General features: G+C 43.5%; 1 pseudogene; it reads right to left on the reverse strand.

Moving 5' to 3' along the window:
• Positions 1-10,560: 10,560 nt before the first annotated feature.
• Positions 10,561-47,386, reverse strand: LOC120019870 (annotated as a pseudogene).
• Between the last annotated feature and the right edge of the window lie 24,703 nt (positions 47,387-72,089).

The following is a 72,089-nucleotide window of genomic DNA, read 5'->3' on the forward strand; positions in this document are numbered from 1 at the left end:
ATGGGAGCTTGTGTATCCCATCAGTTAGATACGTTTTTATAGGCATTTATTTCTGTACGACTAACGGGAGCTTGTGTGCGCACTCAGCATGCCATTTGGTGTGTGGAGGGAGTGGTCGGAACGCAATTTGTCATACCCTGATCTGTTTCACCTGTCTTTGTGATTGTCTCCACCCACCTCCAGGTGTCTCCTGTTTTCCCCATTAGTCCTTGGTGTATTTATCTCTGTTTCCTGTCTCTCTGTGCCAGTTGGTCTTGTTTTGCCAAGTCAACCAGCGTTTCTCCTTGCTCCTATTTTTCCCAGTCTCAGTTTTTTCCTAGTCCTCCTGGTTTTGACCCTTGCCTGTCCCGACGCCATATCTGCCTGCCTGACCACTGCCTGTTCTGACCTCGAGTCTGCCTATCCCCATGTACTGTTTGGACTCGGACCTGTTCTCTGAACCCCTGCCTGTCCTGACCTCGAGCTTGCCTATCCCCTGGTACTGTTTGGACTCGGACCTGGTTTATGAACTCTCACCTGTCCCCGACCGGCCTTTTGCCTAACCCTTTTGGTGTAATAAATATCGGAGCTCAACCACCTGCCTCCTGTGTCTGCATTTGGGTCTCGCCTTGTGCCCTAAAGGGAATTTAGGCAGAAGAATGGTGTGATGCTTAGCTTGGTTTATTGTTTTGTACAAACGGAACACTAGAGTCAAAGCAAATTAATGTTGTCTTCAGGACAACATTTTACTTGCCCGGGCAGCAACAAAGCACATTCCACCAAATAGTTTTACAGTATAAAAAAACAAAAACATTTCTGGTTAAAGATCGAGTTTTGCACAACAAGCTACACCATATCTTATATTTTATGTAAGGTAAGACATGAAAGATGCAAGTGACTGACCAATTCCAATGAAGACAGCCTGGAATTCCTTGTCTTTCAGAGAGCTCAGGCTCATCCCGTTCATACCCAGTCCCTTCTCTCTGACAATCTGAAAGTGGGCAAGTTATGGATTTTTAGGGTTGAGTTAAATGTGTGTCTGATGTAAGTGAATAATCAGTGACATTCATCACATAAAATACACACAGTGAGGTTCAGAGACAGAGACAATAGGACCATGGTCGGGTAACATTCCTCTGGGGTTCGATAACTACATGGAACAGACAAATGACACAGCCATGACAGCGGCCTATTTGTTTGTGTTTGTCACTGGCGTAATAGAGTGAAGTTGGGACAACGTCTTCCTTCTCATTTCCCTCACACTCTTTCTCTTAATTAAATTAATTGAGAGGCCATCTTAATGGAATTCATTTCTGGAGATTAATAACGCCTTGAAGAAAAGGTCAGACGGCAAGAAGCAATAGCTACCTCCCCTCTCTTCATCCCCTCACTCCTGTCTAGCCAACCTCAAGGAATGTTGTCTCTCTCTTTTATCTCTTTCTTTTCCCCATGCTTCCCTTTCTTCTCTCTCCATCTTTCTTTCACACCCCTCTCCCTCTCCACCTCTTTCAATACCCCATCTATTTCTCTCTCTCTCTCTTCCATTACTTTTTCTCTCTCTTCCCTTCTTCGTTTCTCTCTCTCTCCATCAAATAAATAAATAATTAGGAATAAATCAAATTAATCACGGTTAGGTGAGCTGGATGAGTAGTATTGATTGGTCTTTTTCCTGGCTATGGCATTCAGACAATGACCAGATGGATAACCTACGCCGGAGGAAGTGTCTTTGTCACTTAGCTTTCCCCACTGTAGCTTCTAATTGTTTTCTCTGCCCTGTACCTGTTTGTTTAGGGCTTTAGGTTGCTGTTGTCGTTATTAATGCCACTGACATTTTCCTGGTGATGGGTGCATAGCTCTTGACAGTGAGAGTGTTGTGTGTGAGCATAGTGTGTCTATGGTTTGATGAGTGTGTGTGTGTATGTAAGTGGTGAATCTAAAGAGGACCAGGCTCTGAGGGGTGGCCAGTCCACTTCTGGCTGTGCCGGGTGGAGATTATAAGAGTACATGGCCATTAAGGCCAGATCGTTCTTCAAGATGTTCAAACATTGATAGATGATCAGCAGGGTCAAATAATAATACCTGTGGTTATAGAGGGTGCAACAGGTCAGCACCTCAGGAGTAAATGTCAGTTGGCTTTTCATAGCCAAGCATTCAGAGGTCGAGACAGCAGGTGTGGGAGAGAGGGAGCGAAAGAGCGGGTCGAGAACAACAGGTCTGGGACAAGGTAGCATGTCCAGTGAACAGGTCAGAGTTCCATAGCCACAGACAAAACAGCAGAAACTTGATCAGCAGCACGACTAGGTGGACTGGAGACGGGGGCAGCCAGGAGTCCTCAGGCCAGGTAGGTCTGAGGCATGGTCCTAGGGCTCAGGTCCTCTGGGAGTGGAGAGAGAGAGATATGGGAGAATTAGACAGAGCATACTTACATTCACACAGGACGCCAGATAAGACAGGAGAATTTTACATGATCCTAGCCCCCCGGCACATAGACTATTGCAGCATAGATACTGGAGGCTGAGTTGGGGGGGAACTATGGCCCTGTCCGACGATACCCCGAGACAGGGCCAACCAGGCAGTATATAACCTCACCCACTTTGCTGAAGCACACACCACTAGAGGGATATCAACAGACCACCAATTTACTACTCTGAGTCAAGGCTGAGTATAGCCCATGAAAGATCTTCTCCACCGCACGAGCGTGACAGGAAGATCACATCAGTGACTCAACCCACTCAAGTCGAGTATAGCAAAATAATCCTGGAACGAAGTGACGCACCCTTCCTAGCGACGGCATGGAAGAACACTACTAAGCCAGGCTCAGCCCCCGTAGTACGGTCAGAGGCACAGAATCCCAGTGGAGAGAGGGGAGCTGGCCAGGCAGAGACAACAAGGGCGGTTCACCACTACCTGGACCAGACTACACTCAATCATAGGACCTACTGAAGAGATTCATCTTCAGTAAAGATTTATAGATTGAGACCGAATCTGCGTCTCTTAAATGGATAGGCAGACCATTCCACAAAAATTTAGCTTTATAGGAGAAAGTCCTGCCTACAGCTGTTTGTATAAAAATTCTCAGGACAATAAGGAGGCCTGGGTCTTGTGACCGTAGTGTATGTGAAGGTATGTACGGCAGGACCAAATCGGAGAGATAGGTAGGAGCAAGTCCATGTAGTGCTTTGTAGGTTTGTAGTAAAACCATGAAATCAGACCGAGCATTAACAGGAAGCCAGTGTAGAGAGGCTAGCACTGGAGTAATATGATCACATTTTGGGATTCTAGTCAAGATTCTAGCAGCCGTATTTAGCACTAACTGAAGTTAATTTAATGCTTTATCTGGGTAGCCGGAGATTAGGGCATTGCAGTATTCTAATCTAGAAGTGACAAAAGCATGGATTAGTTTTTCTGCATTTGTGGACAAAAAGTTTCAGATTTTTGCAATGTTATGAAGATGGAACAAAGCTGCCCTTGAAATATTATTGATATGTTCGTTAAAAGAGTGATTTGGGTCCAGTGTAAAGCCGAAGTCTTTCACAGTTTTATTTGAGACGACTGTACAACCATCAAAATGAATTGTCAGCTCAAACAGCAGAGCTCTTTGATTTTTAGGACTTAGAACTTAGAGCATCTCTGTTTAAAACTAGTTAAAAGTAAAACGTTTGCCGCCATCCACTTCATTATGTCTGAAACACTAGCTTCCAGGGTAGGCAATTTTGGTGCTTCCCCATGTTTCATCAAAATGTACGGCTGTGTGTCGTCCGCAAGTGGAAGTTGACATTCTGTTTCCAAATGACATTATCAGAGGTAGAATATATAGTGAAAGTAATAGTGGTCCTAAAACAGAACCTTGAGGAACACCGAAACTTACGATTGTTTCAGTTGCTGAGTTGAAGTCAAGTAGGTCAAGTACGGACTGGAAGGTTTAGAGGCCATGACTATTTTTGTGAATGTGTCGAGAGATACAGGATTAAAAAACTTGATTGTCTCAATTGATCCTAGGTCCTGGCAGTTCTGGCCAGACTCAGGACAATTGAGTCTTGGAGAAATACGCAGATTCAAATAGGAGTCCGTAATTTGTATTCTAATGATCATGATGTTTTCTTCATATAAGTTAATTAATTAATCACTGCTGAAGTGAAGGCCATCCTCACTTGGGGAATGCTGCCTTTTAGTTAGCTTTGCGACAGTATCAAAAATATAGTTTTTATAGTTTTTATTCTCCTCAATTAGTTTGGAAAAGTAGGCTAATCAAGCAGCTGTGCGGGCTCTTTGATATTACACGGTACTGTCTTTCCAAGCTAGTCAGAAGACTTCCAGTTTGGTGTAGTGCCATTTCTGTTCTAATTTTCTGGAAGCTTGCTTCAGGGCTCAGGTACAGACTATTTGTTGTGATTGCAAATGTAACAAGATGGTGGTCCGATAGTCCAGGATTATGAGGAAAAACATTTAGATCCAGAATTATTTATTCCACGGGACAAAACTAGACCCAGGGTATGACTGTGGCAATGTGTAGGTCGGAAAACATGTTGGACAAACCCCACTGAGCCGATGATGGCTCCGAAAGCCTTTTGGAGTGGGTCTGTGGACTTTTCCGTGTGAATATTGAAGTCAACAAAAATGTGAATATTATCTGCCATGACTATGAGGTCCGATAGGAATTCAGGGAACTCAGTGAGGAACACTGTATACAGCCCAGGAGGCCTGAAACAGTATCTATAAAAAGTGATTTAGAAGGCTGCATAGATTTCATGACATGAAGCTCAAAAGACGAAAACACTGTATTTTTTGTGTGTAAATTGTAATTTGCTGTCATAAATGTTAGCAACACCTCCACCTTTGCGGGATGCACGGGGGATATGGTCACTAGTGTAACCAGGAGGAAAGGCCTCATTTAACACAGTAAATTCATCAGGCTTGAGCAATGTTTCAGTAAGGACAATTACATCAAGTTTATGATCAATGATTAGTTTATTGACTACTTGACTGCCTTGGAAGTGAGGGATCTAACATTAAGTAGTCCTATTTTGATATGTGAGATATTATCACAATCTCTTTCAATAGTAACAGGAATGGAGGAGGTCTTTGCTAAGGATTGCTAAGGCAAACACCACAAAGTTTAGTTTTGCCCGACCTAGATCGAGGCACAGACACGGTCTCAATGGGGAAAGCTGACTACACTGACTGTGTTAGTGGCGGACTCCACTAAACTGGCAGGCTGGCTATCTCATTGTGGAGCTGGAGGAGTTAGAGCCCTGTCTATGTTGATAGATGAGATGACAGCACCCCTCCAGCTTGGATGGGGTCCGTCACTCATCAGCAGGCCAGGCTTGATCCTGTTTGTAGGGGAGTCCCAGAAAGAGGGCCAGTTATACACACATTTTATCTTTTAGGAGGGGCAGAAAACTATTTTCAACCAGCGATTGAGATGTGCGAGTCTGCTGTAGAGCTCATCACTCAGAGATAATTACTCGATGCCAACACATCCTTCTAGCTAAGTTACACGCTGAAGTTATGTTGCTCTTGGTGACTTCTGACTGTTTCATCCTAACATTGTTGGTGCTGATGTGGATAATAATATCCCTGTATATCGTGACTTTACTTTCATTAATCTGATTACTGTTATTTATTTAAGCCATGAAGTGCTTCGAACGGCTGGTCATGGCTCACACCATTATCCCAGAAACCACTCACATTTGTATACCGCCCCAACAGATCCACAGATGATGCAATCTCTATTGCACTCCACACTGTCCTTTCCCACCTGGACAAAAGGAACACCTATGTGAGAATGCTATTCATTGACTACAGCTCAGCGTTCAACACCATAGTGCCCTCAAAGCTCATCAATAAGCTAAGGACCCTGGGAATAAACACCTCCCTCTGCAACTGGATCCTGGACTTCCTGACGGGCCGGCCCCAGGTGGTAAGGGAAGGTAACAACACATCTGCCATGCTGATCCTCAACACAGAGGCCCCTCCTGTACTCCCTGTTCACTCATGACTGCACGGCCAGGCACGACTCCAACACCAACATTACGTTTGTCGATGTCACAATAGTGGTAGGCCTGATCACCGACCACAACGAGACAGCCTATAGGGAGGAGGTCAGAGACCTGGCCGTGTGGTGCCAGGACAACAACCTCTCCCTCAACGTGAATAAGACAAAGGAGATGATTGTGGACTACAGGAAAAGGAGGACTGAGCACGCCCTCACTCTCATCGACGGGGCTGCAGTGGAGCAGGTTGGTGTCTGCATCACCAAGAAACTAACATGGTCCAAGCACACCAAGACAGTTGTGAAGAGGGCACGACAAAACCTATTCCCCCTCAGGAGACTGAAAAGATTTGGCATGGGTCTTCAGATCCTCAAAAGGTTCTACAGCTGCACCATCGAGAGCATCCTGACTGGTTGCATCACTGCCGAGTATGACAACTGCTCGGCCACCAACCGCAAGGCACTGCAGAGGGTAGTGCCAACGGCCCAGTACATCACTGGGGCCAAGTTTCCTGCCATCCAGGACCTCTATACCAGGCAGTGTCAGAGGAAGGCCCTAAAACTTGTCAAAGACTCCAGCCACCCTAGTCATAGACAAGACAAGCAGTAACAGAGCGCAAGTCTAGGTCCAAGAGGCTTCTAAACAACTTCTACCCCCAAGACTCCTGAACACCTAATCAAATGGCTACCCAGACTATTTGCATTGCCCCCTCCTCTTTTACACCACTGCTACTCAATGTTGTTATCATCTATGCATAGTCACTTTAATAACTCTACCTACATGTGTATATTACCTTAACTACCCGGTGCCCCCTGCACATCGACTCTTAACCCGTACCCCCTAGTATATAGTCTCGCTATTGTTATTTTACTGCTGCACTTTAATTACTTCTTACTTTTATTTCTTATTCTTATCTGTATTTTTTTTAAACTGCATTGTTGGTTAGGGGCTCATAAGTAAGCATTTCACTGTAAGATCTACACCTGCTGTATTCGGCGCATGTGACTAATACAATTTGATTCGATAACTATGTTTAATTGTTATCCGATTAAATTAATCATGTAACAACTCATTAGGATTTGGGGCACCACAGAAGAAGTTGTTTAGTGAGTTACCATCTCCCGAAATAAACTCCATAGGGTCTTTACCTATTTCATCAATAAACAGTCCTCTTTTTAATCATTACCTTTTATCAAAACTAATTTTGAACAATCGTAACCTTCTTTGATCTGCAAAAACACCAGCCTTGCGCATTATTCAGTACTACACACATTGGTTTAATAATTTATTTACTAGCTAACTAAATAATAACACAGAATACAGACACACACTTACATGAGACAAATTTCCCTAGTGGACTGACAAGATATGACGGCTTGTAACAACAGAGATGGAGAGGGAGGGAAAGAGAGAGATAATTATATAATTATTCGCCCATTAACCATATACTTTGCACACGAACCTCCGCCCATTTGGAATAATGAATCATGCATGTATTTACGTGTGAAATGCCTTCATTTGTCGTTTATGTCGGTCGGAACCGGAAAGTTGTTGGCCTTCCAGCTGTATAGCTCTGATTGTCCGAAAGGAGTCTACCCTTTCCCGTCTTTTACTGTTGTTCACTCTGGAAGATACCCAGCCATGTCGACGTTTCCCATTGGTGATGAGCGTAGTAGGATAGTCTCACTTAGATTCGCTTTTCTTGATTTCTGACATAAGACAGCTAATCAGCTGTACCAGAGATTGTCTAAAGTGAGCTTCTCGCCTTTTCCTTCTCGTGTTGGTATTCAGGTTTCGGATCACGACGGACATGAGCTGCAGCTCTTTGTCTGTGTGGTCTAAAGGAAGGTGAGTATATTTCTTCACCTCGCGTTGAGGTTCAACGTTTCAACCATTTCCAAAATGAAGCTACCCGCCTCACGTTTCCTGGTCTAAAGGTTGATTCCTCTTCCAAGCCTTTATGCACTCTTGGTAAAAAGGGGCGTTCCGTCAGGCTGACAAGCTCTCTGAACTCACTCGGGGCATGGCTAGTTAATGTGCAAAGGATATCAAAACTATTATCTCATTAGAAAAGATAGGAATGTGATTTTAGTTAACACAAATACCTTCATCATTCTTCATATTGTATTCACAATATATTGGATGAAAACTTGACAGATAAAGGGGGTATCATGTCCAAGTTACAGTATTTGGTCCATACAGTTTTTAATAACATCACAAAATGAAAAACAGTATGACAGTAGTTTTCTACATTTCCCCGCTGACCATTCCCCACATTCTTTATGTTAGAATTATTGTTCCATTATCCACGTTTGGACATTAGAGTTTTGGGTGGGCAAAAGTCGCTCTAGACAAAGGCATTCCTTTGATTGATACTAATGGGTAGAGAGGGAGTTCTCTCCTGCTTAAATTTACTTCTGGGTGTGGAGATGTTAAAACCACCACAGGTCCCTCCTCCCCCCTTTGCGGGTGGGAGAGGATCTGGTTATTGTCAGCCATTTCCAAGCTGATCTGACCAATTGTGATCCTCACAAGACAGTCATGACACCATCTACACCATCCCGTTTTAGCCTCAGCCAGCACCATCTTCAGATTAGACTTTATGTCGGTAGCCTTGCCCCCTGATAAACAGTGTATGATCGCTGAATGATTCTTTTCAAGTCTAATAAGTCTATTGCGGGTAATGGAGTCACGAATGACTAGGGTTTTCAATTTGTCAGAGCTAATGGTGGAAGGCTTTGGCAGCTCAGACCCCGTAACGGGTGGAGGAAAGACCTGAGAAGGCTCGGGCTCTAACTCCGACTCGTTGCTTAGTGGAGAAAACGGCTGAATGACAGACACCGGTTGAGCATGCAGAAAGCATTTCTTTCCAGAAGCCATGAGAAAATTGTCTGGCTGCGCGGACTGGGCAGGGGGATTAACACTACTACATGTATTTACTGGTGTCACAGACACTGTATCATCCTTTCCTGCACTTAAATTGCCCTTGCCTAACTGTTGCATCTGAAGCCGAGCTTGCAACTCGGCTATCCTCACCATAAGGCAATAGTTCTCCTGTATATTAAGAGTACAGCGACTGCAATGAGAAGGCATAATGTTACTTCACTTTTTTTTCGGACAGAGGAGGTCCTGCAGATTTATCTCCAGATAGATACGGGGTGAAAAGGTTGAATAAAAAAAGTTGTGTGAGGACAAAACTAAAAAAAAAACACGGGGACTTGCTTCCATTCAGCCACAAGAGCAAACTTGTTAAATACAGAGTTTGATTAAATAGTTATTAAGAGACAACACGGAAAAGTCGCTGCTGTGACATGTTGAGGAGGTAAAGTAAGGTGCGGTATCAGGGGCGACTATAATCAGTGTGGTGTTTGTAAGCAGTCAGGTGTGGTGAGGTGGTGTGTGTGCGCGTGTGCGTGTGCGCAATGCAAGTGGTTGTACGTACAGTATGTGTGTGTATGTGTGTGCGTGTGCGCACATGCATGTGTGTGTACTCAGTGTGGTGTGTGTTTATTACCGTCACCCCCAGGTCTTTCATCAGGTCAATCTCAAACTCCATCACCAAGTGGAAATGTCTTGGAGCAACAACGGCTCAGCCGTGAAGTGGTAGGCCACACAAGCTCACAGAACGGGACCGCTGAGTGCTGAAGCGCATAGCTCGTAAAAATCGCCTGTCCACGGTTGCAACACTCACTACCGAGTTCCAAACTGCCTCTGGAGGCAACGTCAGCACAATAGCTATTCGTCGGGAGCTTCATGAAATGGGTTTCCATGGCCGAGCAGCAGCACACAAGCCTAGGATCACCATGCACAATGCCAAGCGTCAGCTGGAGTGGTGTAAAGCTCATTGCCATTAGACTCTGGAAAGGCATCACCATGTGGCACTCCAACAGACGAATCTCGGTTTGGCAGATGCCAGGAGGACGCTACCTGCCCAAATGCACAGTGCCAACTGTAAAGCTTGGTGGAAGATGAATAATGGTCTGGGGCTGTTTTTATTGGTTCAGGCTCCTTAATTTCAGTGAAGGAAAATGTTAATGCTACAGCATACAATTACATTCTAGATGATTCTGTTCTTCCAACTTTGTGGCAATAGTTTGTGGAAGACCCTTTCTTGCTTCAGCATGAAAATGCCCTCGTGCACAAAGCGAGGTCCATACAGAAATGGTTTGTCAAGATCAGTGTGGAAGAACTTGACTTACCTGCACAGAACCCTGACCTCAACCCGATCGAACACCTTTGGGATGAATTGGAACGCTGACTGCGAGCCAGGCCTAATCCCCCAACGTCAGTGCCTGACCTCACTAATGCTTTTGTGGCTGAATGGAAGCATGTTCCTACATGTAGTGGAAAGCCTTCCCCAGAAGAGTGGAGGCTGTTATAGCAGCAAAGGGTGGACCAACTCCATATTAATGCCCATGATTTGGAATGAGATGTTCGACGAGCAGGTGTCCACATACTTTTAGTCATGTAATGTATCTACTTCAATTACGTCCTTCCCGCTGCACATCGACTCGGTACTGGTACCCTGTGTATATAGCTAAATTATCGTTACTCACTGGAAGTCAGTAATACTAATTGAGCCCATCTACCTCAATCCTCCAATATATGTCTGTTAATTGAACACATTGATGTCATACCCCAGTCTGGCCAGGTAGGAGGCACAGTTGACGGTCACCGGGCCACAGCCAATCATAGCGATCTTGACATGAAAGCTCTCCGACATCTGATCTGGAGGCAGCAGGTCAGGATTACGAACCTCAGGAATTACCATCTTGCTGAAAACCTGGAATGAAAAACAATAGAATGCCTAAATGTTAAAGCAAAAATGGTGAAGGAGAAAAAGAAAAAAAAATGTACAGTTTCCTTTTCAGGGCAGGGAGAAGTTAATATGGACTTGACATTTATGGTTGTCACATTGGACAAAGGTCAGAGCCCTGAGTGGGCTGGGGTTTTAATGTGAGGGGCATTCCAAAAGAGGAATAGCACATTAATATGTGACATTTGACAAGAGAGGAATTGACCAGCTGAAATTGAACAAAATTATTACAGACAATCTTTAAACCCACTGGTACTTATTGAGATGGAGGACTGATTCTTTTGGTGGTGGGTCTGTGTTGAGCCATGCTACCACACCTGCAGTTATTGCAGTTATGATAGTTGACAGTATCATAATTGTATTTACAAGGGAACCTCTGACACAATATGGTAATTGTTTTTATGTGGATGCTATGATAATGGAACATTAATTAATTATGCACAGCTACAGAATGTGAGCTGAATAGCCTGGATATCGGACAAGTAAGATCGGCTAAATGAAATACACTACATGACCAAAAGTATGTGGACACCTGCTCGTCAAACATCTAATTCCAAAATCATTGATATTAATATGGAGTTGGTCCGCCCTTTGCTGCTATAACAGCCTCCACTCTTCTGGGAAGGCTTTCCACTAGATGTTGCAACATTGCTGCTATAACAGCCTCCACTCTTCTGGGATGCTTTCCACTAGATGTTGCAACATTGCTGCGGGGACTTGCTTCCATTCAGCCACAAGAGCATTAGTGAGGTCGGGCACTGGTGTTGGCCGATTAGGCCTGGCTTGCAGTTGGCATTCTAATTCATCCCAAAAGGTGTTGGATGCGGTTGAGGTCATGGCTCTGTGCAGGCCAGTCAATTCTTCCACACTTCGCGGCTGAGCCGTTGTTGCTCCTAGACGTTTCCACTTCACAATAACAGCACTTACAATTGACCGGGGTAGCTCTAGCAGGTCAGACATTTGGCGAACTGACTTGTTGGAAGGTGGTATCCTATGACAGTTCTACGTTGAAAGTCACTGAGCTTTTCAGTAAGGCCATTCTACTGCCAATGTTTGTCTATGGAGATCGCATGGCTGTGTGCTTGATTTTATACACCTGTCAGCAACGGATGTGGCTGAAATGTCTGAATTCACTAATTTGAAGGGGTGTCCAAATACTTTTGTATATATAGTGTATTTTCAGAATGTTGGATATTAATTTTACTCTTTCTCCTGTACCTACTGTATAGGAATCCCTGTGTACTGTAGGCATCCCACTCTCTCACTCACTGTTTACTTGGGCAGGCTGGGATGTCCTGTGACAACTAATGGGATTTGGTGCTCACAGAAGCCCCTTGTTTCCAACTGACTTCAATCGAGGCAATGCCCTTTTCTCCTGTATTGGAGGACTTACCTGAGGAGCGAGTGTGTGTGTGTTTATGTGTGTGTGCGTGTATTATGTGTGTGTGTGTTAGAGAGAGAGAGAGGGAAAGAGAGGGAGGGAGAGAGAGAGAGAGTGAGAGTGTGTTTGTGTTTAGGTCTGTGTGTACGTGTGCGCACGCACGCGCGTGTGTGTGTGTGTTTATATGGGTGCATGTGCGTGCGTTTGTGGAGGCAGGATAGTGATGGCCCTCTCAGAAGGGGTTATCTAATCATCAGTTTGATAAACATCTGTGACCTTTAGCATTTAGGAAGAGAGGAGCTGTCACTCTGACGGAGACACGCGCTTTACAACCCCGAGAAGGAAGGAGCGGGACTGGGGAAAGGAGGAAGGGGGACAGGGAAGAGAGGGAGGAGGGAGGACAGGGAAGAGAGAAAGGAAGCAGATGGGGGAGAGATTGACTGAGTGCTTTTTTCCCGACTACAACAGTACAGGACAGGGAGCAGTGGTTGTTATATCAGGACCATCGGTACAATTTTACTTCATTTATTCCTATAGTTTACCAGGTGAGTTGACTGAGAATACATTGTCATTTACAGCAACAACCTGGCAATGCTTCACAGATTGTAGTGCAATTGTGTAGCTGAAAGTTCTTAGCCTGGGTACCAGTATGTTTGTGCCAACAGTCCACTCCTTTTCATGCTAAATAGCAAAGTTCTGGGCTAGAACAAAAATGTGCAAATGTGTTATCTTTCAATTTTTTTTGCAGTTCAATACTGAGGTCAAAAGTATGCATCTCTCTTGCCAAAATGCAGTACATCACCTCAACAGCAAACTGCTGCAGGCCCCCAAAGTTGATGGGTCCTTCCTCGGAGGTGAAGAGGTTGCAGCCCCCCACACAGAGCTCCTACGTGGGGACCACCATCCCACACCTCAGCCTCACGAAGTTGTCCGATAGGATGGCCTTGGACACTCCATAGTAGTTTGACGCATACAAACACAGACACATATTGATATTGAAGCAACATAATGAGCTGAAGAAAGGGTAACGGTTCAATTGTTCAACTTATATAGTATAATAAGTAGTTCAGAATGAATGTCCAAATCAACATTCATGCAATGTCTTTGAGTTTGACGGTATACAATGGCTGTATATATATTTGTAGGTGTTTTGACACAGACTGTAAATCAGAGACAGTCACTTGGGAGAGAAACAGTGGGAACGGTTGGGAGTCGCATATGTGACTATGCTGGGGAATGTTACCACTACACAACCTCTGCACGCAGGTATACAATGTCAATGTATACCTATTACTGTATGTACATTATCATCAAGACCCAGCGAGAAATAGGTTTCTTGCCTTGTTTGAGATGTTGGGGATGAAGGACTTGATGTCCAGTTTGGTGAGGCAGCTCTTCTAGCATGATGCTTCAGCACATTTCAGACACCTGTGGGGATGAATACATGATTACATTCACAATATACCAATCAACTGATTTTGATTAATTTCTCTGTTATGATATGCCACAATTATAAGGAACAGGCATCCATTTTTACATCAAAAGTTAACAAGGCACATATGATACCACCCACCTCCATGTATCACTATAATGTAAAGGCCTAACTACATTAAGGCTGTGAAGAGTCACCAATCCATCCGGCAGTCCTGATTGGACGAAAGAGGTATGGCGTGTCACTGTCTATGCTAACTTAATGATTTGTCCCTTTGTCTCCGTGGAGACAGCGGGTTCGGAAAACAAACGGCTGACTGATGATCGGTACATCCTCGCCACCACGTATCTCTGCACCAACCGAGAGAGAGGGAAGACTAATACTTGTTATAAATACTGATGACTCCGTAATGGCGGCGGAGACGCCATATTGGTAGACAACAACATGCCGCCACTAAATTATACATGGGCTAATTTGGCAGGGCCTGATTAAATATTCATGAAGTAACAAAATGGATGCAGTGCTGCAAGACCTGTCTACAAACGTCAAGACCTCAGAGAGATTGAAAGAGAGAGAAAGAAAGCAGGGGGTGGGACTGAGCAGCCTCTGTGAAGCTTGTTTTATGTTTTCCTTGTTGAACTAGTCAACGTAAACAGACTTAACAAATGGACAGATGTTGGTGAGGTAAATTAGGTGTTTTCTGTTGGTTTAATTAATTGACGTTTCTCTTTTCTTTTTCCTCATCAAATGAAGATGCATCACTTTCAAAGTTAACACGAGAAAACTGACAGATGAGAGATCCTCTCTATCCCTTTATTTCTCTTTACCTTTGCCTCTCTCTTTCACCCTCTCTCTCCCTCTCTCGTTCTATCACTTACGCTTTTCTGACCAGCAGCCTGTAAGCTCTCCAAGTGTCAAGTGAAAATAACGCACAGGCAATCCTATTTGATCAGGATTGGTAAATGTCCCGCGGCAGTGTGTGCCAGGATCTTGAGTACCACTAACAAAGGGTCTCTCTCTGAACAGCTCTGAGCTCACCTGTGTTTTTTCAGGCCTGGCGGCCATGATGAAAGGCACGGCACAGACTTCCAAATGCATCCTTAATCACATTAAAAAGGAGATTGAAAATGTGTACCCACAAAAGATGTAGTTTGATGTCTTGTCTAGAATCAGACTTTTGTTGTGAACCTGTTATGAGTGCTCAATTAGCATGTAGAAGTGGGACTGGAATTCACAATTATGACTTTGTGATCACAGCTTGGTTCAAAGTCTATACATTTACACAGACGTTTCAACTCCCTGAATGTAAACTCCTCATGCTGAACTTCAAATGAAATCATCCCAGCTCAGACAAACACCAAGTTGTTCCCTTTCTGAACTATAACTGGTTAGTCTCATTGGGATATGAACAACACACGACTATCACCAACACAAACAGCCCTGAGCAGAAACATAAACAAATGTTATCCCAAACTAGCCAGGGAGAAAACCAAGACGAAGACAGCGTCATAAAAATGACAGAGAAGTGTTCACCCTTAAGGCGGCAATAAATCTCAGCACACCACGGTAATATCACTCATCTCAGCACACCACGGTAATATCACTCATCTCAGCACACCACGGTAATATCACTCATCTCAGCACACCACGGTAATATCACTCATCTCAGCACACCACGGTAATATCACTCATCTCAGCACACCACGGTAATATCACTCATCTCAGCACACCATGGTAATATCACTCATCTCAGCACACCACGGTAATATCACTCATCTCAGCACACCACGGTAATATCACTCATCTCAGCACACCATGGTAATATCACTCATCTCAGCACACCACGGTAATATCACTCATCTCAGCACACCACGGTAATATCACTCATCTCAGCACACCACGGTAAAATCACTCATCTCAGCACACCATGGTAATATCACTCATCTCAGCACACCACGGTAATATCACTCATCTCAGCACACCACGGTAAAATCACTCATCTCAGCACACCACGGTAATATCACTCATCTCAGCACACCACGGTAATATCACTCATCTCAGCACACCACGGTAATATCACTCATCTCAGCACACCACGGTAAAATCACTCATCTCAGCACACCACGGTAATATCACTCATCTCAGCACACCACGGTAATATCACTCATCTCAGCACACCACGGTAATATCACTCATCTCAGCACACCACGGTAATATCACTCATCTCAGCACACCACGGTAATATCACTCATCTCAGCACACCACGGTAATATCACTCATCTCAGCACACCACGGTAATATCACTTGACTACAGCCTCCATCACAGAGTGGTAGCTATAGGTAAGCCCCCCGAGCTACACACACACACACACACACACACACACACACACACACACACACACACACTACAGGTAAACCCCCTAGCTTCTTGCTGTGTCTGTCTCAGGACGTCTGATTGATGTCTTCTAACCGTCGCCTCCAGTCTTCTGCATTATTAACCAAACAACCAGGGAATCTCCTCAAACATCACCACTCCAGGGTACCAGCCTTTATCTAACCAATCAGAGACACAACAGCCTCAGTCAGAGTCATAAGCGTTGTCCTGGATCTGGGTGACACAGCATATTCACCTGATATCCTACAGCATATTCACCTGATATTGATCTAATCTTCTAGAAGTTGTCAATAACTGAGGGACACTACCAGAGGACATTGGTCTATAATAATCCTATATTACACACTGAACAAAAACATAAACGCAACATGCAACAATTTCAAAGATTATGATGAGTTATAGTTCATATAAGGAATTCAGTCAATTGAAATAAATTCATTAGGCCCTAATCTATGGATTTCACATGACTGGGAATACAGATATGCATCTGTTGGTCACAGATACCTTAAAAAAGGTAGGGAAAAAATAAAAAAGGTAGATGCGTGGATTGGAAAATCAGTCAGTATCTCCTTCGCTTATGTCACGTTCCTGACCTGTTTTCTGTTATTTTTGTATGTGTTTAGTTGGTCAGGGCGTGAGTTGGGGTGGGCATTCTATGTTTTGTGTTTCTATGTTTAGGTCACTTGTAATTAGCCTTATATGGTTCTCAATCAGGGACAGGTGTTTGACGTTTCCTCTGATTGAGAACCATATAAAGGTTGGCTGTTCACAATGTTTGTTTGTGGGTGATTGTCTTCCGTGTCTGTGTCTGTGCACCACACGGGACTGTTTCGTTTGTTCGTTCGTTTGTGTCGTCTGTACCAGTTCATGCGTTCTTCGTGTTATGTAAGTTCGTTTGTTCGGGTCTGTTTGACTTCGTTTATTATTTTGTATATTCTCAAGTATGTTTAGTTTTCGTCTTGTTTAATAAATATTCATGTCGTATCACAACGCTGTGTTTTGGTCAAATCCCTACTCCTCCTCTTCGTCTGAAGAGGAGGAGGACACCCGTTACAGCTTACAGTTGATCAGGCTGTTGATTGTGGCCTGTGGAACGTTGTCCCTCTCCTCTTCAATGGCTGTGCGAAGTTGCTGGATATTGGCGGGAACTGGAACACGCTGTCGTACACCTCGATCCAGGGCATCCCAAATGTGCTCGATGGGTGACATGTCTGGTGACTATGCAGGCCATGGAAGAACTGGGACATTTTCAGCTTCCAGGAATTGTGTACAGATCCCTGCGACATGGGGCCGTGCATTATCATGCTGAAACATGAGGTGATGGCTGTGGATGAATGGCACGACAATGGGCCTCAGGATCTCATCACGGTATCTCTGTGCATTCAAATTGCCAATCGATAAAACGCAATTGTGTGCAATGTCCGTAGCTTATGACTGCCCATACCATAACCCCACCACCACTATGGGTCACTCTGTTCACAACGTTCACATAGACAAACCGCTCGCCCACACGACGCCATACACAGTGTCTGCGATCTGCCAGGTACAGTTGAAACCGGGATTCATCCTTGAAGAGCACACTTCTCCAGCGTGCCAGTGGCAATCGAAGTTGAGCACTTGTCCACTGAAGTCGGTTACGACGACGAACTGCAGTCAGGTAAAGACTCTGGTGAGGATGACTAGCATGCAGATGAGCTTACCAGAGGCGGTTTCTGACAGTTTCTGCAGAAATTATTTGGTTGTGCAAATCCACAGTTTCATCAGCTGTCCGGGTGGCTGGTCTCATACAATCCCGCAGGTGAAGAAGCCGGATGTAGAGGTCCTGGGCTGGCATAGTTACACATGGTCTACGGTTCTGAGGCCGGTTGGATGTACTGCTAAATTCTCTGAAACGACATTGGCTCATGGTAGAGAAATTAACATTAAATTCTCTGGCAACAGCTATGATGGACATTCCTGCAGTCAGCATGCCAATTGCATACTCCCTCAAAACTTGAGACATCTGTGGCATTGTGTTGGATGACAAAACTGCACATTTTAGAGTGGCCGTTTATTTCCCCCAGCACAAGGCGCACCTGCGTAATGATCATGCTGTTAAATCAGCTTCTTAATATGCCACACCTGTCACGTGGATGGATTATCTTGGCAAAGGAGAAATGCTCACTAACAGACACCTACTGTAACTTTACAACTTCCAGCGCTATCACCACATATTACCCTCTACCTACCCTATGCATCTAAAAAAAAAACGCTTCTCTTTCCGCTTTCCTGTGAACACAACAATCAAACAATTCTAGACGTGTCTTCTCCTTGTTCTCTTTAATTCTGCAACCTGTTCTATTATTTATGGTGACTTTGTTTTCAGGTCTTAAATGTGTGCTAAATGAGCCACAGAGGGAGGTCAACTGGCTCCTTGCCACACCATTACACCATTACACATTCATCTCAGGCTCCCACATTAGACTCAGACACCTTGTTAGCTTCCCATTGTGGCTCCATGTCCATCTGTCAGTTTAAGCTAGAGAGATCAGTTTTCTCAATCCACCGCATCCGGCTTCCGTATGTCGCTCTTCCGCACCTGCGTTGGAAAGTTGCAGAGCTACAGCGCTGTTTGTCAGACCAGGAGACATCCTGGAAATCGACGGTTTGGCCTAAAAACTAATATGACCGCTCTATAGAGAGGGGAGACTCTCACGAACACAACTTCTATTTGTGAGAGGTATTGACATGTTGAATGCACTGAGTCCAGAACAGACTATGGGAGGTGCACAGTACTACATAGAGCCATGACTACATGGAACTCTATTCCACATAAAGTAACTCATGCAAGCAGTAAAATTTGATTTAAAAAACAGATAAAAATACACATTATGGACCAGCGGGGACTGTGAAGCAACACAAACATAGGCACTGACACATGCATACAAACACACGATAACATACGCACTATATACAGACATACACATGGATTTTGTATAGTGGATATGTGTTAGTAGAGTAGGGGCCTGAGGGTACACACTTAATATGTTGTGAAATCTGTTGCTCTTCCTAGAGCTGGCCTCCTGGCCAAACTGCGCAGTCAGGGGAGAAGGGCCTTGGTCAGGGAGGTGACCAAAATATTGTAATATTTTTTTTTAAATGTAGTACTGCCTTAATTTTGCTGGACCCCAGGAAGAGTACCTGTTGCCTTGGAAGCAGCTAATGGGGATCCATAATAAATACAATACAAACACGATGGTGTTCTCCTTTTTGCTCTCATCTGGACTCATCTAAGGGTAACCTATACAAATGAATGGAAGTACGGAGGTAGTTTTGTGCCAACAAAAATAAGGGGTTAAATATGTGTAAAAATATATAATAAAATATATATACAGTACATTCAAGAAAGTATTCAGACCCCTTGACCTTTTCCAAATTGTATTATATTACAGCCCTATTCTAAAATGGATTAAATACAAATTGTACTTCATCTGTCAACACACAATAACCCACTATCACAAAGCGAAAACAGGTTTTTAAAAATTTGTGCAAAGTTATAAAAAAAACTACACAGAAATAGATTATTTACGTAAGTATTCAGACCTTTGTTATGAGACTCGAAATTGAGATCAGGTGCATCTTGTTTTCATTGATCATCCTTCAGATGTTTCTACAACTTGATTGGAGTCCACCTGTGGTAAATTCAATTGATTGGACATGATTTGGAAAGGCACACACCTGTCTATATAATGTCCCACAGTTGACAGTCATGTCAGAGCAAAAACTAAGCCATGAGGTCAAAGGAATTGTCTGTAGATCACCGAGACAGGAATGTGTGGAGGCACAGATCTGGAAAAGGATACCAACAAATTTCTGCAGCATTGAAGGTCACCAAGAACACAGTGGCCTCCATCCTTCTTAACTGGAAGAAGTTTGAAACCACCAAGACTCTTCCTAGTGCTGGCCTCCCGGCCAAACTGAGCAATCAGGGGAGAAGGGCCTTGGTCAGGGAGGTGACCAAGAACCCGATGGTCACCCTGATAGAGCTTCAGAGTTCCTTTGTGGAGATGGGAAAACCTTGCAGAAGGACAACCCTCTCTGCATCACTCCACCAATCAGGCCTTTATGGTAGAGTGGCCAGACGGAAGCCACTCCTCAGTAAAAGGCACATGACAGCCCGCTTGGAGTTTGCGAAAAGACACCTAAAGACTCTCAGACCATGAGAAACACGATTCTCTGGTTTGATGAAACCAAGATTGAACTCTGGCCTGAATATCAAGCATCACGTCTGGAGAAAACCTGGCACCATCCCTACGGTGAAGCATGGTGGTGGCAGCATCATGTTGTGGGGATGTTTTTCAGCAGCAGGGACTGGGAGACTAGTCAGGATCAAGGGAAAGATGAACGGAGCAAAGTACAGAGAGATCCTTGACAAAAACCTGCTCTAGAGCGCTCAGGACCACAGACTTGGGCGAAGGTTCACCTTCCAACAGGACAACGAACCTAAGCACACAGCCAAGACAACGCGGGAGTTGCTTTGGGACAAGTCTCAAAATGTCTTTCAGTGGCCCAGCCAGAGCCCGGACTTGAACCCGATCGAACATCTCTGGAGAGACCTGAAAATAGCTGTGCAGCGACACTACCCATCCAATTTGACAGAGCTCGAGAGGATCTGCAGAGATTAATGGGAGAAACTCCCCAAAAACAGGTGTGCCAAGCTTGTAGCATCATACCCAAGAAGACTCGAGGCTATAATCGCTGCTAAAGGTGCTTCAACAAAGTAATGAGTAAAGGGTTTGAATACTTATGTAAATGTATATTTCAACAATATTTCAACAACAACAAAAAATTATACATTATTGTTTTTGCTTTGTAATTATGGGGTATTGAGTGTAGATTGATGAGGGGGATTTAAAAAAATCAATTTTAGAAAAAGACTAACGTAACAAAATGTGGAAAAAGTGAAGGGGTCTGAGTACTTTCTGAATATACTGTCAGAAATTTGGACACACCTACTCATTCAAGGGTTTTTCTTTATTTTTACTATTTTCTACATTGTAGAATAATAGTGATGACATCAAACTATGAAATAACACATATGGAATCATGTAGTAAACAATAAAGTGTTAAAGAAATCTCCAACTGCTCTTAAACGCTGTAAAACTAAATGCATGCTCTTCAACCGATCGCTGCCCACACCTGCACGCCCGCCCAGCATCACTACTCTGGACGGTTCTGACTTAGAATATGTGGACAACTACAAATACCTAGGAGCCTGGTTAGACTGTTAACTCTCCTTCCAGACTCACATTAAGCATCTCCAATCCCAAATTAAATCTAGAATCAGCTTCCCATTTCACAACAAAGCATCCTTCACTCATGCTGCCAAACATACCCTCGTATAACTGACTATCCTACCGATCCTTGACTTCGGCGATGTCATTTACAAAATAGCCTCCAACACTGTACTCAGCAAATTGGATGCAGTCCATCACAATGCCATCCGTTTTGTCACCAAAGCCCCATATACTACCCACCATTGCGACCTGTATGCTCTTGTTGGCTGGCCCTCGCCTCATATTCATCGCCAAACCCACTGGCTCCAGGTCATCTATAAGTCTTTGCTAGGTAAAGCCCCGCCTTATCTCAGCTCACTGGTCACCATAGCAGCACCCACCCGTAGCACGCGCTCCAGCAGGTATATTTCACTGGTCACCCCCAAAGCCAATTCCTCCTTCGGCCGCCTTTCCTTCCAGTTCTCTGCTGCCAATGACTGGAACGAACTGCAAAAATCACTGAAGCTGGAGACCCATATCTCCCTCACTAGCTTTAAGCACCAGCTGTCAGAGCAGCTCATAGATCACTGCACCTGTACATAGCCCACCTGTAATTAGCCCATCCAACTACCTCATCCCCATACTGTTATCGATTTTATTTATTTTGCTCCTTTGCACTCCAGTAGATCAAATCAAATCAAATCAAATGTATTTATATAGCCCTTCTTACATCAGCTGATATCTCAAAGTGCTGTACAGAAACCCAGCCTAAAACCCCAAACAGCAAGCAATGCAGGTGTAGAAGCACGGTGGCTAGGAAAAACTCCCTAGAAAGGCCAAAACCTAGGAAGAAACCTAGAGAGAAACCAGGCTATGAGGGGTGGCCAGTCCTCTTCTGGCTGTGCCGGGTGGAGATTATAACAGAACATGGCCAAGATGTTCAAATGTTCATAAATGACCAGCATGGTCAGATAATAATAATTACAGTAGTTGTCGATGGTGCAACAAGTCAGCACCTCAGGAGTAAATGTCAGTTGGCTTTTCATAGCCGATCATTGAGAGTATCTCTACCGCTCCTGCTGTCTCTAGAGAGTTGAAAACAGCAGGTCTGGGACAGGTAGAACGTCCGGTGAACAGGTCAGGGTTCCATAGCCGCAGGCAGAACAGTTGAAACTGGAGCAGCAGCACGGCCAGGTGGACTGGGGACAGCAAGGAGTCATCATGCCGGGTAGTCCTGAGGCATGGTCCTAGGGCTCAGGTCCTCTGAGAGAGAGAAAGAGAGAAAGAGAGAATTAGAGAGAGCATACTTAAATTCACACAGGACACCGGATAAGACAGGAGAAGTACAGACTTAACAGACTTACCCTAGCCCCCCGATACATAAACTACTGCAGAATAAATACTGGAGGCTGAGACAGGAGGGGTCAGGAGACACGGTGGCCCCATCCGATGATACCTCCCGGACAGGGCCAAACAGGCAGGATATAACCCCACCCACTTTGCCAAAGCACAACCCCCACACCACTAGAGGGATATCTTCAACCACCAACGTACCAGCCACGGCACAACCCAAGGGGGGGGGGGGGCGCCAACACAGCCTTGGGTTGTGCCGTGGCGGATATCTCTATTTGAACACTCATCTTCTGCACATCTATCACTCCAGTGTTTAATTGCTTTATTGTAATTATTTCGCCACTATGGCCTATTTATTGCATTACCTCCGTTATCCTACTTCATTTGCACACACTGTATATAGACTTTTTCTATTGTATTATTGACTGTATGTTTGTTTATTCCATATGCAACTCTGAGTTGTTGTTTGTGTTGCACTGGTTTGCTTTATTTTGGCCAGGTCGCAGTTGTAAATGAGAACTTGTTCTCAACTAGCCTACCTGGTTAAATAAAGGTGAAATAAATAAATAAATAAAAATATATATTTTATATTTGGGATTCTTCAAAGTAGCCACCCTTTGCCTTGACAACAGCTTTGCACACTCTTGGCATTCTCTCAACCAGCTTCATGAGGTAATGCATTTCAATTAACAGGTGTGCTTTGTTAAGCTAATTTGTGGAATTTATTTCCTTCTTAATGCGTTTGAGCCAATCAGTTGTGTTGTGACAAGGTAGGATTGGCATACAGAGGTTAGCTAGCCCTATTTGGTAAAAGACCAATTCCATATTATGGCAAGAACAGCTCAAATAAGCAAAGAAAAATGACAGTCCATCATTACTTAGAGACATGAAGGTTAGTCAAGAACTTGTAAAGTTTCTTCAAGTGCTGATGCAAAAACCATCAACCTCTATGATGAAACTGGCTCTCAAGAGGACCGCCACAGGAAAGGAAGACCCAGAGTTACCTCTGCTGCCGAGGAGAAGTTCATTAGAGCTACTAACCTCAGAAATTGGCAGTTAACTGCACTTCAGATTGCAGACCAAATAAATGCTTCACAGAGTTCAAGTAACAGACACATCTCAACATCAACTGTTCAGAGGAGACTCCGTGAATCAGGCCTTCATGGTCGAATCCCTGCAACGAAACCACTACTAAAGGACACCAAAACTAAGAAGAAACTTGTTTGGGCCAAGAAACACGAGCAATGGATACTAGACCGGTGGAAATCTGTCCTTTGTTCTGATGAGTCAAAATGTGACATTTTTGGTTCCAACCGCTGTGTCTTTGTGAGACACAGTGTAGGAAAACAAATGATCTCTGCATGTGTGGTTCCCACTGTGAAGCATGGAGGAGGAGCTGAGATGGTGTTGGGGGTACTTTGCTGGTGACACTGTCAGTGATTTATTTAGAATTCACGCACACTTAACCAGCATGGCTACCATAGTATTCTGCAGCAATACGCCATCCCATCTGGTTTGAGCTTAGTGGGACTATCATTTGTTTTCAACAGGACAATGACCCAAAACACATCTCCAGGCTGTGTAAGGGCTATTTGACCAAGAAGGAGAGTGATGGAGTGCTGCGTCAGATGACCTGGCCTCCACAATCACCCGACCTCAACCCAATTGAGATGGTTTGGGATGAATCGGACTGCATAGTGAAGGAAGAGCAAACAACAAGTGCTCAGTATATAAGGGAACTCCTTTAAGACTGTTGGAAAAGCATTCCAGGTGACTACCTCATGAAGCTGGTTCAGAGAATACCAAGAGTGTGTAAAGTTGTCATCAAGGCAAAGGGTGGCTACTTTGAAGAATCTCAAATATAAAATGCTTTCATCAAAATTCCCACTCAAGACAAGACAAATCTTCAAACTGTCAGTCAGCCTACCAAGGTATTTACAAACAGCACAGAAATTAAATCATCCACATGTATTGATTACATCTTTACTAATGCTGCAGATATCTGCTCTAAAACAGTATCCAAATGCATTGGATGTAGTGATCCTAATATAATAGCCATATCTAGGAAAACAAAAGTTCCAAAGGCTGGGCCTAATATAGTGTATAAGACGTCATACATTAAGTTTCATAGTGATTCCTTTGTTTAAGGTGTAAATAATATGTTCTGGTCTGTGGTGTTTAATGTGGAGCAACCAGACACTGCAAGCCATAAGACAATGAATATAAAACTGTTAAATCCCCATGGATTGATGAGGAATTAAAAAATGTTATGGTTGAGAGGGATGAGGCAAATTGAATTGCAAATAAGTCTGGCTACTTGGCCGATTGGCAAACATACTGTAAATTGAGAAATCATGTAACTAAACTGAACAAAAAGAAGAAGAAACTGTACTAATATAAATGATATGAAGAATGATAGTTAAACGCTTTGGACCACCCTTTACTGATTCCAACAGCCGACCAATCAGCCTGTTACCAACCCTTAGTAAACCTTTGGGGAAAATTGTGTTGACTAAATATAATGCTATTTCACAGTAAACAAATGAACAGCAGATTTTAAGCATGCTTATAAGGAAGGGAATTCAACATATATGGCACTTACACAAATGACTAGCTAAGAAAAAATAATAAAATGTTTGTGGGAGCTGTTTTGTTAGGTTTCAGTGCAGCTTTTGACATTATCGTCATAATCTGCTGCTGGAAAAAAACGTATGTGTGATGGCTTTCATCCCCTGCTAACATTAATCATATGCATGTCAAGCTCTCTTGGCTTAAAGTAGAGTAGCGATTCACTTCATCACTACTTGTATTTGTGAGAAGTACTGACATGTTGAATGCACCTAGCTGTCTGTTTCAGCTATTAGCACACAGGTCAGACACAAGACCTCACAAGACATGCCATCAGAGGTCTCTTCACAGTCCCCAAGTCCAGAACACTATGGGACTATGGGAGGTGCACAGTACTACATAAAGCCATAACTGTATGGAACTCTATTCCACATGAAGTAACTCATGCAATTAATAAAATCAGATAAAAAAAAAACAGATAAAAATACATATTTGACTCTTGTTCATGTAGTGTATATATACTGAACAAAAATATAAACACAACATGAGATGGCAAAGGGGGTAATGTGGGCCTTGTTCAATAATTAGGTTGAGGTTCAGTTGTGTGAATCCTTTTGGCATAGCTTCAATGCCTCAGTAAGCCTTGACACAAATGTGCAGGTGTGTGTCTAAATGATATATATACTCCCACACACACAAACAGGTACACACACACAAACGTACCCCCCCCCCCCCCCCACACACACACACAGACGCACAAACACCCCATATTATCAAGGGATGGAGAGAGATTATGGCATGCTTAAGGGATGTCGTTGTAGCTGTCAGAGCTGTCAGTGCAGTAGACTGGAAGTCCTTAGAGGAACACTGGAGAATGTCTACCAGCTGCACACAATGCCCACTGAGTCTGGCCCTGTCATAGGAGACACACACACACCGTCTATTCTAATACTAGGACCAACCCCACACCTGCAACCCACAAGGGAGATCTGGGGTAGCAGGTGGGGGAATCTGGTGTGTGTGTGTGTATATGTGTGTGTGTGTGTGTATATGTGTGTGTGTGTGTTAGCCTACAGCTGTGCCTTAAGGCTGTTTTAAAGGCTGCTATCCTTTACTGTTCAGCTTTAGATATACTGTAGGTTGTATTAGCGACATCACAAACCATACTGCCAGTTTTTACGCCACATAATGAGACAATACAAGAATACTGATTGAAAAACAGATGTATATCACTACATTTATGTTCCTTGAAAGCCATTGACATTGACTTACAGCTCTCTCTCTCTGACAACAGTATTCTTGAGTAAGGCATACGATCTTTCCACAAAACTATCATTCGACAATAAACAAATAGCACACAACCTTACAGACTAGTACTTGGACATGAATGTCTTTAAAGTGCTTCAACAGACTAAAGCCTCTGGGGATCCGCTCACTCCTTCAAATGGGACAGGGGCCCTGGTATAAAAGCCATCGTCGGCCATCGTTGTAATGAGAGCTCTGGGGAGCGTGTCACAAATGTCTGGAGGGACGAGACGAGACCTTCGAGACCGTCCACTCCACAACCAGGCACTGTCATCTTAATTATACAAGCTGCCTTAGGACGTGACCAATTAAGATTGGCTTCAGTATTAAAGTACCCCTCCTCTCTCCTCTCTACGTCCTGCTGTCTCTAGCTACTTGTGCTGGTAAGTTATGCAGTGGAAAGGGACACTTTCTTATCTTCTTCTCATAATGAATCCATGTTTCTTTGTCCTGGTGTGATGCCAAAGAGAGGAAGGAGTGGAGGGGAGAGGAGGGAAGAAGAGAGGTACGGGACTTCAGTCGGTAGCCTAATGGAGTCTTTGAGGAAGACGATGTGTTGCTCTTCCTAATTAGCGACAACGTAATGTCTCGGGGACTAATGATCGCATTTTACTTCAATTGCCAGGGTTTCAGTGTCTCTGTGTTGAAAGCCTTTTTGTCTGGTCACAGGGTCCTGAGCGGCTTCAAATACTCAACGTTGATTTTTATAAAGGGGAAAAAAGAGATGACAGAAAAATGAGCCAAATGGCAAGGCCTCTACAGAAAGACACAGATGGTTGACAATACACTACACACCACATAACATTATCTTGTACTGTATATATACGATACATGTGAAGAGTTTCATTCCAAAACGCTATATATCAATTTTCAGATTTTATTTTTACAATTATTTTTTGAAATTATGAAAGAGATTGGTGTGTTTTCCCCCCATCTAATCGTGGCATAGGGTTGTTAAATGACAGACAGGTATTTGTTTGAAACCTATCACTAGATTGTTTGTCTCTCTGAAATTAAACCATAACATTTTGTTACAAAATAAGATAAATCTGCCTCACTCTCAGAGAAAAAAGTAGCTAGCACTGCAAGGATTTACACAGTCAAATGTGACGAAAAGAACTGTAGAAACTATACATTTGTGACATCAATATTTAAAAATATATATATATATAAAATGTATTGTCACGACTTCTTCCGAAGTCGATGCCTCTCCTTGTTCGGGCGGTGCTCGACGGTCGACGTCACCGGTCTTCTAGCCATCATTGATCCATTTTTCATTTTCCATTGGTTTTGTCTTGTCTTCCTACACACCTGGTTTCAATCCCATTCTTTACCTGTTGTGTATTTAACCCTCTGTTTCCCGTCATGTCTTTGTCAGAGATTATTTGTTGTTCAGTATTCGTGTTGTTTGTATTGGTGCGCGACGGGTCCTCGTACCCACTTTGTTTTATTGTATTCATGGTTTTGGAGTTATGCTTGTTTTCAAGTTATTAAACAACTCCATTCAACTAACTTTGATTCTCCTGCGCCTGACTTCCCTGCCACCTATACACGTGACTCTGACATGTATCAATACTGTAATATGAGATTTGGGCTCTAGTCAAAAGGTATAGGGAATAGGGCGCCATTTGGGACAAGACCTAACTCTAACCAAAACACTAGCATAAGGCTAGATTGATCTGTTAAATTTATATGTTAAATATACGGAATACGAACATTCCATTCCATCCAAACAATGGATTGATAGTAATACACATCTAACATCTATGAATAAAAAACCTGAGGACATAAAGGTAGCCATAAGCACTCATTTCTCATGAAAAACACAAATGTGAAAATTGGTGGATATACACTCTTATAAAAAAGTTTCCAGTTAAAAGAGAATAAAAGAGTGTACCGGGTAAAAGAGTGTACCGGGTAAAAGAGTGTACATGCAGAGTTTATTTCACCTTTTTTTCTAAGAGTGTAGCGTTTTGGAAATAAACTCTGCATGTACACTCTTTTATCCGGTTTCTAACAAGTTTCCATAGAGTTCTTCATTAAACAACCCATGCCCAATCCACCTCACCCTATGCCGTGTCTGTATGCTGTGTCGGTAATTGCACAAACCTGTTGCTGAGAACTAATGGTGCGTTTAAAACGTTTAACAGAAATACAAATTGCTAAATACGCTGGAAAAGTTAGATGTCACAACGACATAGCTTTACCTTACAACCCTACTGACCTTACCACTACTCTGGTTGTGTTGACTCAGCAAACAGAGAGAAGCATAGTCCAAAAGAATAAAGTTCCTTTTCTGTTTCAAAACAGTTCCGATAGGTATTGATTAAAAGCACTGTGTGAAAAGAATGGAAAGATGTTTGGGTCTTTATGTGTAAAAAAAAAAGATACACGTAAATATCACTATGTGATGCGTCGAATACGTTTTTAATATGACGCGTCAAAAAACAAAATGCTATTATAGAATGTTGTGTGTGCTGAATTTGCATGCACAAACCAAATGTCACCACTGCAGTCAATAAAAAAGTCTGCAAACGAGCACGCACAATGGCCGCAATGTGTTTACTATGTGTGTACGATACTGCAATGGTATGGTAATGGTAATATATATATTTTATTTATTTAACCTTTATTTAACTAGGCAAGTCAGTTAAGAACAAATTCTTATTTACAATTATGGCCTACCAAAAGGCCTCCTACAGGGGGATAAAAAATAAAAAATAAAATATTGGACAAAACAAACATCACTACAAAAAAGACACAATAACATTACAAAAAGAGAGACCTAAGACAACAACATAGTATGGCAGCAACACATGAAAACACAGCATGGTAGAAACACAACATAACAACATGGTAGCAACACAACATGGCAGCAGCACAACATGGTAGCAGCACAAAACATGTAACAAACATTATTGGGCACAGACAACAGCACAAAGGGCAAAAAGATAGAGACAATAATACATCACGTGAAGCAGCCACAACTGTCAGTAAGAGTGTACTTGATTGAGTCCTTGAATGAAGAGATGGAAATAAAACTGTCCAGTTTGAGTGTTTGTTGCAGCTCGTTCCAGTCGCTAGCTGCAGCGAACTGAAATAAGGAGCGACCCAGGGATGTGTGTGCTTTGGGGACTTTTAACAGAACGTGACTGGCAGAACGGGTGGTGTATGTGGAGGATGAGGGCTGCAGTAGGTATCTCAGATAGTGGGGAGTGAGACCTAAGAGAGTTTTATAAATAAGCATCAACCAGTGGATCTTGTGACATGTATACAGAGATGACCAGTTTACAGAGGAGTAAAGAGTACAGTGATGTGTCCTATAAGGAGCATTGATGGCAAATCTGATGGCCGAATGGTAAAGAACATCTAGCCGCTCGAGAGCAGCCTCACCTGCAGATCTATAAATTACGTCTCCGTAATCTAGCATGGGTAGGATGGTCATCAGAATCATGGTTAGTTTGGCAGCTGGGGTGAAAGAACAATTACGATAGATGAAACCAAGTCTAGATTTCACCTTAGCCTGCAGCTTTGATATGTGCAGAGAAAAGGACAGTGTATCGTCTACCAATACTCCCAAGTACTTGTATGAGGTGACTACCTCAAGCTCTAAACCCTCAGAGGTAGTAAGCACACTGGTGGGGAGAGGGGTATTCTTCTTCCCAAACCACATGACCTTTGTTTTGGAGGTGTTCAGAACACAGTTAAGGGCAGAGAAAGCCAAATTGGTGCACAAAATAAGCTAGTATTTGTTCGACCGAATAGGAAAACAACTGCGTGAGCATTTGACATGAGATCAGGATCAAACGAGCAGATTTTTTTTTAAATGCTCAGTTGTCCAACAGATAGATAACAAACTAAACAAGCTAGCCATCTACCTAGCCCTGTTAGCCCAAGCTAACGTTATGGCAACAGTGTTTTCCACAAGTAGATAGATTAGCCAGTCAAATACAAAAAGTAGCCAGCCAAGCATCCCAAAATAACTCTCTTGGTGGCCTCTAGTACATTCTAATGCATGGCACATCAACTACACCGAACAACAATATAAACACAACATGTAAAGAGTCGGTCCAATGTTTCATGAGCTGAAATAAAATATCCCAGAAATGGTCCTTATGCACAAAAAAAATATTTCTCTCAAATTTTGTGCACCAATTTCTTTACATCCTTGTGAATGACAATTTCTCCTTTGCCAAGATAATCCATCCACCTGACAGGTGTTGCATATCAAGAAGCTGACTAAACGGCATGATCATAGCACAGGTGCACCTTGTGCTGGGGACAATAAAAAGCCACTCTAAAATGTGCAGTTTTGCCCCACGCAACACAATGCCACAGCTGTCTCAAGTTTTGAGGGAGCGTGCAATTGGCAAGCTGACCTCAGGAATGTCCACCATAGCTTTTGCTAGATAATTGAATGTTCATTTCTCTACCATAAGTCACGTCCAATGTTGTTTTAGATAATTTGGCAGTGCGTCCAACCGGCCTTATAACCGCAGACCACATGTAACCACAAAAGCCCAGGATGACAGCGTGTTCCAGTTCCCGCCAATATCCAGCAACTTCGCACAGCCATTGAAGAGGAGTGGGACAACATTCCACAGGCCGCAATCAACAGCCTGATCAACTCTATTCGAAGGAGATGTGTCGTGCTGCATGAGGCAAATAGTGGTCACACCAGATACTGACTGGTTTTCTGATCCACGCCCCTACCTTTTTTTGTTGTTACAGTATCTGTGACCAACAGATGCATATCTGTATTCCCAGTCATGTGAAATCCATAGATTAGGTCCTAATTAATTCATTTCAATTGACTGATTTCCTTATATGTACTGTAACTCAGGGCTGTTTTTGTGCATGGTCGTGGGTCCGGAACATAATGACAAATAATTTGTAGACTGCAAATTGACACACTGCTCGCTTAACCCCGAAGCCAGCCACATCAATCTGGCGGAGAAAACATTGTCCATCTGGCTACCGAAGTCAGCTTGCAGGCACCCGGCTTGCCACAAGGATTCGCTTGAGTGCGATGGGACAATGAAATCCCGGCCGGCTCAACCCTCTCCTAACCCGGATGACCCTGGGCCAATTGTGCGCCGCCTCAGGCCGTAACACACCCTGGGATGCTTACATTTTTCTCTCTATTATGGTGGGAACACTTGGCAAAATATTTCCAAAATTAAAATCACTTCCTGGTGTTTTAATCACTTCCAGTGTTTTATGTCCAACAATGTTATTTTTTATAAAAACTTAATATGTGAAAAGTTTGGACACACTTACTCATTCAAGGATTTTTCTTTATTTTTTTTACTATTTTCTACATTGTAGAATAAAAGTGAAGACATCAAAACTGTGAAATAACACATGGAATCATGTAGTAACCAAAAATGTGTTCTTCAAAGTAGCCACCCTTTGCCTTGATGACAGCTTTGCACACTCTTGGCATTGGAGTGTGGAATTTTTTTGTGGTATTTTGTAGAAAGACATGACTTATAAATTACTGAAAATGTATGAATTAAGTGTATTGTCTAGGTCTAGGCCAATATGATCAGGACTATTTTCTAAATAAGGTGTCAAGTGTCAGTGTGCAGCGGGTAGGACGGAGTCAGGCGCAGGACACAGAACTGAGTAAAAACGTACTTTACTCGAAAATAAAACAACAATAATTTCCACCCTGGGAAGAAACACACCAGCTCACAGAAGTCTTGACCACTTAACAAAGAACAAACACGCACCAAACCATGTGGGAGCCAGAGGGTTAAATAGGGAATAAATTATTGTCACGAATCCCGCTTCCTGAGTCTGGGTTTGCCTGTGTGTCTGTCCTGGAGTGTGTTTCAGGTGTCCTGGAACGCACCCTGTCTGGTTGCCGGGCGAATTAGCTCATTGGGAGATTGATGTTCACCCGCACCTGTTTCCCATCAGTAATCTGCACACCTGTCCTGATCATCATCTCTACCCTTCAAAAGCTCTGTCCTGACTTCCATTCCCTGCCGGATCGTTAGCCATGAACAGTATGTTGTGCCTGAGTACCAGACTCCAGTTGGATAGTATTTGTTTTGTTGTTTTCATTTACGTATTGCTTGCCTTGAACTTACCTCCGTTTGTTTTGCCTTCAGTTACTCACCTGGATCATTCACTCCATTCCCGCCTGGTTGACAGAGGATTCTACTACTACATTGGACTCACCTATTTCTTCTCATCTATTCACCACCGCTGGCCGCTACGCCATCTGGATATATCTACCTTTTCACATTTTATTGTAAATAAATACTCACCTTCTTCCTACGCTCCTTGTCCTGGTCTGCTTCTGGGTTCGATCTTGAAAGATCGTGACAGAACGATCCGGCCAGTAATGAACCCAGCGGACCTGGACTCCGTTTGCCATGCCATTACCCAGCAGGGGAAGACATTGGGACAACACAATACGGCGCTACAGGAGATAGCGAGTTCGATCCAGAACTTATCTGCTAGCTTGACACAAATCCAGGATCAGCTCAGTTTGCCGGCGATTCATTCACCACCGGTGTCACCCATCTCACCTGCCGTGTCTGGAGCGGTGTCATTCCGTGAACCCAAGGTACCGACGCCTGATAAATATGAAGGGGATTTGGGAAAATGCCGTTCGTTTCTTATGCAGTGTGGGTTAGTGTTTGATCTACAGCCCCATTCTTACGCCACTGACAAGGCTAGGATAGCCTTTGTTATTGAACTGTTGCGTGGAAGAGCTCTGGAATGGGCTTCAGCCGTTTGGGAACGACAGGGAACCTGCACGGCTTCATATCAGGAGTTCACGGGAGAGATGAGAAAGCTTTTTGATCATCCAGTCCGAGGTAAGGACGCAGCTAAACGTTTGTTCTCTCTTCGCCAAGGAGATCGCAGTGTGGCAGATTTTATGATTGAGTTCAGGACATTGGCTGTGGAGAGTGGTTGGAATGAGGAGTCACTACAAGCGGTTTTTTACAAGGGGTTGTCAGAGGAACTTAAGGACGAGCTGATATCTTATCCAGAGCCCAGTGACCTGGACAGCTTGGTCGCTTTATCTATTCGGGTAGATAATAGAGTCCGAGAGAGAAGGAGGGAGAAGCAGTGGGGCCCATCCAATCAATCTGCAACTCGGTTACCATTCGGTTCAGGAGGTGAACCAGGACGTATTGAGCATTATTCTCCACACGGGATTAGTGGAGGGGTCTTGCCACCAGATTCTGAAGCAATGCAAGTGGGGCGACACGGGCTAACTAAGGAGGAGCGTCAACGTAGACGTGAGACCAATAGCGGTTTCTACTGTGGTAGATCGGGACATTACATCTCCGCTTGTCCACAGCGCCCGTTAAACTGCCCGGCTCGCTAGTTTTGGGAGGAATTTTAGCGAGCCAGTTTCAATCTCTCAAGGATCTTGTCAGACCCCGTTTTCCTGCGACCCTTATGAATAAGGATCAGAGTTTTGACATGAACGCTTTTATCGATTCAGGTGCCGATGGCAGCTTTATGGATGCCGACTTGGTGGAACAGCTGGGGCTTTCCAAGGAGCAATTGCCGGAAGCCATTGAAGCAACCACTCTGAACGGCAGTAGTCTGGCACGGATCACTATGAGGACTGAACCGGTTAAGATGTTGGTGTCGGGAAATCATTCAGAGTTTATCTCTTTCTTCATTTTGTCCTCGCCCCATGTTCCTCTGGTTCTTGGTTACCCCTGGCTGAAGGAACACAATCCCTCGTTTGATTGGGTGACAGGGAAGGTAACTAGTTGGAGCATTGAGTGTCATGCTAACTGCCTTAGGACTGCCTGTTCTCCTGCTGTTTCCAGTCAGGTCAGTGACTCTGCTCCTCCTGATTTGTCCCTGGTTCCAGAAACATATCACGAGTTGGGTGAGGTATTCAGTAAACAGAAGGCTCTGTCCCTTCCTCCCCACCGACCTTATGATTGTGCGATTAATCTGTTTCCTGGATCTGCCTTTCCCAAGGGACGGTTATACAGTATCTCTCGACCGGAACGTGAGGCCTTGGAGACCTACATCAAGGAGTCTCTAGCTACAGGTCTCATTCGGCCATCGTCATCACCTTTGGGAGCAGGATTTTTTTTTTGTGAGCAAGAAGGATGGCTCTCTTCGACCGTGTATTGATTATCGGGGTTTGAATGATATTACGGTTAAGAACAAGTATCCCCTGCCCTTGATGAGCTCGGCTTTCGATTCCTTACAGGGTGCTACGGTTTTTACGAAGCTTGATTTACGTAATGCTTATCATTTGGTTCGGATCAAGGAGGGGGACGAGTGGTTGACTGGGTTCAATACTCCGATGGGACATTTTGAGTACCAGGTGATGCCGTTTGGACTGACCAACGCTCCGGCTGTGTTCCAAAGTATGGTGAATGACGTTCTGAGAGATATGATTGGTATTTTTGTGTTCGTTTACCTGGATGATATCCTCATCTTCTCAAAGGAGCTTTCTAGCCACGTTCTGCATGTCAAGCAGGTCCTGCAGCGGTTATTGGAGAACCGGCTGTTCGTGAAGGCTGAGAAGTGTGATTTTCACGCCCACACAACGTCCTTCCTCGGGTACATCATATCCAGGGGAGAGATCAAGATGGACCAAGAGAAGGTTCGGGCGGTTCGGGATTGGGTCCAGCCCGGTACAAGATTGCAGCTCCAGAGATTCCTGGGGTTTGCGAATTTTTATCGGAGGTTTATCCGTGACTACAGCCGGGTGGCTGCACCTTTAACTGCCCTGACGTCTTGCACCAGAAAGTTCTGTTGGACTCCTGAGGCAGACCGAGCATTTCTGGACTTGAAGAGCCGATTCACCAACGCCCCGATTCTCTCTCAACCTGACACTTCCCGTCAGTTCGTTGTGGAGGTGGATGCTTCTGATGTGGGTGTGGGCGCCATCCTGTCCCAGCGTAACTCCACTGACGGTAAACTCCATCCCTGCGCTTTCTACTCTGGTCGTCTTTCTCCAGCTGAAAGAAACTACGATGTGGGTAACCGGGAGCTTCTCGCTGTGAAGCTTGCCTTGGAGGAGTGGCGTCACTGGTTGGAGGGAGCGGAGCAACCGTTTGTGGTTTGGACTGACCACAAGAATCTGGCTTACGTACAATCGGCTAAACGTCTCAACGCCCGTCAGGCCAGGTGGGCTTTGTTTTTTGGACGTTTCAATTTTTCCCTGACGTTCCGACCTGGGTCGAAGAACGGGAAGGCGGACGCCCTGTCCCGGATGTTCTCTAAGACGGAGGAGAGTGGGGTCAAGACTGAGATGATTCTTCCCCAGAATGTGGTCGTGGGAGCCGTTACATGGAGGATAGAGGAGGATGTGATGGCGGCCCTTCGGACGCAGCCCGGCCCCGGTAACGGTCCACCCGGTCGGTTGTTCGTACCCGAGTTGGTCCGTTCTGCTGTCCTTCAGTGGTCCCACGCCAGCAAGATAGCTTGTCACCCTGGCGTTGCTCGGACTATGGCACTACTGCGCAGACGTTTTTGGTGGCCTGCCATGGGAGAAGATACCCGGAGGTTTGTTGCCGCATGTCCTGTTTGTGCCCAGAACAAGAGTACCAGTATCTAGTGGATTGGGAAGGATATGGTCCAGAGGAGAGGAGTTGGATTCCTCGGCGTCAGATTCTGGATGACGACCTGCTTCGTGACTTCTACCGCCTCCATCCTGGCGCTCCAGGTAGTCCGCCCGGTGGCGTTCGTCGGAGGGGGGGTACTGTCACGAATCCCGCTTCCTGAGTCTGGGTTTGCCTGTGTGTCTGTCCTGGAGTGTGTTTCAGGTGTCCTGGAACGCACCCTGTCTGGTTGCCGGGCGAATTAGCTCATTGGGAGATTGATGTTCACCCGCACCTGTTTCCCATCAGTAATCTGCACACCTGTCCTGATCATCATCTCTACCCTTCAAAAGCTCTGTCCTGACTTCCATTCCCTGCCGGATCGTTAGCCATGAACAGTATGTTGTGCCTGAGTACCAGACTCCAGTTGGATAGTATTTGTTTTGTTGTTTTCATTTACGTATTGCTTGCCTTGAACTTACCTCCGTTTGTTTTGCCTTCAGTTACTCACCTGGATCATTCACTCCATTCCCGCCTGGTTGACAGAGGATTCTACTACTACATTGGACTCACCTATTTCTTCTCATCTATTCACCACCGCTGGCCGCTACGCCATCTGGATATATCTACCTTTTCACATTTTATTGTAAATAAATACTCACCTTCTTCCTACGCTCCTTGTCCTGGTCTGCTTCTGGGTTCGATCTTGAAAGATCGTGACAATTATAACGTAATGGAAACCAGGTGTGTACAATCAAGACAAAACAAATGGAAAAGGAAACGTAGTTCGGTGGAGGCTAGAAAGCCGGTGACTTCGACCGCCGAACGCCGCCCGAACAAGGAGAGGCACCAACTTCGGCAGAAGTCGTGACATAAGGGAACATTTAACCTTTTTAACATTTAACCTGTCTAATTAATCTTGAGATTAAAGAGATTAAAGTCTTATTTACAGTTTTACTGCAAGATATGAATTGCCCCATGATGTTTGTTCTTCATATAAAAAAAAAGTAAATAGCCCAAATTATCTTGAAAAATATCTAAAAGTTTTGTTTTTCCAGGTTTCCGCTTTTCCAGGCTACTTTGTAGTTAACATTTAACTGAAAAGGTTTTTGGGAAAGCCTTTCATCTACCAGAAAACTGTTTTCATTAGCAGCATCGCTAACGGATACGCAAAGTAGTAGATGTGCGCACTGCACACACACAGGGAGGTGCATTCCCATTGCCTCTTCAGAAAGTTGCAGGAAGTATGAATCACTGATGCATTATCTTAATGTCTTATGATAAACCTGGGCAAATTAATTAATTTTCTAAACATTTAGTTGATTCCCTACTAAGGTCAAAACATTTTTGAATACTGTTTTAATGCTTTTATTCCATGAGGAACCTATTTATCATATTTAAACCAGAATGAGGCTCTCCACTACCTATTGTTCCTGCAGTGATGATTCACCATCTTCTTTTGATGTTTTAATTCAATGTTTCCATTTATCTGCAGATAATCGCCAAAAAGCCTAGGCCTATCAGTAGCCAATGCAAATCACGGAGCGAAATGAATGGTTCTCTCACCTATGCGATTCGATTGGTTACACTCACTCACTGATGAAAGGAGAGTCACTCACTTTAGCATCACTGTCTGACAAGCTCCGACATCCTAGGAAAGGAAACCTAGGAAATGATTTGGTTTACTTGTAGCAATGCGATACAATGGACATACACTAAGTATACTAAACATTTGGAACACCTTCTCAATATTGAGATGCCCTCAATACGACCTCAATTTGTCTGGCATGGACTCTACAAGCGGTGGAAATGCGTTCGACAGGGATTCTGGCCGATGTAGACTCCAATGGTTCCCACAGGTGTGTGAAGTTGGCTGGATGTCCTTTAGTTGATGGACCATTCTTGATACACATGGGGAAATGTTGAGTGTGAAAAACCCAGAAGCGTTGCAGTTCTTGACACAAACCGGTGCACCTGGCACCTACTACCATTCTCCGTTCAAAGGCACTCACATATTTTGTCTTGCCCATTCACCCTCTGAATGACACACAAACACAATCCATGTCTCAGTTGTCTCAGGGCTTAAAGATCCTTCATTAACTTGTCTCCTCCCCTTCATCTACAACGATTGAAATGGATTTAACAAGTTACATCAATAAGGGATCATAGCTTTCAACTGGATTCACCTGGTCAGTCTGTCATGGAATGAGCAGGTGTTCTTAATGTTTCGTATACTCAGTGTATAACCCCGTTTCATGATTTATGAATGACAAAGGGATATAGGGATCGACTTTATTCAGTCAGTTCGACACCTTTTATAAACTAGTCAACACTTGCTGTTCAGTTGTCAATCAACGCACAGTAAATATCTTAGGCCTACTTGGCGCCACGACTCTGCGTAGCTGGCTATGTGATAAATGATTGGGTCAGAAAACAATAATTAGGCTATTGGATTTAGACTCATCGTTACTACTTATATTACATTTGACGTGCAAATTCACGAGCATCATGCTCTTTCTCCCTCTGCCGTGTAAAGAAATATAATGACAATATGTTTATGTCTCCGCCCAAACAATGGGAGTCGTTGTCCCAAAGGTGGGAAGGCAGTTTAGGTACAACATAAGCCCATACAAACGCATTAGGCTTATTTTGGACAGATTTTGGCGAGAGTGAAACCTCTCACTTTGCCTCTTCCTCTCTGCTGCGTTTCCCTGTCATCGCTCGCTTTGTAAAAGATCACTAGAAGATGCATATCGTTCAATCTAGCGGGAGAGGGCTCAACGAACTAGCGAATTGAAACTTTTAAATTAAAAGTAGCCTAGTTAATATGAAGTGGGAAATGTAGCTGCCTGAAAATGAGTGTGTAACCGGCTTATTAGCCAACAACTGGCGCTAATGGGAAACACTGTGAACAACTAGCTAGCTTCATCTGGCTAGTGTGGCTTGACTGGACCGGGTCCGACTATCATCAACCAAATACAAAAACAGTTTTATAAATTAGGGGTATTTTTGATGATGACACCTCGTTACATAATTAGCTAGCTAACTATAGCTACTGAAACAGATGATATCGTTTTGCCATATTTTGGGGGGAGAACATTGTTTGCATCCATCAGCTAGCTAGCTTTGTTTCTGACCAGCACTGTCCCAGAGTTTGGGGAAGTGCGTGTCTGACTAGCACTGTCCCAGAGCTTGCAGCGGCAGGTGCGCAAGACAAAACATTAACAGCATCATAGCATAGGTATCGATGAATCGTTGTGACATATGAAATAGGAGTGATAGTGTAATCAATGTGTAATGACTAGGTACAAAATTGTTGAACATGTTAAATTATTATGTGCAATTATATTCAGGTCCTGATTGGTCAACAAGCTTATTTGACGCGTCAAATAGTGTTATTTGACATGTATCTTTTTTTGACACACAAAGACCCAAATTATGTTCCATAGAAAAGTACTACTGCTATCTTGTTTCAAAACTATGAATCTTGGAAAATATTATTGGCTGCTCCAACTGTATTCACAAGTATAAAAACCTCACCATATGCAGTACTGTATGCTACTGAAAATGGCTTGTAATGAGTTGGTATGAACAGTCTATTTATATGTATTGGTAATGTAATTAAATGTACTTCTACTTACGACAGACTTTGATATGTGTTCATGTCATTTGTCCCCGTGGAATGAAATCAGTCCGCGATGTACCTAGCCATGTGTTAAAAAAGCAACCGTCTTCACACGAGAGAACAGATTGGCAATCTTGTCACAATGTCAAAGGTCTCCCTCCTGTGATTTCCAATGACTGCTAAATAAATCTCAAGCTCTAATTGCAAACACCCTTATAATTCAATGCTTAAAGTACTCCGATACTGCCTGGGGACTCCACATAAGCATTATTTTCAACAAATGAAACATTTCAATTTTTTCCAGCGTGTAGCCAATCTTGGCGTTCCCCTACAGACAAATGAATCCCTCCGAGAGGGAAAGGCTGAATGGTGACTATAAAACTCATTTGTTCCCCCAATAATTAGGAATGACTAAGAACACCTCCCCCCAAACCCCTCCATCACCACTCCTGTTATTGCGATGATGACGTTTCCATGGCGACCCATTCCCCTCTTCTCATTTCCACCTCCTTTCACCTGAACGCCTCACAGAGTGCCCCGTGTTCGCTTAGAGTCATGTGCTTGATATCGTCAAAGTTGTTCTCCAACTTCACACAGCTCTGGAGAAAGAGAGGGGTGAGTGCGAGGGAGAGAGGGAGAAAGAGAGAGAGAGGAAAAGAGAGAGAGATAGAGAGATATATTAGATACTGTAGATGACGAGTCCATCCCAAGAAACAGAGGCAGAAGAAATACTATAAAATCTGAACGCATTGCGTACTTATTCATTATAATGTACCATTTTATATATGACCTTTTAGGATGAGTACACCACTGAGTAATGCACTATAGCCAAAGATACAGGCCTCTTATAAATTCCTGTTTCAAATAAGGATGATTCATTTGAGCTATTTAACACAGTAACGCGACACGGTTTACATTATATGAAGGGAATCTATAGGGATCCGTTTTATAACGTCGACAAAGTTCACCATAAGCTGTTTCCTTTATTTAATAACCTAATACAGTTCAGGCCTATACACTGTTCACTGACTTAATCCTCTTAATGATGCACAATGGGAGAGTAAATACAGCCAGCACAGTAGGCCCATTTTAAATTAAAGAGAAGGGAGGTATTTGGGAAGGGAGTGGATAGTGGAGGGGAGTTGGATAGGGAGTGGGGTGGGAGACTCTATAAAGCTAATGCATATATAATTTTATTTCACCTGCCTCCACCATCAAACACACCTCGGGGCACTCTGATAATTGATATGTACTTTTAAATGCCGATATAAAAAAATCCCTACCTCACATTTGGTATGTAATACATTGAGCTTCAAATCTAAACCTGCCTCACCTAAAGCCCATTCTTGTGGGAAGCTGCTATAGACCACCAAGTACTAACAATCAGTATCTGGATAATGTGTGATATGCTTGATAATGTGCATTCGGAAAGTACTTTTTCCACATTTTGTTACGTTACAGTCTTGTTCTAAAATGTATTAAATCGTGTTTTCCCCTCATCAATCTACACACAATACCCCATAATGAGAAATGAAAAACAGGTTTGTAGACATTTTTGTATGTATTATGAATGTATTACAAAAAATACAAAAAAATATCACATTTACATAAGTATTCAGATCATTTCTTCTGAATACTTATGCTGCCAAAGGTGTTGAAGCACCTGAAGTCTTCTTGCATATGAGGCTACAAGTGAGGGCACACCTGTATTTGGGAAGTTTCTCCCATTCTTCTCTGTAGATCCTCTCAAGCTCTGTCAGGTTGGATGGGGAGCGTCGCTGCACAGCTATTTTCAGGTCTCTCCAGAAATGTTTGATCGGGAACAAGTCCCGGCTCTGGCTGGGCCACTGAAGGGCATTCAGAGACTTGTTCCGAAGCCACTCCTGTATTGTCTTGGCTGTGTGCTTGTCTTATTGGAAGGTGAACCTTCGCCCCAGTCTCAGGTCCTGAGCACTCTGGAGCAGGTTTTCATCAAAGATCTCTCTGTACTTTGCTCCGTTCATCTTTCCCTCGATCCTGATTAGTCTCCCAGTCCCTGCCGCTGAAAAACATCCCCACAGCATGATGCTTGAGCATGATGCCACCATGCTTCACCGTAGGGATGGTGCCAGGTTTCCTCCAGACAGGACACCTGGCATTCAGCTCAAAGAGTTCAATCTAGGTATCATCAGACCAGGGAATGGTGTTTCTCATGGTCCGAGAGTCCTTTAGATGCCTTTTGGCAAACTCCAAGCGGGCTATCATGTGCCTTCTACATAGGAGTTGCTTCCGTCTGGCCACTCTACCATAAAGGCCTGATTGGTGGATACTGCAGATATGGTTGTCCTTCTGGAAGAAGGAAGAAGAAGAACACTGGAGGTCTGTCAGAGTGACCATGGAAAAAGTACCCAATTGTCATACATGAGTAAAATATAGAAAATGACTTAAGTAAAAGTGAAAGTCACCCAACACACTTCAACACTCAGACATCATTTACAAACTAAACATTTGTGTTTAGTGAGTCTGCCAAATCGGAGGCATTAGGGATGACCAGGAATGTTCTCTTGATAAGTGTGTGAATTAGACAATTTTCCTGTCCTGCTAAGCATTCAAAATGTAACTAGTACTTTTGGGTGTCAAGGAAAATGTAAGGAGTAAAAGGTACATTATATTCATTAGGAATGTAGTGAAGTAAAAGTAAAAGTTGTCAACAATATAAGTAGTAAAGTAAAGCACAGATACTCCAAAAAACGACTTAAGTAGTACTTTAAAGTATTTTTAATTAAGTACTTTCCACCACTGCCATCGGGTTCTTGGTCACCTCCCTGACCAAGGCCCTTCTCCCTAATTGCTTAGTTTGGCCACCGGCCAAGTTAATACAAAATTAAAAATGAAAAGCTGAAATGTCTTGAGTCCATAAGTATTCAACCCCTTTGATATGGCAAGCCTAAATACATTCAGGAGTAAAAAGTATTTTAGGAAGTCTCATAATAAGTTGCATGTGCTCAATCTGTGTGCAATAATAGATTTGAACATGATTTTTGAATAACTACCTCATCTTTGCACTCCACACATACAATTATCTGTAAGGTCCCTCAGTCGATCAGTGAATTTCAAACACAGATTCAACCACAAAGACCTGGGAGGTTTTTCAATGCCTCGCAAAGAAGGGCACCTATTGGAAGATGGGTAAAAAAACAGACACTGAATATCCTTTTGAGCCTGGTGAAGTTATAAATTACAATTTGGATGGTGTATCAATACACCCAGTCACTACAAAGATACAGGTGTCCTTCCTAACTCAGTTGCCGGAGAGGAAGGAAACCGCTCAGGGATTGCACCATGAGGCCAATGGTGACTTAAAAACAGTTACAGCGTTTAATGGCTGTGATAGCAAAAAACTGAGGATGGATCAACAACATTGTAGTTAGTCCACAGTAGTAACCTAAATGACAGATTGACAAGAAGGAAGCCTGTACAGAATAAAAATCTATTAAAACATGCATCCTGTTTACAACAAGGCACAAAGTAATACTGCAAAATAAATTTGGCAAAGCAATTCACTTTTATGTTTGGGGCAAATCCAATACAACTCATTACTGAGTACCGCTCTCCATATGTTGAAGCATAGCGGTGGCTACATCATTGTCACGACTTCCGCCGAAGTCGGCTCCTCTCCTTGTTCGGGCGGCGATCGACGTCACCAGCTTTCTAGCCGTCGCCGCTCCATTTTTCATATATCCATTTGTCTTGTCTTGTTTTCATACACAACTGGTTTTCATTTCCCCAATCAATCGACTTGTATTTAACCCTCTGTTTCCCATCATGTTTTGTGTGTAATTGTCTTCATGTCAAGTGATGTTCGTTAAGCGCTTTTACTTTATTGTTCCGTTTTTTGAGCGCGTTTGTTTTGTTGTGCTCCCGGTTTGGAACTATAATAAAGTGCGCATTATTTAATATTACTCTGCTCTCCTGCACCTGACTTCGCCTTCATACACACATTGACAATCATGTTATGGCTATGCTTGTAATCGTTTAGGACTGGGGAGTTTTTCAGGATAAAAGGAACGGAATGGAGCTAAGCATAGGCAAAATCCTAGAGGAAAACTTTCAATCCTGCTTTCCATCAGACACTTGGAGATGAGTTCACCTTTCAGCAGGACAATAACCTAAAACACAGGGCCAAATGGTAAGCACCAAGCAGACCGTGAATGTTCCTGAGTGGCCGAGTTACAGTTTTGACTTAAATCTACTTGACAATCTATGGCAAGACCTGAAAAGGGTTGTCTAGCAATGACCAACAACCAATTTAACAGAGCTTGAACATTTTTGAAGAGAAAATTCGGCAAATGTTGCACAATCCAGGTGTGGAAAGCGCTTAGAGACTTACGCTGCCAAAGATGCTTCTACAAAGTATTGACTCAGGGGTGTGAATACTTATATAAATTAAATATTTCTGTATTTCATTTTCAATAGATTATAAAGTACATATAAAGTGGGTAAAACAGTATGCAAACATTATTAAAGTGATCAGTGTTCAATGACTCTATGTACATAGGGCAGCAGTCTCTAAGGTGTAGGGTAGAGTAGCCAGCTAGCGATAGTGTCTGAGGTTTAGGGAAGGGTACTGGGCGGAGGCCAGCTAGTGGTGACTGTTTAACAGTCTGATGGCCTGGAGATTGAAGCTGTTTATGAGTCTCTCGGCCCCTGGTTTGATGCACCTGTACTGTCCGTCTTCTGGATGATAAGGGGTGAACAGGTCGTGGCTTGGGTGGCTGGGGTCCTTGATGAACTTCTTGGCCTTCCTGTGACACCGGGTTCTGTAGATGTCCTGGAGGGCAGGCAGTGTGCACCCGCTTATGTGTTGGGCCGACCACAACACCCTCCGCAGAGCCCTGTAGTTGTGGATGGTGCATTTGCCGTACCAGACGGCGATACAGCCTGACAGGATGCTCGCAATGGTGCCTCTGTAGAAGTTTGTGAGGTTCCTGAGGTTGAAGAGGCGCTGTTGAGCCTTCTACACCACAGTCGGTGTGAATGGACCATTTCAGGTCATCAGTGATATGCACAGGGAGGAACTTTAAGCTTTTTACCTTCTCCACTGCTGCCCCGTCGATATGGGTGGGGGCGTGCTCTCACTGCTGTCTCCTGTAGTCCACGATCAGCTCCTTTGTTTTGTTGATGTTAAGGGAAAGGTTATTTTCCTGGCACCACTCCACCAAGGCACTCACCTCCTCGTTGTAGGCTCAGGCCTACCCCTGTTGTGTCGTCTGGAAGCTTGATGATTGAGTTGGAGACATGCGTGGCCACGCAGTCATCGGTGAACAGGGAGTACAAAAGGGGGCTGAGCATGCACCCCTGTGGGGCTCCCGTGTTTAGGATCAGCGTGGCGGAGATGTTGCTGCGTACCTTCACCACTTGGGTTCGGCCCGTTAGGAAGTCCAGGACCCAGCTGGACAGGGAGGGGTTCAGACCCAGGGCCCTGAGCTTAGTGATGAGCTTGGAGGGTACTATGGTGTTGAAGGCTGAGCTGTCGTCAATGAACAGCATTCTTACAGGTAGGTATTCCTCTTGTCCAGGTGGGATAGGGCAGTGTGCAGTGCAATGGCGATTCCATTGTCCGTGGATCTGTTGGGGCTGAATGCAACCTGTAGTGGGTCTAGGGTATCAGGTAAGATGGAGGTGATATGGTCCTTAACTCGCCTCTCAATGCACTTCATGATGACAGAAGTGAGTGCTATGGAGTGATAGTCATTTAGTTCAGTTTCCTTCGCTTTTTTGGGTACAAGAACGATGGTGGACATCTTGAAGCAAGTGGGGACAACAAACTGGGACACTGAGAGATTGAATCTGTCCGTAAACACTATAGCCAGCTGGTCTGCGCATGCTCTGGGTACTCAGCTTGGGATGCTGTCTGGGCCGGCAGCCTTGCGAGGGTTACCATTAAAGGCTCCATTAACAGTACTTAAATTGTGCTGATTATATTAAAAGCGGGCATGTTTGTGCTTTAGGATGAACTAATAATAACGTGTATGGAAAAATCAACACAAAAAACCTCCATGTGTTCCCGTTCTGGCAGATCCTTGCTCGCGCTCCCTCATTCCCTTCCCTCAGGGTACTCAGATTAGTCTACATATTGTAATCAGCTGTATTTGTCTCCTTCTAACATGAATTGTTGAGGGGATAGGATGTCTATCATCCAGCCTCCATCTCCCTAGGTACAATGAGGGGGGCAGGGGGGTGATAATACTTATCCTGGGGGGTCCTGCTATTGCTAAGCTATTTTACAGCAGGTGGAGATCTTTTTCTTCCTCTTCCCATGTGCATTACACTTCCTCCCCCCATCAACCTTTCCCTCTGACCTCTTAGACAGCACAATGAGTACACTGCGAGTCAGCCTTATTAGACGAAGCCCTTACAAAACCAACACCTCAGTGACATTTCAGCCGGGGTTACGAAGAGGCACAAGCTTTCATTAAGAAACATTGCCAATGCCAATTTAGGGTGTTGAGAGGGAATCACAGTGGACAGTTGAAAAGTCCTTTATGATTTAGGACCTGCATCTGGAAAGTCTTCCGACATGTTAGCCAAGCTCATTTGCGCTATACAACGCAACATAATTACAATTACAATTACAACCGCCCGCCACGGTCGCCACAGGGATAACCATTGACATTTTCACTCGAAATTACCAGTTGCATTTATATTCTGCAAAGGATTTGTCTAATCCAACATCTAGGGACTCTATTATTATTAATTAGACAAAATGCTTAGTGTTGGGAATTGCCGACATAATTTAAGCAGCTTATTAATATACAGTCTCTGGTAACAAGATTTTTTTGTATAGTAGAACACTCGCCACATGGTGCGGTGGGACGGGGGGGCATTAAAAATGTGCATTTGAATATGGTTAGAAGCCTCTGAAGCTGGATCTATGAGTCGATAACCAGAGGAAATGTGCAATATTAAACACATTTAGGGCAGCATCTGCTGGGCCTGGTCTTTCTGATTCATGTCCCATTGAAGCTGATACTGTTGATCGGCACTCCAAAAGGTTTCAATGAGGAACGGAAAGGGAATTGTGACATTTTGAATGATTGTGATATAAACGTAACTACAGCATCGGATCAGATTTTTTTTCTCACTAAGTGACCTCTCCAGGGAAAACTCAGGGCCCTAGTTATTTTGCCTGGGTCTAGAGTTTTCCTGGGGTTGTCATTGGGTCAGGAAAACATTCTGGCCATAGATGAACATAATGACGAGTATAATGAAAAATGGGAAAGAGGGTACACATGACGGACTTCCATCACAGCTCTTCTCTGGGTTTCTATTCCAGCGTTTCTTCTTGATCTTCTTCGCGGCCGTTGAGTGGATGGCAGCGTGGGTCTACCCCCTCGGGTTCAGGGACAGGATACTATATGGCACTGTCACGCCTGCTCCTGCTCTTCTGGCTCCAGGCTGCCCTGCATTACGGACTCCTGCCACCATCATTTACACATACCTGCCTTCCCTCGTCACGCGCTTCAACGATATTGGATTCACCTGGACTCACTCAATCACCTGTTTATTACCTCCCCTATATTTGTCAGTTCCCCAGCTCTGTTCCCCGCTGCTGCATTGTTTGTCATATGTGCGTGTTACCCGTGCGCTGACGCTGTTCTTGTCTTGTTCTATGTCTGTTCCCGAATAAATGTCTGACTACCCGTACCTGCTTCTCCTGTCCGGCGTCGGCTCTTACAGGCACATTGAACATAGCTCATCAACGCAGTGCAGCCTTATTGAACTAATACACTATCACAGCTTATTGTGAACTAGACAACGTCGTTGCAACACCACAGAGGTCTCAGTATTGAGTGGGTTTGAGAGTAGTACAGAGAAGCAAATAAGAGAGGGCATTGAGGCACATACAGTAGGAATTGTTTTATGAAGTATTATCAATGGTAGGACGGAATTTTTATGTGTTTTAATATAGCATATGTTTTTCTTTTGGCTACATGTTTTTGGAGAGAAAAATATATTTCTACACTCTGGAAATAATCATAAAGTCAATCATTTTATATATGTTCACAGTGAAATGAAATGTGTAACTCTAATGAGAGAAAATGTCTAATTGTGGCAAAACACCATCGGATTGTGACAACAACCTATGTTAATCATACAACACATTCATGTAATTCCTTTTTTATGACTAACGTCAAGAAAGAAAGTACCACCTAGGCCTAGTTTAGATAAGGAGGCAAATGCACTGTGAAAACAGAGACACATTGAGGCTGAATAGATTCTGATACTGCATTTCCTCCAGCTCTGACACACAGCGCCCATTGATTCAAGTTGCCAGTCAAATTATCATGGTACGTTCAAGTCTTTCAAGACTGGCACAAATGTAAAGTAGGGTCCTCTGTTCTGATGGCAAACACAATTAGCAACCAGTGCTAAATGAGGGAAAGGGGGGAAGGGGGGGTGGGCCTGAAGAAAAAAGGAAACAGCCATTACCGGCACACTAATACTAATTTAATGCTCTTCGCAGTGTAAAGGGAAACCATGTCTGTATTCATTTCAGTGCACACGGAGAGCACGATCAGACAAAGGGCAGAACAGAAGGACAAGCACAAATTGAAATGAGCCTCCCTTTGGTCCTGGTCCCAAACTGGGACTTGAAGGCAGCGTGTGAGGTTGGTGCCAGACAGATAATAGTAATTGAAACGCTTGATAACACACAAAGCAACCAGATCCAAGATGTGAGTGCAGGCTGCTGTCATTCAACTGGCAAAGTTGAGGTATTTATAATAAATAAATAAAAATTGTATTAGATAATGTATATAGTATTATTGAAGGCACTCGTTAAATCCACTTCAGTCAGTGACGTGTTAAAGACGGATTGTGACGATTGAGACATGGATCGTGTATTTGTGCCATTCAGAGGGTGAATGCGCAAGACAAAATATTTAAGTGCCTTTGATCGGATTATAGTAGTAGGTGCAAGGCACACACGTTTTTGTCAAGAACTGCAACGCTAGTGGGTTTTTCACGCTCAACAGTTTCCAGTGTGAATCAAGAATGGTCCACTACCCAAAGGACATCCAGCCAACTTGACACAACTGTGGGAAGCACCGGAGTCAACATGGGCCAACATCCCTGTGGAACGCTTTCGATACCTTGTAGAGTCCATGCCCCGATGAATTGAGGCTGTTCTAAGGGCAAAAGGGGATATGCAATGCAATATTAAGAAGGTGTTCCTAATGTTTTGGTACACTCAGTGTATGTTATATGTGACTCGTTTCAGGAAACTAGGCGTATGTCGCGCGTCACTACCTCCCAGAAGAGCCATTTGAACAGAAATGCCTTCTGGAACTAGTGAACTTTCATGTGCCTTAATTACAAACTTGTATGCCATCTGTAAATATAAATAAAAATTTTAAATTATGAGCCTAGTTGATTTAGCCACAGAAAAAGACAGCAACCGTCCCGCTAGCCATGATTGGCTGCGATAATGGATGGGCTGGATATGCCGAGATATGAGTTCGGATTGGTCTGCCATGTAGCACGCTTGTATCTATAACATGAGCATGTCAGTATGTGTAGGTAATACTTTCTAACGCAGCTTTTTTTGAAAGATATCACGTAGTAGAAGTGCATAAGTGTTGCTCTCCACTTTCTGAAGGACCAAGATTGGAGTATGGTAGCTAAAGTGATAAAGAAAATTCTGGCGTTTGATTGCAAATATGCAGACGGAGTCGAAAAGAGAACAAACAGTAAGCTGTTGTATAAAACACCTGTCTCCGGATTACATCTTCAAACTAAGGGCAACCATGGCATCCGTGACAGAGAGGGAGAAGCGTCCATCCATGTATATGACTTCCGGCGCAGACAGAGATGGCCGCCTCGCTTCGCGTTCCTAGGAAACTATGCAGTATTTAGTTTTTTTACGTGTTATTTCTTACATCGGTACCCCAGGTAATCTTAGGTTTCATTACATACAGTCGGGAGGAACTACTGAATATAAGAGCAACGTCAACTCACTATCATTACGACCAGGAATATGACTCTCCCGAAGCAGATCCTGTGTTTTGCCTTCCACCCAGTACAGTGGATCTGATCCCAGCCGCCGACCCTAAACAACTACGCCATAAAAGGGGCAAACAAAGCGGTCTTCTGGTCAGGCTTCGGAGACGGGCACATCGCGCTCCACTCCCTAGCATACTACTCGCCAATGTCCAGTCTCTTGACAACAAGGTTGATGAAATCCGAGCAAGGGTAGCATTCCAGAGAGACATCAGAGACTGTAACGTTCTTTGCTTCACGGAAACATGGCTCACTCGAGAGACGCTAACGGAGTCGGTGCAGCCAGCTGGTTTCTTCACGCATCGCGCCGACAGAAACAAACATCTTTCTGGTAAGATGAGGGGCGGGGGGGTATGCCTTATGATCAACAAGACGCGGTGTGATCATAACAACATACAGGAACTCAAGTCATTCTGTTCACCTGACTTAGAATTCCTCACAATCAAATGTCGACCGCATTATCTACCAAGGGAATTCTCTTCGATTATAATCACAGCCGTATATATTCCCCCCCCAAGCAGACACATCGATGGCCCTGAACGAACTTCATCTGACTCTATGTAAACTGGAAACCACACACCCTGAGGCTGCATTCATCGTAGCTGGGGATTTTAACAAGGCTAATCTGAAAACAAAACTCCCTAAATTCTATCAGCATATCGATTGTGCTACCAGGGATGGTAAAACCCTAGATCATTGTTATTCTAACTTCCGCGACTCATATAAGGCCCTCGCCCGCCCTCCTTTCGTAAAAGCTGACCACGACTCCATTTTGTTGCTTCCAGCCTACAAACAGAAACTAAAACAAGAAGCTCCAGCGCTCAGGTCTGTTCAACGCTGGTCCGACCAATCTGATTCCACGCTTCAAGACTGCTTAGATCACGTGGATTGGGATATGTTCCACATTGCGTCCAACAACAACATTGATGAATACGCTGATTCGGTGAGCGAGTTCATTAGAAAGTGCATCAGCGACGTAATACCCACAGCAACGATTAAAACATTCCCAAACCAGAAACCGTGGATTGATGGCAGCATTCGCGTGAAACTGAAAGCGCGAACCACTGCTTTTAACCAGGGCAAGGTGACCGGAAACATGACCGAATACAAACAGTGTAGCTATTCCCTCCGCAAGGCAATCAAACAAGCTAAGTGCCAGAATAGAGACAAAGTAGAGTCGCAATTCAACAGCTCAGACACAAGAGGTATGTGGCAGGGTCTACAGTCAATCACGGATTTCAAAAAGAAAACCAGCCCCGTCGCGGACCAGGATGTCTTTCTCCCAGACAGACAGACTAAATAACTTTTTTGCTTGCTTTGAGGACAATACAGTGCCACTGACACGGCCCGCTACCAAAACCTGCGGGCTCTCCTTCACTGCAGCCGAGGTGAGTAAAACATTTAAACGTGTTAACCCTCGCAAGGCTGCAGGCCCAGACGGCATTCCCAGCCGCGTCCTCAGAGCATGCGCAGACCAGCTGGCTGGTGTGTTTACGGACATATTCAATCAATCCTTATCCCAGTCTGCTGTTCCCACATGCTTCAAGAGGGCCACCATTGTTCCTGTTCCCAAGAAAGCTAAGGTAACTGAGCTAAACGACTACCACCCCGTAGCACTCACTTCCGTCATCATGAAGTGTTTTGAGAGACTAGTCAAGGACCATATCACCTCCACCCTACCTGACACCCTAGACCCACTCCAATTTGCTTACCGACCCAATAGGTCCACAGACGACGCAATCGCAACCACACTGCACACTGCCCTAACCCATCTGGACAAGAGGAATACCTATGTGAGAATGCTGTTCATCGACTACAGCTCAGCATTTAACACCATAGTACCATCCAAACTCGTCATCAAGCTCGAGACCCTGGGTCTCAACCCCGCCCTGTGCAACTGGGTACTGGACTTCCTGACGGGCCGCCCCCAGGTGGTGAGGGTAGGTAACAACATCTCCACCCCGCTGATCCTCAACACTGGGGCCCCACAAGGGTGCGTTCTGAGCCCTCTCCTGTACTCCCTGTTCACCCACGACTGCGTGGCCATGCACGCCTCCAACTCAATCATCAAGTTTGCGGACAACACTACAGTGGTAGGCTTGATTACCAACAACGACAAGACGGCCTACAGGGAGAAGGTGAGGGCCCTCGGAGTGTGGTGTCAGGAAAATAACCTCACACTCAACGTCAACAAAACAAAGGAGATGATTGTGGACTTCAGGAAACAGCAGACGGAGCACCCCCCTATCCACATCGACGGGACAGTAGTGGAGAGGGTAGTAAGTTTTAAGTTCCTCGGCGTACACATCACGGACAAACTGTATTGGTCCACCCACACAGACAGCGTTGTGAAGAAGGCGCAGCAGCGCCTCTTCAACCTCAGGAGGCTGAAGAAATTCGGCTTGTCACCAAACGCACTCACAAACTTCTACAGATGCACAATCGAGAGCATCCTGTCGGGCTATATCACCGCCTGGTACGGCAACTGCTCCGCCCACAACCGTAAGGCTCTCCAGAGGGTAGTGAGGTCTGCACAACGCATCACCGGGGGCAAACTACCTGCCCTCCAGGACACCTACACCACCCGATGTCACAGGAAGGCCATAAAGATCATCAAGGACAACAACCACCCGAGCCACTGCCTGTTCACCCCGCTATCATCCAGAAGGCGAGGTCAGTACAGGTGCATCAAAGCAGGGACCGAGAGACTGAAAAACAGCTTCTATCTCAAGGCCATCAGACTGTTAAACAGCCACCACTAACATTTAGTGGCCGCTGCCAACATACTGACTCAACTCCAGCCACTTTAATAATGGGAATTGATGGAAATTTATGTAAAAATGTATCACTAGCCACTTTAAACAATGCCACTTAATATAATGTTTACATACCCTACATTACTCATCTCATATGTATATGTATATACTGTACTCTATATCATCTACTGCATCTTGCCATCTTTATGTAATACATGTATCACTAGCCACTTTAAACTATGCCACTTTATGTTTATATACCCTACATTACTCATCTCATATGTATATACTGTACTCTATACCATCTACTGCATCTTGCCTATGCCGTTCTGTACCATCACTCATTCATATATCTTTATGTACATATTCTTTATCCCTTTACACTTGTGTGTATAAGGTAGTAGTTGTGGAATTGTTAGGTTAGATTACTTGTTGGTTATTACTGCATTGTCGGAACTAGAAGCACAAGCATTTCGCTACACTCGCATTAACATCTGCTAACCATGTGTATGTGACAAATAAAAATTTGATTTGATATATGGGTAAGATAGTCTAGCTAGCTACATTTTCAGATATTACGTTTCTAATTTTGTCAAAGTCGTTTTCATTTCAAGTTAAAGTGTACTGTTAGCTAGCTAACATTAGCTGGCTGGCTCGCTAGCTAACATTACGTGTATGATCTATGTAGTTATATTATTCGTATCTCAGAGCCATTTGCATTGCTAGTTATAGCCTAATGTTAGCTAGCTAACATTGAACCTGGTTGATTAGCTGCCTGCAGATTCATGCAGGCTAGTAGCATCATGAGTAGGGATTATGGTTCATTGTTTAACTAGCTATCTGCATATCTAAACAAAAGACTCCACTATGCAAGTAACCATTTCACTAGAATGTTCATGATGTCACTGCGACAACTGTCAATAGACGTAGCTGGTAAATTCGCTCTGGCTATCTACTCGGATTTCAGAGCACTCTCGTCTGAATTTGCCAGAGCGCAGAACAACTGATGAATTTACGAATGCACAACACCCTATGAATTTGGCCAGTGTCAGTAAACGTTGGCAAAAAAGCATAATACATTTTTTACCAGCAGCACAGTTACAGTCACCAACGCTATGGATAACATAAAAACAGATTAACCAGCTCTGAAAGGGCGAGTAAAAGGGTCAGAGTGAGCTGTGCTCTCATTTGTGTCTGGAAGTAGCTAGCAAGCTAGCCAACAGTAGTTAGCTTGGGTACTTGACTGCTAATGTTAGGTCAGAACGCTTGGATCAACCCTACACCTCGGCCAGAGCGTCTAGTGTGCGCTCTGAGTGCTCTGTGAGCAAAACGCTCTGAATTTACAAACGGACAATCTGACAACTCTCAGAGCGCACTCTGAGCCTACTCTGGCACTCCAGATGAAATTTACGAACACACCCGTAGTATAAACTAGGCTTTAGTCTTGAAATATTTGGCTGTTTAGTACATGGCCTCACATGTGAAGCCTTAAAGAGATGGGCGTGGCTAAAGCTTTAGAGGGTGTGAACGATTCTGAATGGGTGTAGACAAAGCTCTCCAGTAGGTACCAAAACATGTAAGGGCCATGTTACAAAAAAAAGTTACAAGTTTCTCATCTTTCAAAGCAAAATTACTTTCCCATTGTTCCTCAACTGTAGTGTATGATATACAATTTTCAACTGTAGTGTATGATATACAATTTTTTAGCTCTGAGTCTCTACTTTTATCCAATGTAAAATACACCATTTTAAATGTTGCTACATAAGACCGAATCGAGCCAGTCGGTCACATATTATATATAGAGAGACCTGCATTCCAATGAACATGGTTGAAAGCCCTATAGTTCTTAGCACGTTTTTAAGAGTATAAATTGTAGTATGCTAATTTCAAGTGAATTAGTAATAACTAATGGCACGAACAACAACAAAATGCTTTCTACAATTGTGTTCTTCTATTCAAGATTTCAGAGGGAGAACGAACAGGTCAGCCAAACCTGAAGCAACAATTTATACTTCAGTGAGAAACAGATTTTTCTATCATGCAAGGTCAATCTATTATTAAAACCACTATCAAGATACTGTATGTAAGGGAAGGGGAGAGAGTACGCTCTGTATTGAGCCTTGGGGACAGTGCTTGTTGTGTGGGAACAGTGGTATTATTTTGAGATGAGGAGGATATTTGTGCTATTCTTCATCAGACTTTGCCTAAGATTCAATTACTATTCACGTCTATACTTAGACCACAACCTAAAAACACCAGGGGCCTCATTTATCAATAATGCGTAGAAACTATTCTAAAATACCACTTTGAACAGAATTTAGAATGGTCGTACACATAGATAAACTGTGATTTATCAAACAATCCTACTAGCATCATATGCACACCGGTAGGCGATAACCATTGATAAATACCAATTGTTCTCAGCCTCAGTACTCCTGCTCGACTTTGGCTGTTTGCATTTCGATACACCCCTAGTTAACCATACATGGTCAAAATCACCCCTGTAAAGACTGTGGGGAATATACAACGTCATACGATGAAATACAATGGCCTTTTTCTGAGACTGAAATAGAGGTGCTGGTGTCAGAGATTGAGTACAAGCAAAACGTTTTATTTAGCTCGCTCAGTTGTGGCTGGACCAGTAAAATTAAAATCATAGCTACAAAAAATCAAATCAAATCAAATCAAATTGTATTTGTCACATACACATGGTTAGCAGATGTTAATGCGAGTGTAACGAAATGCTTGTGCTTCTAGTTCCGACCATGCAGTAATATCTAACAAGTAATCTAACAACTTCACAACAACTACCTTATACACACAAGTGGAAAGGAATGAATAAGAATATGTACATAAAAATATATATGGATGAGCGATGGCCGAACGGCATAGGCAAGATGCAGTAGATGGTATAGAGTACAGTATATACATATGAGATGAGTAGTGTAGGGTATGTAAACATTATATAAAGTGGCATTGTTTAAAGTGACTAGTGATACATTTATTACATCCAATTTTTAATTATTAAAGTGGCTAGAGATTGAGTCAGTATGTTGGCAGCAGCCACTCAATGTTAGTGATGGCTGTTTAACAGTCTGATGGCCTTTAGATAGAAGCTGTTTTTCAGTCTCTCGGTCCCAGCTTTGATGCACCTGTACTGACCTCGCCATCTGGAAGGTAGCGGGGTGAACAGGCAGTGGCTCGGGTGGTTGTTGTCCTTGATAATCTTTTTGGCCTAACTGTGACATCGGATAGTGTAGGTGTCCTGGAGAGCAGGTAGTTTGCCCCCGGTGATGCGTTGTGCAGACCTCACTACCCTCTGGAGAGCCTTACGGTTGTGGGCGGAGCAGTTGCCGCACCAGGTGGTGATACAGCCCGACAGGATACTCTCGATTGTGCATCTGTAAAAGTTTGTGAGTGTTTTTGGTGACAAGCCGAATTTCTTCAGTCTCTAGAGGTTGGTGGACACAACGCTGTCTGTGTGGGTGGACCATTTCAGTTTGTCCATGATGTGTACGCCGAGGAACGTAAAGCTTAAAACTTTCCACCTTCTCCACTACTCTCCCGTCGATGTGGATAGGGGGGTGCTCTCTCTGCTGTTTCCTAAAGTCCACGACCATTAGGACAATTCAAGTTTCTTTAGCAATGGAAAATATACTTCAAATGAGTAGGCAACACTCAACAATAAGCTATCTATCCTCAACAGCTCCCGCCTGTAGGCGTATAGGGCAACAGTGCTGTTCTGCAGAATGAACGAGTCGTGCGTTCCAACTGGCCACCTTGCCACCACATTCATCACCTGCACATGAAGAGTGGAAGCCTTTTCTGTTCACATTGTTTTGGGATGGTGCTTTTATGGCGATGTGGGTGCCGTTCCGTTCGCAAAGAAACCCCTCTTCAAATCAAATCAAATGTATTCATAAAGCCCTTTTCACGTCAGCAGATTTAACAAAGTGCTGTACAGAAACCCAGCCTAAAACCCCAAAAAGCAAGCAATGCAGACGTAGTAGCATGGTGGCTAGGAAAAAATCCCTAGAAAGGCAGGAGCCTAGGACGAAACCTAGAGATGAACCAGGCTCTGAGGGGTGGCCAGTCCTCTTCTGGCTGTGCCGGGTAGAGATTATAAGAGTACATGGCCATTAAGGCCAGATTGTTCTTCAAGATGTTCATAGATGACCATCAGGGTGAAATAATAATCACAGTGGTTGTAGGGGGTACAACAGGTCAGTACCTCAGGAGTAAATGTCATTTGGCTTTTCATAGCCAAGCATTCAGAGGTTGAGAGAGGAAGAGAGAAAGAGAGAGAGTCGAAAACAGCAGGTCTGGTGAACAGGTCAGGGTTCCATAGCCGCAGGCAGAACAGTTCAAATTGGAGCAACTGCCCTACCAGGTGGACTGTAGACAGCGAGGTCGTCCTGAGTCATGGTCCTAGGGCTCAGGTCTCAGGGAGGCAAGGAAGAGAGGGAGAGAGAGATAATTAGTGGGAGCATACTTAAATCCACACAGGACACCAGAGAAGACAGGAAAATTACACCAGATATAACAGACTGACCGTAGCCCCCCGGCACATAGACTATTGCAGCATAGATACTGGAGGCTGAAACAGGGAAGGGCCATGGGACACTGTGACCCCGTCTGACAATAACCCCGGACAGTGCCAACCAGGCAGATTATAACCCCTCCCACTTTGCCACTAGAGGGACATTAACAGACCGCCAATGTATTACCCTGAGACAAGGCTTAGTATAGCCCACAAAGGTCTCCTTCACCGCATAAGCCAGAGGGGGCGCAAAACCGGACAGGAAGATCATGTCAGTGACTCAACCCACGCAAGTGACGCACCCCTCCTAGGGATGGCATGGAAGAGCACAAGTAAGCCAGTGACTCAGCCCCTGTAATAGGGTCAGAGGGAGAGAATCCCAGTGGAGAGAGGGGAGCTGGCCAGGCAGAGACAGCAAGGGCAGTTCGTCGCTCCAGTGCCTTGCCGTTCACCTTCGCACCCCTGGGCCAGACTAGACTCAATCATAGGACCTACTGAGGAGATGAGTAAAGATTTAAAGGTCGAGATCGAGTTTGCGTCTCTCACATGGATAGGCAGACCATTTTATAAAAATGGAGCTCTATAGAAGAAAGCCCTGCCTCCAGCTGTTTCCTTAGAAATTCTCGGAACAATAATATGGAGGCCTGCGTCTTGTAACCGTAGCGTACATGTAGGTATGTACGGCAGGACCAAATCGGAGAGATAGGTAGGAGCAAGTCCATGTAATGCTTTGTAGGTTAGCAGTAAAACCTTGAAATCAGACCTGCTTTACAGGAAGTCAGTGTAGAGAGGCTAGCACTGGAGTAATATTATTACATGTTTTGGTTCTAGTCAAGATCCTAGCAGTCTTGTTTAGTACTAACTGAAGTTTATTTAGTGGTTTATCCTGGTAGCCGGGGAGTAGGGCATTGCAGTAGTCTAATCTAGAAGTGACAAAAGCATGGATTAGCTATTCTGCATAATTTTTGGACAAAAAGTTAGGTTTTTGCAATGTTACGAAGATGGAAAAAAGCTGCCCTTGAAATATTCTTGTTCATCAAAAAAGAGAGATCAGGGTCCAGAGGAACGCCAAGGTCCTTCACAGCTTTATTTGAGACGACTGTACAACCATCAAGATCAATTGTCCGATCCAACAGCAGATCTCTTTGTTTCTTGGGATCTAGAATTAGCATCTCTGTTTTGTCTGAGTTTAAAAGTAAAATATTTTCCACAATCCAATTTTGGGGCTTCACCATGTTTTATCGAGATGTCGTCCGCATAGCAGTGAAAGTTGACATTGTGTTTCAGAATGACATCACCAAGAGGTAGAATATATAATGGAAACATTAGTGGTCGTAAAAAAAGGTACAATTGATTTGTCAGAGGACAAACAATCCACAGAGATGAATTGATATCTTTTCGACAGATAAGATCTAAACCAGTCAAGAACTTGTCCGTGTAGACCAATTAGGGTGTCCAATCTCTCCAAAATAATTTGGTGTCAAAAGCGGCACTAAGGTCTAGAAGCACAAAGACAGATGCAGAGCCTTGGTCTGACGCCATTAAAAGGTAATTTACCACCTTCACGAGTGTAGTCTAAGTACTATGATGGGGTCTAAAACGAGACTGAAGCATTTTTGGATGCATTATTTGTCTTCAGGAAGGCAGTGAGTTGCTACGCAACTTGACTTCATCCTATTGTGTGACGAGGTATGGAAATTGTATATGATACTGTTCGTTTTGTTGATGATATGCCTCTAATTATACAAATGACTGTACTTTATATGGATTATTATTGTAAAAAATGCACTGATGTGGTTAAATTATATAATATAGCCTGTCAAGATGTGTTAAATGACTTCACAATGGAAATACAATGAAATCCAAAAAAAATATTTCATCATTACTCACAATTTCACACATTTTTAAATTTACTATGTTTTCCCCATTTTACGCTTGACAAGCAGTTCCCTTATTCCACCACTTGGTACTGTGCATACGTATGGTCATGGCTGTAAGTAAATTTACGCACACTCTCAAGCAAACATTCATATAGATACATTTCACACTGCATGGAAATGATCCCAACATTGGAGGCGCCACAGAGGAGAAAGGGGAGGACCATCCTTTTCATCGAATTTCATAAAAAAAAAAATAGTGAAACATTAAAAAAGTAATCCTTTTCAGATAAAACTGTACTAAATATAGTCACGTCACCAAATAATGTATTAAAACACACTATAGTAGCCTCAACAGCACTCTGTAGCATAGCACCATGGTGTAGCCGGACGACAGCTAGCTTCCGTCCTCCTCTGAGTATACTGACTTCAATACAAAACCTAGGAGGCTCATGGTTCTAACCCCTTTCCATACACTTACACAGTAATTATGACAATTTCCAGAGGACGTCCTCCAACCTACCAGAGCTATTGCAGCATGAACTGATATGTTGTCCACCCAATCAAAGGATTATCAGAGAATGAATCTAGTACTGAAAGCATACGCTACATCTTGCTAGCACTGCAGTGCATACACTGTGTTGAGTAGTTGACTCAAAGAGAGAGAAAGACAATAGTTGAACAGTTTTTAACAAATTTATATATTTTTTAAATGAAGGAGAAGCAAGAGAGAGAGAAAGAGCTAGCTATATTTCATTGTATTTTTTGTTCACTTTCACTTAGCTTGTGAATGAAGGTGGCTAATTTAGCCTTCTCAAACACCCGGCTCAAACAAAGAGGGATGATATTAGCTAGCTGGCTATGGCTATCCAACACTGGAACTCTTCCAAGTCAAGGTAAGCTGTTGGTTTTATTAATGTATTGCCACTGGGGCCCGCCGGTGTAACTGCTTAACTGCTTGCTGACTGTACACTTTACTGCATGATGGTAGCGGGTTTATTAACACGTTAGTTCTAGTAGCTACGATGATGTAGGTAAGCTGTGTGTAGCAGTTAGTGGTCATGATGTGAAGGTTTGGCTTGGAAAATATTTTTTGCCTGGTCACAGACAGCTGATGTGTTGTGCACTAAAGTCCACAAGCGAAGGGAAAAGGTGAGAGAAAGAGACCACACAGATGCGAGAGGGAATTCTACAATGAGCAAAATTATCATGCTGTTTGTATGTGGCAGCTATGAAAGTGAACTGTGTTTGCGTGTGATCAGGGGTGTATACATTCTGCCAATTCTGTTGATAAACGTTTCTTAAACGGAGGCAAATGAAACGCCAATTCTGTTGATAAACGTTTCTTAAACGGAGGCAAATGGAACGCCAATTCTGTTGAAAAACGTTTCTTAAGCGGAAGCAAATTAAACGACACGGGGATAAACATACCTTAATTTGTCAAGAAGAAACTCTCGTTTGCAACTGTTGAACAAATGATTACACACACCCCAGATCAGCTAGATGCAGGCAAGAGTGTGCAAGGCGGTATTAAATGTGTCACTGTCTGTCACCTTGATTCATAAAATTATTTTCTCGACCTGTGCACCTACATTGTAAACTTTCATTCATAGGCTAGATTGTAGCAACCTCATGGTGTGTATAGGGAAAATTTGAGTATTATGTAGTAGCCTGATCCTATCGATGTTACATTGAGCTGGGTGAATGGAATATGAATGACAGTCATCCAATACGCTGTAATATAAGTAAGGCCATGCTCCTAAACAAAATAATTGTCCTCCCTCATGTTAAACGTCACCGACCGCCACTGGATCCCACGCATGTTTTAGACACAGATTTGTGCCTACACATGATTGATAAATGAGGCCCCAGAAATGTTATAAAAAAGGACTTTAATTAATGTTATGATATTGATAACAGCCCTCTATTCTGTTACGGAATAAGAATACATTATAGAACAAATAATGTGGGGAAATGTCTTTAACGCAATTCCTTTATAGTGTATAGAAAACAGGATTATAGTGTGACTCCTCTCTTCTCCATCCCTCCCCTGAGGAGCAGTGGAGGCTGACTTTATCCCTCACCACTAATCACACCCAGCGCCCACATCACTTATCAATACATGCCTGCTCTCCACAGAGACAGTAAACACACAATCATACCCTGCAGAAATTAGGAAGTGATGCAAGCCGTAGCACAGTAAGACGCGTTGAAAAATATGGACCGCGCAGCGGTCTAAGGCACTGCATCTCAGTGCTAAAGGCGTCACTACAGACTCTGGTTTGATCCCAGTCTGTATCACAACCGGCCGTGATCGGGCGTCCCATAGGGTGGCGCACAGTTGTCCCAGCGTCGTCCAGGTTAGGGGAGGGTTTGGCCGTCATTGTAAAATAAGAATTTGTTCTTAACTGACTTGCCTAGTTAAATAAAGGTTAAATAAAATATATTTTTATATACAGAATGAAAATGAAGAGACATGACCTCCCTTAGTTTCAATTGGCATGATGATTCTGGTCGCAGTAACATCATCCAACAAAGAGAACTCTTATTTCCCAGGATGTGTTTTTACTTTTCATAAGCCCTTTTGAATAACATCCTCCACACAAACTTGACTAAGGTCTCAAGAAGCCCAGAGTACAGTAGGAGAGACTCCAGCCACTGCCTTAGAGATTCTAGTCTTTCATAACAGTAACATATTCCCCTCCGGGGCTCCATAGTTAAACATGAGCTGGCAATTCACTGTCTTATTGCCCTTTGTCTTCACCTGGAAATCGATAGAGGAATTTCCACATATTGATCCGCCGTGGGTGAGATAAAGCAACAGTAGCCTACTGCACTGCACTAGGGGCATTCAGCAATATTAATTTACTTTTGAAGAAACATCATTAGATGCAGTAATACAGGTTACAGAGATTGCAGACTGTTCTGCTTGGGTTAATCCCTGAATATTGCTGTATTTAACTAGCATGGGGAAATTAAATTAATCTTAAATGAAATTTAACAAATTCGCACAACTAAAGGATACGGTCCAAGGCCAAAGGCCCTATTCAATTGAAACCAGTTTACAGGCTAAAGCAACATAGCATTCCACGCCTGGAGACAGAAAGCATGCATGAATCAATATTCTGTTTGTTCTATTCAGGTTCATACGGTAAAATACTGTACCTCTATCATCGTAAATAGAAATCCAAACGTGCTTTTTCAACTGCAAGAAATGTGATTGGATAACTGTACCAGCCAAGGGGACCTTATCTGGCAAGAGGAGGAGCGCTGAGAGGATGGTGATGGTTCAGAGCACCACACATTCCTGATCTCACAAGCTGGGCAAGAGGGTACTTAAACACAGTTTACTGGGAGGAGGAGGAGGGCTGTCACCTGTGTTCACATGAATCATTAAACTTAGGGAAAAGGGGCCGCAGAAGATGGACGATGTGGGATTTAGCTTACTGTTGAGTGGAAAGAGAGAGAGAGAGAGAAAGTGGGTGGAAGAGTGGGAGTGATGGAAGAGGGAGGAGGAGGGGGAGGAGGAGAGGGTGTGGTGGGCCGGAGGTCCAGTCTCATGTTGGCAAGGCCTGGAATGATCTGCAACTTGCTGATTAAGTAACAGGGCAGTCAAAGTGAACTTACCCAGGAGCTAAATTTGCTGGGCCATCTATTTACATGTCACTGGTTCTTTGGCACTGCTCACTAATGATATAGGGCCAGCGATCCCAATGGGCCAAGTTGTGTTAAAAGTTCTGCAATAGATTTAACAAGATATATATGTCGGGCCATAATTAACATAGTGAATCACATTTAAGAGGGAGAAGACAAGAATCATTGACAGGATCACTGTAGAACTTCCTAGCAAACAGTGAACATTCCTACAATGTTAAATATCCAATGTCGCTGTTTATGTCAAAATCAAAATATTTCTGGGTAACAATAAAGTACCTTGTTGTGATTGTTTTCAATTAAAAGTGTCAAAAAGAAACAAAAATAGCTTCTAAGCCAAGAGCAATTTCTCAAGCACGGATTTTGCTAGGACTATCTGGGAGTGGTCTGAGTGGCGAGGTGAAAGCTGAACACAAGCTTTTATTGGAAGAGAAGTTTAAAGCTCTGTTTCTTATTGGTCTAAAAACAAATTTACCACCCGGTTATGTCACGTGGCAGGCAGAAACTCCATCCCACCAAAACAGGCTGAAATTTTAGCCGGACTTTTCAAACAGGGCATTATCACAATTTGTTTTGATTGTCAGCATTTTCCTTTAACTTCTTATGGCTGCAGGGGCAGTATTGAGTAGCTTGGATGAAAAGGTGCCCAGAGGTTCCCAGAGTAAACTGCCTGCTCCTCAGTCCCAGTTGCTAAAATATGCATATTATTATTAGTATTGGATAGAAAACACTCTGAAGTTTCTAAAACTGTTTGAATGATGTCTGTGAGTATAACAGAACTCATATGGCAGGCAAAAACCTGCGGGAAAAAATCAAACCAGGAAGTGGGAAATCTGAGGTTTGCAGGTTTTCAACTCATCACCTATCGAATACACAGTGGGATATGGGTCATGTTGCACTTCCTAAGGCTTCCACTAGATGTCAACAGTCTTTAGAACCTTGTCTGATGCTTCTACTGTGAAGTGGGGCCGAAGGAGAGGGGATTGAGTAAGGTCTGCCATGACCTGAACATGCGCTGACCATGCGCGTTCATGTGAGAGCGAGCTCTGTTCCATCTCACTTCTGAAGACAATGGATTTCTCCGGTTGGAACATTATTGAAGATTAATGTAAAAACATCCTAAAGATTGATTCAATACATTGTTTGACATGTTTCTACTGACTGTTACGGAACTTTTTGACATTTCGTCTGCTTTTAGTGAACGCGCTTCGTGACTTTGAATTTGTTTACCAAACGCGCTAACAAAAGTAGCTATTTGGACATTAATGATGGACATTACCGAACAAAACAAACATTTCTTGTGGAAGTGGGAGTCCTGGGAGTGCATTCTGATGAAGATCAGCAAAGGTAAGTGAAGATTTATAATGCTATTTATGACTTTGTTGATTCCACAATTTGGCGGGTAACTGTATGGCTTGCTTTTGTGGCTGAACGCTGTTTTCAGATTATTGAGTATTGTGCTTTTGCCGTAAAGCTTTTTTGAAATCTCACACAGCGGTTGCATTAAGAACAAGTGTATCTTTAATTCTATGTAAAACATGTATCTTTCATCAAAGTTTATGATGAGTATTTCTGTTATTTGATGTGGCTCTCTGCAATTTCTCCGGATATTTTGGAGGCATTTCTGAACATGGCGCCAATGTAAACTGAGGTTTTTGGATATAAATATGAACTTTATCGAACAAAACATATATGTATTGTGTAACATGAAGTCCTATGAGTTTCATCTGATGAAGATCATCAAAGGTTAGTGATTAATTTTATCTCTATTTCTGCTTTTTGTGACTCCTGTCTTTGGCTGGGAAAATGGCTTTGTTTTTCTGCGATTTTGCGGTGACCTAACATAATCGTTTGTGGTGCTTTCGCTGTAAAGCCTTTTTGAAATCGGACACTGTGGTGGGATTAACAAGAAGTGTATCTTTAAAATGGTGTTAAATACTTGTATGCTTGAGGAATTTTAATTAGGAGATTTCTGTTGTTTGAATTTGGCGCCCTGCACTTTCACTGGCTGTTGAAATCCGTTAACGGGATTGTAGCCCTAAGAAGTTTTAAGTAATGGACTTTACATATTTCTATAATCTCTGTCAATCTAAAGACTTTTAGAAAGCCACTTTGACCACCTCAAAACATCCCTACTAATGGTCTAGGAATGCAAAGTTAACCAGAAAATGTTTACTTGGTCTACACAGTGTCAAATCATGTTCAGACTGCTACAATCACGCGAGCAAACACAATAACAACAGCACAATACACCTGATATAGAGCATTCCATTAGATTTACAGCCTTGATAGGAGAGCCACACGTTAAAATCCCAGACGTTGACACTGACACGGATGTCTGCGAGACACAGGTCTTCTTATCATCATTTAAATTATAATTTTTGTTGCCTATTCTGGCAATATCCTCTCCTTGCACTTGACTTGATAGTCCTGTTCTGGAGGCTGGCCTGGAAGGGTTCAGGACCAGCCATAAAGTGTATAGCCCTTTGTGTAAGCGGACACAATCTAATTTCTAATGAACACTGATGGCCATCCTAGCCGTTTTTTTTATGAATCCGTGAGCACACACAAAGGCGCACGTTTAGCGCTCTCACAAAGGCAGGATATTAAAATGAGACATCTTCAGCACAGCGCCAGATGAATGGTCGGTTTAATTGCCCCGTGGATGGCCGTTATTATGACATTTAGTGAGGTATTTTCGTTAGCAGACAGGAGTAATTTAGACCATGTCTTAAGCGCAACCTGACACGCGCCAAGGTCACATAACTGTCGTCATAACAACCATTAATAGAAATGCTAATGGAGATCGTCACTTACCCCGGCCTACACTCTCCATTCCAACGTCGCCAATAAAAAAAGTTGACATGTCACCTAGGCAGAGGTGTAGGTATTGTCAATTTATATGATGCATGCCCACACTCACCAGCAAGCAGTGGGTTGGTTTAATACATTGATGTATTCATTAATATTAGATCAAATTGTTACGCCATTGTATAAACTCATATTTTTTAGAGCTTATGTAGGTCTCTGGTACATAATTTCCTATTGCAAGGGGAGTTGTACTCATTTACAGTCATTGGTCATACTAGGCCTTCTTGTCAAATGACACAGATACAGTGTCCTCTCGTTTTTTGTTGGTTCAGTTGGCCTGTGTGTGGTGTTGATGGTGTTAAATTGGAGCATTTTAGTAGGCTATTGTCTATTAAGTATTTAAATTCCCCTAGACTGTTACAATGTTTTCTGACAATTCTTAAATCAATGGTTATTGGTTTACTCCCATCCATCTTATTCTAGCAGTTTGGCAATGCCAACCCACATATTTATTTACAACATGGTTCGAGCAGGTAAAAAAGACACCTCACTCTCCCAAAACCAGGGGTTTGCAAATTAGTACTGTGTCAGAATAAGACAGATTAACAACAAAATGATGTACCTTAATGTCCGGAAGGTCTTTACTCAGCACGTTTCACTTTCGGTAATTTAGCTGTCAGGTAAAACAAAAACAAACCCTTCGGTTTGCGTGTCCAAAACTTCTCTCGTGCTCTGTACGGACTATTCTATTCTCACGTCAGATGAGCATGGCCTTATTTCTATTACAGCATATTGGATGAGTGTCATTCCTATTCCATTCACACAGCTGAAACATTGATAGGTTTAGGCTATTACATGATATTCAAATGCCCCCTGTACCCATCACGAGGTTGCTACAACCTACCGTAGCCTATGAATGAAAGTTTACAACATACAGTACCAGTCAAAAGTTTGGACACACCTACTCATTCAAGAGTTTTTCTTTATTTTGACTATGTTCTACATTGTAGAATAATAGTGAAGATGTCAAAACTATGAAATAACATATATGGAATCATGTAGTAACCAAAAAAGTGTTAAACATATATAAATATATTTATATTTGAGATTCTTTAAAGTAGCCACCCTTTGCCTTGATGACAGCTTTGCACACTTTTGGCATTCTCTCAACCAGCGTCACCTGGAATGCTTTTCCAACAGTCTTGAAAGAGTTCCCACATATGCTGGCAGCTTTTCCTTCACTCTGCAGTCCAACTCATCCCAAACCATCTCAATTGAATTCATGTACTTTTTTCGACAAAATATCATGATTATTAGAAAGCAAATTACGGACACCTCATTGAATCTGCGTATTTCTCCAAAACTCAGTTGTCCATGAGTCTGCACAGAACTGCCAGGACCTAAGATCAATGGAGAAACTCAAGTTTTTTTAATCCTGTTTTTCTCGAAACAGACAAGAAAATAGTAATGGCATCTAAAGCGTCCAGCTGCCTACTAAACTCTATTCCAACTAAACTACTGAAAGAGCTACTTCCTGTGCTTGGCCCTCCTATGTTGAACATAATAAACGTCTCCCTATCCTCTGGATGTGTACCAAAATCACTAAAAGTGTCAGTAATAAAGCCTCTCCTGAAAAATCCAAACATTGACCCAAATTTTTTTTTAAATTATCGACCTATATCAAATCTCCCATTCCTCTCAATAAAAAAAAGCTGTTGCATGGCAACTAACTGCCTTCCTGAAGACAAATAATACACTGCTCAAAAAAATAAAGGGAACACTTAAACAACACAATGTAACTCCAAGTCAATCACACTTCTGTGAAATCAAACTGTCCACTTAGGAAGCAACACTGATTGACAATAAATTTCACATGCTGTTGTGCAAATGGAATAGACAAAAGGTGGAAATTATAGGCAATTAGCAAGACACCCCCAAAAACGGAATGGTTCTGCAGGTGGTGACCACAGACCACTTCTCAGTTCCTATGCTTCCTGGCTGATGTTTTGGTCACTTTTGAATGCTGGCAGTGCTTTCACTCTAGTGGTAGCATGAGACGGAGTCTACAACCCACACAAGTGGCTCAGGTAGTGCAGTTCATCCAAGATGGCACATCAATGCGAGCTGTGGCAAAAAGGTTTGCTGTGTCTGTCAGCGTAGTGTCCAGAGCATGGAGGCGCTACCAGGAGACAGGCCAGTACATCAGGAGACGTGGAGGAGGCCGTAGGAGGGCAACAAACCAGCAGCAGGACCGCTACCTCCGCCTTAGTGCAAGGAGGTGCACTGCCAGAGCCCTGCAAAATGACCTCCAGCAGGCCACAAATGTGCATGTGTCTGCTCAAACGGTCAGAAACAGACTCCATGAGGGTGGTATGAGGGCCCGACGTCCACAGGTGGGGGTTGTGCTTACAGCCCAACACCGTGCAGGACGTTTGGCATTTGCCAGAGAACACCAAGATTGGCAAATTCGCCACTGGCGCCCTGTGCTCTTCACAGATGAAAGCAGGTTCACACTGAGCACATTAGCACATGTGACAGACGTGACAGAGTCTGGAGACGCCGTGGAGAACGTTCTGCTGCCTGCAACATCCTCCAGTATGACCGGTTTGGCGGTGGGTCAGTCATGGTGTGGGGTGGCATTTCTTTGTGGGGCCACACAGCCCTCCATGTGCTCACCAGAGGTAGCCTGACTGCCATTAGGTACCGAGATGAGATCCTCAGACCCCTTGTGAGACCATATGCTGACACATGCACATTTGTGGCCTGCTGGAGGTCATTTTGCAGGGCTCTGGCAGTGCACCTCCTTGCACTAAGGCGGAGGTAGCGGTCCTGCTGCTGGTTTGTTGCCCTCCTACGGCCTCCTCCACGTCTCCTGATGTACTGGCCTGTCTCCTGGTAGCGCCTCCATGCTCTGGACACTACGCTGACAGACACAGCAAACCTTTTTGCCACAGCTCGCATTGATGTGCCATCTTGGATGAACTGCACTACCTGAGCCACTTGTGTGGGTTGTAGACTCCGTCTCATGCTACCACTAGAGTGAAAGCACTGCCAGCATTCAAAAGTGACCAAAACATCAGCCAGGAAGCATAGGAACTGAGAAGTGGTCTGTGGTCACCACCTGCAGAACCATTCCGTTTTTGGGGGTGTCTTGCTAATTGCCTATAATTTCCACCTTTTGTCTATTCCATTTGCACAACAGCATGTGAAATTTATTGTCAATCAGTGTTGCTTCCTAAGTGGACAGTTTGATTTCACAGAAGTGTGATTGACTTGGAGTTACATTGTGTTGTTTAAGTGTTCCCTTTATTTTTTTGAGCAGTGTATATACGAAATGCTCCAGTCTGATTTTAGACCCCACCATAGTTCTTAGACTGCACTCGTGAAGGTGGTAAAAGACCTTTTGATGACGTCAGACCAAGTCTCTGCATCTGTCCTCGTGCTTCTTGACCTTGTGGCTGCCTTTGACACCATCGATCACCACATTCTTTTGGAGAGATTGGAAACCCTAATTGGTCTACACGGACAAGTAGTTGCCTGGTTTAGATCTTATATGTCGGAAAGATATCAGTTGGTTTGGTTGGTTTGTTCAACCAAACCAATTGTAAGTTTCGGTGTTCCTCAAGTTTCCGTTTTAGGACCACTATTGTTTTTACTATATATTCTACCTCTTGGGGATGTCGTTCTGAAACACAATGTCTACTTTCACTGCTATGTGGACGACACACAGCTGTACATTTCAATGAAACATGGTGAAGCCCCAAAATTGTATACCCTGGAAGCCTGTGTTTCAGACAAAAGGACGTTTTTTTCTTTTAAACTCAGACAAAACAGAAATGCTAGTTCTAGGTTCCAAGAAACAAAGAGATCTGCTGTTGGATCTGACAATTAATCTTGATGGTTGTATAGTCGTCTCAAATAAAGCTGTGAAGGACCTCGGCGTTACTCTAGACCCTGATCTCTCTTTTGACAAACATACAGTATCAAGAATATTTCAAGGGCAGCTTTTTTCCATCTTTGTAACATTGCAAAAATCAGAAACTTTTTGTCCAAAAATTACTCAGTAAAGCTAATCCATGCTTTTGTCACTTCTAGATTAGACTACTGCAATGCTCTACTCTTCGGCTACCCGGATAAACCACTAAAGAAAATACAGTTAGCGCTAAATACGGATGCTAGGATCTTGACTAGAACCAAAACATTTGATCATATTACTCCAGTGCAAGGTTTTGCTGCTAACCTACAATTCATTACATGGACTTGCTCTTACCTATCTCTCCGATTTGGTCCTGCCGTACATACCTACACGTACGCTACAGTTTAGACACAAGCCTCCTTATTGTCCCTGGAATTTCTAAGCAAACAGCTAGAGGCAGGGCGTTCTCCTATAGAGCTCAATTTTTATGGAATGGTCAGCCTATCCATGTGAGAGACGTAGACTCGGTCTCTACCTTTAAGTCTTTACTGAAGATTCATATCTTCAATAGGTCCTATGATTGAGTGTAGTCTGGCCCAGGGGTGCGAAGGTGAACAGCAGGATACTGGAGTGATGAACCACCCTTGCTGTCTCGTCCTGGCCTTCTCCCATCTCCACTGGGATTCGCTGACCCTATTTGCCTGTGGCTATGGAACTATGGACCTGTTCACCAGACGTGCTATCTTGTCGTGCTGCTGCTCTAGTTTCAACAGTTCTGCCTGCGGCTATGGAACCCAGACCTGTTCACCGGACATGCTACCTTGTCCCGGACCTGCCGTTTTCTACCCTCTGCTCGGCTATGAAAAGCCAACTGACATTTACTCCTGAGGTGCTAACCTGTTGCACCCTCTAGAACGATTGCGATTAATATTTGATCCTGCTGATCATCTATGAACGTTTGAAGAACGATCTGGCCGTAATGGCCAATCTTCATAGGTTGCTGCATTTCAAGGGAGTTTTTCCTAGCCACCATGCTTCTACATCTGCATTGCATGCTGTTTGGGGTTTTAGGCTGGGTTTCTGTATAAGCACTGATGTAGAAATGGCACTGATAGGCTCTGATTCAAAGTGGGTAATTGTGGTATGTTACTGTACACTCTGGCTGTTAAACACACACACACACGCACACACACACGCACACACACACATACACACATACACATGCATATACTTACATAATGCCTTTAGTTGTGTATCTTCACTTCCTGTTAGCGGCTGACTCAGACAATCCCATTGGTCAATGTGGTGTGAAATAGTCCCCAGGAAGTGTTAATAGATTTGCTTACAAACAGTGTATTCATGTTGTACACTAGCCAGCTCAAGGTCAAAGAATGGGTCAGGAGTTGATTGATTGATACGCATACTCAACCAACCCGGTCCAGTCTCCTAGGCCGGACAAACATGGATGTGATGATTCAGCAGGAATCCTTTCTGGATGAGATGTCATTCAAAGTTAGTTGATTTACAACTCCTGGCTTTGGCTGGCACTCTGTTGGCTGGTGTAAACCCTAATTCATAAATCCCTTATATAGACATAATGAAATAACTAGAGAAGAGAGAGAGAGGGAGATAAAGAATCAGCACAAAAACAAAATAAAATCTATTGATTTTAAATATTGTATCCAATATGCAGGACTGTGTGACTTGTGCTCGGCTTTTCTTACACATTGCTTATACCACATTCTAAGGCTGTTCTTCGCCATCTGTTTCTTTCCAGGGAATGCACAGTAATCTCCAGTGGGGGAGTGTTCCCTTTGTGTTGTGAATCCATGGACTGAATGGCTGACACCTGGTTGTGGAAAGGAGGGACAAGGGATAAGGAGCTGAGGTAGAGCTAAAAGAAAAAAACTATGTACAAGAGAACAGGCATGTATAGTCTTACCTTGTACTTATTCTAATATCATAAGCATGTTGTGGGTATTGTCTACTCTATATTCGCCAAAGGTTGCTAGTCATTATGAGTGATGATTGAGGTCAATACTCCAAAGATTTGACCAGTATTCCCTTTCCCAACAGAACATTAGGCTTACCCCCGTCTAAATGATGGTAAGGAGAAGTACTGCTTCATATGAAACTGTAGCTTAAATCAAACAAAGTTTATTGGTTGCGTACACAGTTTAGTAGGTGTTATAGCGGGGGAAATGCTTATGTTACTAGCTGCTGACAACGCAGTAACATGTCAAACAATAAAAATGTAAGGGGAAGTGTTTTTTTTATGCAAGAACGGCATCCAGGAGACAGCTCTGACAATAGAGTGTCGTCTATTTATTCGCTCAAAGCAGACATGATCAACATACTGTAGCATACCAATAATCAGATACAGTGGTTGGTTAGATACAGATACATCTCCAGCATTATACTGTATTACATAATCAACCAGATTTATCGACAACATGTCATCCAATGATCACTTTTATCATGTTCAGCGCATTTCAAATCTAACGAAGACAGTTTCATTGCACGTTACAATACATTGCCTTTATTCAGCGGTTCTAAAGACAGAATCAATGTGTATCTGAGGTTTGGTAGAGAGAGTTTCACCTGAAAGTTGGCCTCTTTTTCCTCCTCTCCATCTTCCTTCAGTTCCTTGTTTCCACTTCTGTGCTTGCATTCAGAGCCTGTTTCATCTCAGCACACAGCAGGTGAAATACTCTTACGGAGTTTGACGTTCAAACACCTGCCAACTATTGTGCAGCTTTGTTTTTGTAATGCCATACACTGGTGTGCATTGTACTCCCTTTCCTAGCAGGTGTGTGACTATTGGTTTGTGTGTGGAGGCAGGGGAGG

Source organism: Salvelinus namaycush, chromosome 25 (genome assembly GCF_016432855.1).
Source record: "Salvelinus namaycush isolate Seneca chromosome 25, SaNama_1.0, whole genome shotgun sequence".
NCBI classification, from domain to species: domain Eukaryota; kingdom Metazoa; phylum Chordata; class Actinopteri; order Salmoniformes; family Salmonidae; genus Salvelinus; species Salvelinus namaycush.